The 72,089-nt window shown below is 41.0% G+C and overlaps 1 protein-coding gene and 2 long non-coding RNA genes across 4 annotated transcripts; 2 read left to right on the top strand and 1 right to left on the bottom strand.

The window, feature by feature from the left end:
• The first annotated feature begins 405 nt into the window (after positions 1–405).
• LOC120549375 lies at positions 406–924 on the top strand. 2 transcript variants are annotated; one of them, XR_005637379.1, is made up of 3 exons: positions 406–447; positions 594–682; positions 891–924. It is a non-coding gene; the product is annotated as an uncharacterized LOC120549375 (long non-coding RNA). The 2 variants fall into 2 exon arrangements; XR_005637378.1 differs by lacking the exon at positions 406–447 and having other exon boundaries at positions 454–682.
• A 33,946-nt stretch (positions 925–34,870) lies between these two features.
• On the top strand, positions 34,871–59,824 carry LOC120570786 (NLR family CARD domain-containing protein 3-like). Its single transcript, XM_039819337.1, has 11 exons — positions 34,871–34,915; positions 41,045–41,303; positions 41,698–41,814; positions 42,159–42,275; positions 54,081–54,159; positions 54,291–54,504; positions 54,641–56,438; positions 56,524–56,697; positions 57,563–57,736; positions 58,733–58,779; positions 58,903–59,824. The coding sequence occupies exons 2-11, from the start codon at positions 41,191–41,193 to the stop codon at positions 59,433–59,435; spliced, it is 3,366 nt and encodes a 1,121-aa protein (XP_039675271.1). The 5' UTR covers positions 34,871–34,915; positions 41,045–41,190; the 3' UTR covers positions 59,436–59,824.
• A 5,169-nt stretch (positions 59,825–64,993) lies between these two features.
• LOC120571762 lies at positions 64,994–66,577 on the bottom strand. The gene is made up of 5 exons (XR_005641292.1): positions 66,553–66,577; positions 66,226–66,290; positions 66,032–66,124; positions 65,815–65,934; positions 64,994–65,701 (listed from the first exon to the last, which is right to left on the bottom strand). It is a non-coding gene; the product is annotated as an uncharacterized LOC120571762 (long non-coding RNA).
• Positions 66,578–72,089: the final 5,512 nt, after the last annotated feature.

The following is a 72,089-nucleotide window of genomic DNA, read 5'->3' as shown; positions in this document are numbered from 1 at the left end:
ACACACCCAGGTTGAGCCATCACGGGATTTCAACTGTGGCTGGTGGATTTTACTGACCCTCTAGAAAGTGCATTAATTTGGCTTTTGTCTGTTTTTACAATCGAGCCATCAATGTTTGCAATTGCTGCAGGCAAGGGCCCCAGACTATAGACCAGCATTTCCCCTATGTCTATCTTCTCCTCACTGTTCCAACCACAATAAGCCTTGCGAAGAGATCTCTATCTGCTTTTAGGGCTATCTCCCGGCCTCTCACTTTGGTGACACTTGAGGTAGCTGTGTCCTTAAATGTCTTTAGTTTCATTTTTCTTCAGTGGTGGCATGAAATTCAACCTCATCTGTGTTGAGACGTTGCTGAAAGAATTCAACAAATGCCTTCTCACCTATTTCTTTTGCATTCAGCAGATCTGGCAGGATGGCTTCTGATGCTACCTGACCTGATGTAACATGGTAAAGATGCTCTTTTTCCAGTGTTTGATCAAATGGGTTCATCATGTGATGTATGGTTGACAGAATGCTCTGAACATCTTTTTCATCCTGTTCCTTTCTTTTCTCATCCAATTCTGTTCTCTGTCTTGTTGACATGTTCTGCCCAGCCATGTCCTTGACCTCCATTGTGATGGCTGCTCTCTCGTGCTGTGTCAGTGTCCACCTGTGGACTGCACCTTTGTTCAACGAAAAACCTGTAAGCCCACCTTTGGTCTTTGAGTCCCTGTTTGCTGTCTGTTCTATTACCTGGTCACATGCAGTGCCTGTAAAGGCATATGTCTGCTGCCTCTGTGCCACAAAGTCACCTGATTGTACCGTGTGTAGATTCTTGGATGAGTTTCCTTTAGAATGTTCATCTCCTGCCAGTATGCTGATAGGTATCTACTGTAATTGATTCTGTCGAGGAAAAGAACCATGGCAGCATGAACCGGATGCTGGGAAAGATGCAGACCCCAGTTTGCCTCTCGTGTGGCCCCTCACAAATGATAGCAGATCCTCTACCATTTCAATGTAGGAACCCCAAAACTGGTATGTCTTGCTTTCTTGTTGTTTGTTGAATTTGTCATAGCGCTCTCAAGGATTGTGTGTTGAACACCTGTGAGTCACTAATTACTTGACCTATTTCTTCAGGAAAGGCACTTTGGAGGTCAGCAGCAACTTTAAAGCAGCTTCACGGCAGTCTTGAGAAAGGGTTTCAAGGTAGGCTTGCCAGCGTAACCTGTGTAGTGCCTCACACATCAACTTGTGGCCAGATGCTTCGTTATATTGGTGACCTGTTATAACTCCTCCAACAGACCCAGCAGCAATAACGTCAGCCTCAATCAGAATGTCTTGTAAGCCAGCATCTCCAAATCGCTTGCAATACAGGACAGGAAAGCCATACATGTGTGAAACTCCCCATTCTAATTGTAAGTCTTTCCTTATATGTTTCACTCTTCCACCGTATCTCCTGAGCTTTGGCATAGATGGCTTGGTCAAAGACTAGAACTATCTCCTGAAGTTGGAGTCTGTCTGCAATTTCTGTTGACCTTTTAAGGATGGTTTTTACAGTTCCCAATTCTGTAGGACTTGCATCAATCACTGGAAGGTACTCAATGTTGGTTGGTGGTGGAATTGGATCTCCACGGATCACTGTATTAAAACCAGTCCAGGAAGGAAGGACTTTGCCATGGACTGCAGTCTTCATCAGGAAGTAGGCACCATCTAATTTTGTGCTGATTTCCTGGTAAGGATGTGGGTGTCTTGATTTAGTTCCACTCTTTCCAAAATGTTCTGGGCCTGTTCTCTTCCCCCCTGATGTATGCCTCAAGGTTAGTAGGGGGCTGATCAAGAGACCTCTTTCTTGTTTTCTGTAAACACTGATGGTCAGGGGCAGGTTCATTACATGGAATCATTTTTTGAATTATTATGCCATTTGTATTGTGTGTAGTCCCCTTACCAGATAACGTTTCCTCTCCAAAATCATTATTGTCCCAAACTAGAATTGCTTGCAACTGTACTTGCATGTTTTTGGGATGTAAGTCTCACCTCGTAGTATTTGTAGCTGTATAAAGCTGTGTCACGTCAAGTACCTGTGAGTTAGAGGAACAGTGCCCAAGACCATTCAACAAGCCTATCAGCTGAGCTGATCCTGTCATGTGTCTGACAGCCATGGCTAATGCACAATGTTTGGGCACAAGCCATCTCCCTTTCATTGTTAGCTTAATAACATCCTGGCCAATTGACACAATCTTCTCAGCCTCCTCTTCACTAACATTCACTCTTTCATTGTCAGTAGAGGGATCTGTTGTCATGGCTGTAGTCCATGCAATGAAATTGAATAGCTTATCTGGGACTAGATTTGATGCAGCTGACATCGTAAGTTGCTGTGCTGTTGGTGGCCAGTGTGAGTTTGGGTGTTGTCTTACACTTTTTAACTATGGCATCTTTCAGTGTCATAGCTGCATGGTACAAGAGGCGTTCTCATTTGTGTCATCTGTTTCAATTTTCCTCTTGTGTTGTCTTCATCTGATGATGAGGGATGAAGATGATCCAGCTGTGGCAACCTCATCTTGGACCATTTCGTGTGGTGTCAAATCCTCAACATAGACAAAGTCATGCCTTGATAGTTTTTGAAACTTTAGAAAAGGATAGGACTTTTTAGTCTCACTTTCAGGGAACCAGATTTGTAAGAGGAGATGTCAATTCCTTCTGTTTCATGGACACATTTCTTGAACAGTGCATTCAACTTTGATAGCTTAAGCACTTTCCGCTTTCTTAGCAAACTCTCCTCCACCACTGTTGTACAGAAATGCTTGTATCCAGTCTGAAACTGGCTGTTTCCTGTGCAGTCATGTTCATCTGATTTGTACAAAAATACAGTGTAGTTTCTGTAGCATCTGAAATGATACATTGCTTTGAGGCAACAAGGTCCATTCCATCGTTATTTGTAGTAGCAGATTTTCATCCCCGCGTGACTCTGCTGGCAAGAAGCAGCTTACCAGCTGTCAGTGTTTCTACATTTTGAAGATTCTCCTTTACCCTCTTCCGGTTATATTTTTGGGTGAAATATTTATCACTTCTGCATATCAAGCACTGCCTTGGAAGGAGATGTGGTGCTCTTTTTAGATGACCTGGAACCTCTGTTGTGGTTGAGCGGAGAACCCTAACCTCTGTTGGCGTATTATCGTTTGTAATTGGGGTGTATGCCTCTTCATCTAATATATTGTAATGGAAAAGATAAGGGAAAAAACAGAAAAATGTGATGACTGCATGGATTGTAGTAGTAGTAATGCTTCCAACTTTATAGTTTTTCAACACTTGAGATTCAAATTCTTTAAAATGTCAAATAAAACAAACATAATTGTTTATTGAAATACATGTTTTCTTCTTTTAGTGTATTAATTACTCCAGGACATAAATTGGCTAAAAATGTCAGCCTTATTTTCAGTTTCAGCAACTACAAGCTGATACCAAATTGGATAACCACTTCAAGTTACTGCTGAGCCCTAATGATATGCTTTTATTATTCATATTGACACAAGGTGTGATTACTGTATACATTTTAATCTGGGCTCATCTAGTTACACTTTTTATTTTATTTTTTTTGTAAGCACCTCATAAATGTAAATTCTCATTTATTTGACCGTGAACCAATAATTTTACTACACTGTTTACAACTCTGCTAATGTTTCCCCAGGTAATCCCAGATCCTCAGCCCTGCTGGTGAGATATCTTCTTGACCTGATCTGACTAAACCCTGACACATCTATTCTGCTGAAACAATGAAAATGCTCTTTGTTTTTCACGGTTCATCATAAAACCCTTTAATGTTTTGCTCAACTGTTTGGTGGCGTGCATTTGTCGCTATATGTTGAAAAATGTGTCCACTAGATGTCGCTGTGTCTATAGTAGCCTTTTTATTAGTTTACCTTGACTAAAATGTCAATTAAGACACAGGGCTCTGTCTGGCCCTTCTCTTATTACATTCATGGTCTGGCCTGGCAAGGTTTTACATGGGCAGGGTTTGTTTTTTGTGTGCATAGTTTCGGTTGGGATCTATATATTGTTAAAATGGATATGTTAAATGTTCTACCATTTTATATACATACATACTGCCATATATTACTAATACTAAAGCCTTGCTTGATCAAATAGTTGAATTGTCATTTAGTTATAAAGGTAGTCATGCTAAGACAATACATATTCAACTTTTTATAAGAATAAATATATATTTAACTGTAATATGTTATTACATTATATAATTATATTCTATGATTTTTCACTGTTTCTGAGATGTAAATATCTGTAATTTATGTTTGGGGTTAAAATGAATTCTAAGCATTTATACCATGATTTATCCAAACATATGAGGTCAAACAACTACACTTAACCACCATAAAGCTGCTTTACAAACCTTCAACTTCCTGTACTGTCTTTGTCTCTTCTTGCTGGCTCTCTCTAATATTTCTTTTGTTAGCATAACTGCATGTAGTATTCTCTATGGTAGCCAATATGAATTGGCATATCGGAATGTGGCCTTCTGTGATTTCATATTTTTCCACAGCTTTTGGCGATTTGGCTTTTCTTTGTATTTAAATTCACCACTCTAAAGAACTTTGTACAAACTTGATCCAACTTGTTACTGAAAAGGGTATGATGTTTGTTGATGTACAGCTAGTAACATGCACACAACACTCCATATCCAAGGTAAAGTGTCATAATATTTACGTTGGATGTATAAATATAGGCCTACAATGTAACGTTACGGCGAATCGGCTTTGATTACGGTTATTTATTCGGTTATCTCACTTTACTTCGGGGTCCTAGTCTGGCCGTCTGTGATTGGTTAGTATTTGTAATGACGTTAAAAACTACAATCTGATTGGTTCAGCTACTAGAGCTGTCCGTTCGGTTATTGTGTGCAGATTGACAATCAAAATATACATTTGTGAAAATATATGATCAAACCAGAGTTGCCAACAAATTTTATTTGACTACATATAATTACTAATATCGTACATAAAAGAATCATTACTCTATACGATGGAGATTGATCAACAACACTAAAAAAACGTTTTGGCCCACCGTCTACATAGACACACACACAGAGAAGTTTATTCCCCCCTCAAAAATAGGTAATTGAGCAGTGTAGTGGTCCTATCAGTGACTATGTAACTATGGAAACGGACCACATGATGCCTGTTTCTTGTACAGTAATAGCGTTACTGAAGGCTAGCTCTATCTCCATAGTTACGTTACTCCAAGCTTCTTCTCTTGTGAACACCTCCGCTCTTCACTCTTCACACACTACGCTCCGATCTGTTTACCTTTTCCTGCTACAACTGAGGACTTCAGCGCCAGACTACAGCCTTCTGTAACGCTAGTTACTTTACAAGAAACAGGCACCATTACCATGACAACCATACACACACACACACACACACACACACGGGCACACACACAGACAACAACACACAAAAAAAAAAACACACACACACACACACACACACACAGACACACACACACACACACACACACACAGGTACGACACACACACACACACACACACACAGGTAACACACACACACATACACACACACACACACTAAAACTCCTGGGTTATTTTGTCAACCCAGTTTCTGGGTTATTTGTGTTGGGTTAAAATTATGGGTTATTTTTTTCAGAGAGTAACCCATGTTCCGGTTATAGGCTTGGCTTTCTCTCTCTCGCGCTCTCTCTCTACAATGTATTTTTCGGTTAGTTGTCTTGACAGTCGGACCAGCTTATTTTCTCCTCTAAACGACACTTTGGTTCCTGGGGCGGGAGGAGGCGAGGTAAGCATTTTCATCTTACTGGTAGTTTGTTGCAGAAAATGTGCTTGTTTAAACCGTGCTCTAAAATAAACTTTCTTACGTTCCATTAGCTAACTTAACTAGCTAGCTAGCTAGCTTGCTTGTGAAGAGTAACTGACATTTCACGTTATTTCAAGAAGGAGTCGATTAATGGAGACATGTCAATGCTGTATCGTTGTTATCTATCTATCTAGCGCTATGTCTGTTTGCACATTAAAATAAACGTTATCATAAGTAGAATCGTTATCGGTTTAGCTAGCTAGCCAGCCAATGTAGCCAGGTTAATGATACCACAAATGTTAGGCTGTACCGGCGTAGATAACATTAATTTAGCTACGGTTTAAGAAGATGTTTATGAATAAAACGTTACTAACGATAGCTAATCCACCAACCGTTAGAAATGTCACGGGACATTATTATTATTGGATATTTTTCTTGCTGAAAATAGAGCATGCAGAAAAAGGAGGGGGAAATTTTATTTCAGCTATCAGTAGCCATATTTTGAATGCTCACGTTTCCATGTTGGATGTATTTTTAATTGTTTGTTAACGTTACTAAAAGTTATGTATTAAGTACTTTATCTAGTTCCTTTTAAATAAAAATGCAAAAATGTAATGCTGACAAATGGTTCCCGCCTCGAGCTGTGGTGTACCTCTGATTTATACACAACTCCCTGGAAGTTATCTCTGTACATTTATTTTTAAGGATGAATATACAGAAAAAATGTGTAGAGTAGATTACACTCTCTTTTAAAGGAGGGAAATTTGTGTGAAATTTTTTTTTTTTAAGGTATAACCTTTTACATAAATCAGGCTTTGAATGATATATGAATTAATCCCCTAATGTAAAACCTTAACAATATAGAGAGGAAGGAAACAAATAGACAGGGTAAAATAAACAAATAAAAAAATAATTGTGTATCTGTTTTTTGTAATAGTCTGAAGGAAGAAAAATAGCCCTCAGCCTCAGCAGCATCAGCCTGCTCCTCAACACACACAGGAGCAGCTAGACCCTATTGGGGGAGCAGCCTCCGTTCATGCTGCTGGACCAGCAGGAAATGGAGCAAGAGTCAGGAACAAACCTGAAAAACCTCTTCCGGGGCAGTGGACGTAGCCCTGGAATAAGGAACCTGAAATTCCCTCCTTCAATTGGTAAGAAAGAAAAGTAGTACAAATATATGTGTTCTACCTCAATGTTAAATGTTACTCAGATTATTTAAATTATGTTTTCACAGAAGACCTCCAGGACTACCAAGCAGTACCATGAGGGCAGCTGCCCCTTCCAAGCAGCTGGAAAATGCACAGTCCAAAGTGTCGAGGGTCAGGTCTTTTATATTTTACCTGGCAAAGGGACAGACTGTATTGTTCAGATTGATGGCATCCAAAAGTAAGTGTGACTTTCCATGTGAATTATTGTGAAGTGGTTATGACACACACCCGATGTGAACAGTGACTAACTCAAAGCCTATGTTTCTGCAGATACACAGCCCACCTCCAGTCCCAGGCAAGACCATCACAACGGCACATTTCTACCTGAGAACCATACAGCAGTTCCTCAAATACTTTCGGGAAACCCTGCCTGCCCAGTCTCACCTGACTGCGATGGATGTGGTGAGCGTGCTTGACGCCATCACAAAGCATCACAGACACAACCAGGAACGTTGTCCTGCACCAGCTGGCAGTGAAGAGCCACAAGAAGGCCAGGATAATATCCTGCGAGGACCTGAAGCAGTGTCAGGAGGGGGCCACACTGAGGATCCCAGAGCTGCTGGGTAGTGTGCATCCCTCTTTCCAAAATAGTGAAAATAGTCCATCTCCAACAGAAGCCTGCCGTGCATAGTGATGTGTCCTTGTTTGTGTAGGTTTCTTCCCCTTCGTGTGCTGAAATACTTTTCTTCTCTCCTTTCAGCGCCCCCTGAGGAGAACCACACACCGTCGCCCGGATGACCGTTTTTCCGGCTACTTTGCGGCCTTCACAGCCTTCATTACGGTCATTGCCCAGGGGGTTGGTAACCTCTGGGTTTTGCGAGGGTCAAAGAGGCCGCAGGGAGGCGCACAGGCCTGGCGATGATGGTTTTGTGATCTCTGTAAGTATAAAAATCTCTGTGTCCTGTTGTCATCACTGCTTGTGAGTCTGTTGTTTTTGTTAATGGTTTCCTCTGAAAGAGTCCGTCCATTTTCTGTGTATTGCAGATCAGGGGAACACAAGACTAACAAGTCCTTTGGGGGGGCCCAAATGTTCTTAGAGACTGACGAGTTTCGATGGCTGGTTCGGTGTGGCTGCCGCAGCTCGCGGGTGGCCAGCAAGCCACCCGAAACCAGCTGGTGTTCTTCCGGCTGGGAAGGGCCCATGCTAAAACTTCTTGCACCACCTGCAGGTAGCGTAGGCAGGAAATCTGCCTTAAAGGGTCCCCAACTTCACTGACCTGAGGACCGCCTGTGTCTGCTCATGTAAGTTCTCCTCAGTCACTTATCTGTTCATGCTGGATTTCATTAAAACTCTTCTGGCTTGACCTAACCATAGCAATCTTTTCTCTTCTACAGTTTTAAGGTCAAGAACAACCTCTGTCGGGCAGCAGAAGATGGTGGCCACCTTTAGTGCCACAACATGGCCACCGCTGACTGCTTCTACGCCCTCAGCCTGAACGTGGCCCAGTCAAAGAGGATGAGGGAGCATTTCCGCTAGGCCCTCACCCCACACCGTGCCCTCACACGGGAGCAACCAGAAGCCTCCTCCTCCTCCTCCCCACCAGGAAGAAGTTCACCGAAGCCTGAGTCCTCCTCCAGTTCGAGACAAAACCCTGCCCCTACCAGGAGTCAGGGACCTTGGGACTGGAGAAGGAGGGGTGAAGGCTGCAAAATGTAAGTAAAACTCTAAGATATGTACTTTAAAAGACTCAGGCCATTTATGTCTGTTACACCAGACCTCACTCTGTGTTTTGTGTTTGTGTTTCCTCAACAGACACCAGAGAAGGCCCGAGAAGTCCTCGTGAATACGCCAATTGTTCGCCCGACCTAACTTGTGTGTGGGAAATGTCTTCAACACCCCGGAAAATAAGTTTTGTTTTTAATACTTTGCTTTTTATGAGCTGGATTATACAATTACCCAAACGTATTATGAATAAAACAACATGGATATTCCATTACTATGGGTTCTTACTGACATTTCAGGACCATTTATGGCCAATTCGGGATATTGCCATCCTTGTGTAACCCAGACTAAAAGGTACACAGGCATAGATTCACAAAGGGAGTGGAGGGGGGCATTTTATAGCATTTTGATAAGATGCATAGTGATATTAATCAAATACAGTAATGCACACAAAAAACTCTATGGTTTCTATGGGAGAAAAACAAACATTATGTACATTAGCCATGCCCTACAGGAATTGGGGTTTTGTACGTTGATACATTTTGAAACCACTACATGATGTATGTTCTAATGTCTAAGTTTTAAATTAAATAATTTGCACATATATCTATGTGTATGTTGTCAGTCATTGTACATTTAGGTTGAAATTGAGTGATGCTTGACATTGAAATTATATCAAAATATGTTTATACATTGTGGACGTAATTTTGACGTCAATGTTTGATGTCATATTGATGTTAAATTGAAATCAAATGCTCACTGGGAAGTGTGTGTTTTTATATAGATTTTAATTTAATTTAATGCAATACAAATGGAAAAGTGCTTAAAGTGTGTAATATAATGTAAAACAATGTTTTATTTTCTGAAATAAGACATCACTAGTAGTAACCAGTTAGGTTATTTTTGACCCAACTCCTGGGTTAAAAAGGGACCAACTAATTTCTGGGTATTATTTCAAACCCAGAAAATTGGGTTGTTCTTTTGACCCAGAAGTTGGGTTATTTTACGAAACATTTGGGTCAGGTATTTAACCCAGAAGTTGGGTCAAAAGAATAACCCAATTTTCTGGGTTGAAATAACTCAGTAAATTAGATCCCTTTTTAACCAAGGGTTGGGTCAAAAACAACCCATAATGGGTTATTTTTGACCCAGGAGGTTTTAGTGTGCACACACACACACAGAGACACACAGGTACGCATTACAGAACACAGACACACAGGTACGTACACACACACACACACACACACACACACACACAGACACATACAGGTACGATACACACACACACACATCACAGATACACAAACACACACACACACAGACAGTGACACAAAACACACAGGCACACACAAGGAAATACACACACACACACATAAAGACAGACACAATAAACAGATACACACACACACACACACACAACACACACACAATCGCATTCACGATACCTACACACACACAAACACATATACACACAGGTGCGATACACACAAAAGACACACACACAGACACACACACACAACACACACACAGGTACATAGGCGACACACACACACACAGACACACACAGACAACACATAGACACACACAGCTTCCGATGTACACACACACACACAACACAGGTAACACACACAAACACACACACACACGACACAAAAAAACAAAAAAAAAAAAAAAAAAAAAAAAAAAAAAAAATATACAGTCAGACAATACACAGACACACTAACACACACAGATACACAAAGAACACACACACACAGACACACTGCTCGCGATACACGCACACACAGACACAGGTACCGATACACACACTCACGCACACGAGCACACACAGAAACACAACACACACATCACAGATACACACAAACACACAAACACAGACAGCGACACACACAGACACACACACAGACACACACACACACACACACACACACAGGCAAACACACACATAACACACACAGTCAGACACACAGATTCACACAGACACACTAACTTACACACACACACGCAAACACACAGGTAATTACACACACACACACACACAGACCTTTTTAACCTTTTTGTTGCTTTTTTGTGTCTATAAGCATCATGGGGTTGTAGTTGATCCTGATCCTCCTGGTTTTAGATGATAAAATAACTCAAACTCCTGTCTGATGCGTTCCTGTCTCCAGTACACACACACACACATACACACACATACACACATAGACAACACACACATACACACACATAGACACACATAGACACACACACACATCACAGATACACACAAACACACACACACACACACACACACAGATAGCGACACAGACACACACACACACACACACACAGACACACACACACACACACACACACACACATGCAAACACACACACATACACACACAGTCAGACACACAGATTCACACAGACACACAAAGACAGACACACACAGGTACGATACACACAGACACACATAGATACACACACAGACACACACAGGTACGACACACACACACAGACACACACAGGTACGACACACACACACACGCACGCACACACGCACACACATCACAGATACACACAAACACACACACACACACACAGATAGAAATCCACTGACAGGCACAGATAGACACACACACACAGACAAGCACACATACACACACACACACACACACACACACACACAGAGACACACAAAGGCAGACACACACACACACACACACACACACAGAACATGTCTACTTTTTCTTCTTCTCTCTCTCTTTCGTGAGATGTAATGCCCCCCTCCTTTCAGGGTGGAGCCTGCTGGAGTCAGATATTTGACACCAGGTCCATGGAGATGTAAGTGTGTTTTTAATTTCATTCATCAAACTGTGACATCACTCATTCAACCCTCTGATGTCATCATCAAAGTGCTGATTGGTTAATAACTGCAGCTGTGTTGTGTCTCCTTCTCTCCGTCAGATTCCTGTGAACTCACACTGGACACAAACACAGTGAACAGAAAACTCAAACTGTCTGACAACAACAGGAAGGTGACACGTGTGGAGGAGTATCAGCCATATCCTGATCATCCAGAGAGGTTTGACTCCTGGCCTCAGCTGCTGTGTAGAGATGGTCTGACTGGTCGCTGTTACTGGGAGGTGGAGACGAGAGGAAGGGTTGATATATCAGTGAGTTACAGAGGAATCAGGAGGAGAGGAGACGGTAGAGACTGTTTGTTTGGATGGAATGATCAGTCCTGGAGTCTGGACTGCTCTGATGGTCGTTACTCTGTCAGACACAATACAGAGAAACATCCACCTCCTCCTCTGTCTCTGTGTGTGGTAGGAGACATCTCCTCCTCCTCTGTCTCTGGTAGAGTAGCAGACATCTCCTCCTCCTCTGTCTCTGGTAGAGTAGCAGACATCTCCTCCTCCTCTGTCTCTGGTAGAGTAGCAGACATTTCCTCCTCCTCTGTCTCTGGTGGAGCAGCAGACATCTCCTCCTCCTCTGTCTCTGGTAGAGTAGCAGACATTCTCCTCCTCTGTCTCTGGTAGAGTAGCAGTGTATGTGGACTGTCCTGCTGGCTCTCTGTCCTTCACACAGTCTCCTCTGACTCACTGATCCACCTCCACACCTTCACACCACATTCACTCAGCCTCTCTATCCTGGGTTCTGGCCTCGGTTCTGGTTCCTCAGTGTCTCTGAGTCCTGTGTGGACGGACAGTCTCCTCCTTTTTCTCACTGCTGATCAGTTGAGTCAGTACCGGGGGTACGTCAACTACATTTTTCAAAGGGGCCAGAATGTTTCTAAGCAGACGCTGTGGGGGACGGACTTTCAAATAAAGAAAATAAAATTTATTTATACCTAATACGTCTATTCTTGTTAGAAATGTTCACTTTCTTACTGAATTAATACTATTTTTTTTTAACATGTATTAATGTGAGAAAACCCCTAACAAAAACATGGAAACTCCTTGATGATAACTGGCTCTTTAACTAGAAAATGATCTCAGGCTCAGAGGCAGTTCACTGAGGAGTGATGGTTAAAGTCTGTGATCAGTTGAGTCTGTACAGGATCACACTTACAGAAATATTTCAGGTTATTGTTATAAACTAATGAATGAACTTTGTATGAATAATTCAGAATGATTGAAGAGATTCCTGGTGAACATTGTAAACTTGTTCCACTTCCAGTCCTTTAAAGATGGAAGCTGGGATCATGAAATTGTAGAAATGCCGTTGACTTGTGTCATGTTTACTTTTGAGTTCTGTCTCTTTTTCACAATAAAAGCATAAAGTTACCATGAGAGTGTTTGTGGTCTTTCTGTTTAACTTTTTACACACGATAAGATGTCACCGGTATCCCAGAGGTCTTCCAGGTGGAGCTGCAGCGTAGAAACCCTCCAATCAGAGCAGTCCAGTATGTAAGTCTTTCACTTTTTCATTTTAATATTGTGTTGAGTTCAGGGAGCAGAGAGTCTGTCTGTTTTCTCTCCACGTTAGTTATCTGCTCAGCCAGCTGCTGGAACTTCACTCTGTGCTATTAGTACTTTTACTGCAGCAATATGTCATCGTGCTATTAGTACTTTTACTGCAGTAACATGTCATCAATGTGTGCTATTAGTTCTTTTACTGCAGTAACATGTCATCAATGTGCTATTAGTACTTTTTACTGCAGTAACATGTCATCAATGTGCTATTAGTCTTTTACTGCAGTAACATGTCATCAATGTGCTATTAGTTCTTTTACTGCAGTAACATGTCATCAATGTGCTATTAGTACTTTTACTGCAGTATCATGTCATCAATGTGACAGAAAAGCTGACTCATTGTGTCTGTTGGAGGTTTGATTCCCTCCCACATTCATATGTTTGTGTTGAAGACTTCACTGTTGGTAATAGTGGGAAAGAAGACAGAGGAGGAATGGATTTCATATTTTAGGAAACATGTTCAGCTTGTGTAATGAGTAGTCAGTGACTACAGTCATTAAATCTTTCAGTCAGTAACGGATCATCGACAGCAGTCCAAATGTAAGCTAGCTCCCCGTTCCACACAGTGTACGATACACACACACACTTCACAAAGATAGAGAGAGAGATGCTAACGTTAGATAAAACAAAGTGAGGTCCCCTGTACAGCGAGCACCGGTCATATCTTATAACTCGCTGCGCTCCGACTCCATGTTTTCTTGTTGTTATGGAAACGACCGGTCTGGCTACACCGCTTGTCATTGGTCAGCTGTCAAAAAAGCGATGGACGTAGGGCGTTTCTTCAGAAAAGTTGAACTTTTTCCAACTTCAAAAAGACGCTCTGAGCTGCAGGAGAGAGAAAACGTTGGCGGTGGCGTTTAAAAAAGCTCTCAGGACTTGTTCTGCTCCCCAGGATTATAATGTAACGGCAGCTTCAGAAACGTGACCACCATGTGTGACCTAAAGGTCCTTTTTTAGCACTCGTGAACCTCCTCTAAACAGAGTCCTGCTGTAGAGACTTTAAGTCCATCTCACCTCATTTTCATTACTCAATGCCAGAAACCTTAATCTTTCAGATTTGGGTCTGGATTTCCAGAGTACAAAAAGTCAGTAAAAACAACAGAAATAACGAAAAAAAAACTAATTACAAACAATAACGACCTGCAGTAATACAGCCAAAGATATTTTACTTTTTCAATGAAACAAAAGCATGTGAATAAACTAAACATGTCTGGCCCTTAATATGGTACCTTCTGTCCAGTCTGGTCTGGTGGAGTCGCCCATTTTCCAACAAACGACAACTTTCTAACAGCTGGAAATGCTGTCTGAATGGGTATTTTTTCTGGTAATTAGTGGAGTAACCATAGTGAGTAATTCCGCTAAAGCTTGATGATCAAAACGGGCAAAATTTGCAAAAGCTGGAGTATCTTCTGAGCTAAATTGTTGACACAAGTTAGGATAGACTCCCTGTTTTGCATGTCGCAATATCCAAGGTTTACACCACAGTCTCCTCCTGGCTCGTCTTGATTGCCGTCTCTCCTGTACACGGCTAGCGTAGCGCTACACGCAGCCGGTAGACCAGAACTACTCTGGCCACATTCAACAAGGTCTCCACTTCATCCATGTTATATTAAACCAGAACTCAGATAAGAAAAGGTGGACTAGGGGACCAAAGTCAGTCTGGTCTGTTCCTGTCTGGGCAGTGTGGACTGGCAGTTGGTTTATGAACATTCTAAAGACGACCAACTGACAACTTTAGAATGTTGGAGTTTGTTGGAGCGGTGTGCAAACTACACACACACACACACACACACACACACACACACACACACACACACACACACACACACACACACACACACATACATACACACACAAACACATACACACACACACACACACACACACACACACACACACACACACACACACACACACACACACATACATACACACACACACACACACACACACACACACATACACACACACACACACACACACACACACACACACACACACACACACACACACACACACACACATACACACACACACACCAATACACAACACACACACACACACAAATACACACACACACACACACATACACACACACACACACAACACACACACAACACACACACAACAAAACACACACACACATATACACACACACACACCACACACGCATCGATACACACAGAAACACACGTAGGATAACGCACACACACACACGATCATACACACAGACACACACACACGACACACACACACACACACACACCACACGATACACACACACACACAGACACGAACAATAAAACACAGACTCTACACACACACACACATAGGTATACATTAACAAAACGTACACACACACAGAACATACGGACATACACACACACACACACACACACACACACACATACACACTTCAAGAAGAAGAGAGAGAGAGATATCATAAACCTAACCATAAGGGTTAAGTTTGGGTTAAAACCCAACAACCAGAATGGGTGCTGCGAGGGGCACGGGCACCAGGGGACCACTGGTGTGAATAAAAACACTTTAAAAAACTCCTTAAAAAACCAGGTTCGGTTAAATAAAAATTAAAATAAAAATGACGGGGCTGTTAAAGGGGGGGGGGGTTGATATTAAAAGGAGGTTAAAAGAGCCACTGGAAAGGAAGGACAGCGGGAATTTTAAAACTTTGAATAAAAGGTCAACTCCACAACAACTCGTTGTCTCTCCCAGAAGATTATAAAAAAATAAAAATTTAATTTAAACATTTTTTAAATAAATATATATATAAAAAAAACACAGTCGTGTGATAAATAAAATTATAAAAAGCCTGGTGTCCCCATATAAAACATAAACTATTCTAATCTTGAAACCATGTTATTTAAATTAAAAAATGAAATACTGTCTGCGTTACTTGCTCTTGAGGTTAAAAATATCCATACACATACCATTCAGGGTTAATAATAAGTGCTATGTTAAAAGTGCTTTAAGAAGTAAAAAATAAGTAAATAAAAAAGTGCCACACAATAAATAACATAAATAATTTAAAATACATCATATAAATAAAACCAAACTGTTAGTAATAAATGCACCTTAACCCTTATGGTTAGGGTAAGGGTTAAGGTTAGGCATTTAGTTGTGATGGTTAAGGTGAGAGTAAGGAGCTAGGGAATGCATTATTGTGTGTGTGTGTGTCTGTGTGTGTGTGTGTGTGTGTGTGTGTGTGTGTGAGTTCATGTGTGTGTGTGTGTGTGTGTGTGTGTGTGTGTGTGTGTGTGTGTGTGTGTGTGTGTGTGTGTGTGTGTGTGTGTGTCTGTGTGTGTGTGTGTGTGTGTGTGTGTGTGTGTGTGTGTGTGTGTGTGTGTGTGTGTCTGTGTGCGCGGGAGTTCATGTGTGTCTGTGTGTGTGTGTGTGTGTGTGTGTGTGTGGGTCTGTGCGCGCAGTTCATGGCCCTGTGTGTGTGTGTGTGTGTGTGTGTGTGTGTGTGTGTGTGTGTGTGCGTGGAGTTCATGTGTCTGTGTGTGTGTGTGTGTGTGTGTTTTTTCTTTTTTTTTTTTTTTGTGTGTGTGTGTGTGTGTGTGTGTTTGTGTGTGCGTGTGGTGTGTGTGTGTGTGTGTGTGTGTGTGTGTGTGTGTGTGTGTGTGTGTGTGTGTGTGTGTTGTGTGTGTGTGTGGGTGTGTGTGTCTGTGTGTGTGTGTGTGTGTGTGTGTGTGTGTGTGTGTGTGTGTGTGTGTGTGTGTGTGCTGTGTGTGTGTGGTGTTCTGTGTGCGCGATGAGTTCATGTCTCTATGTTTTTTGTGTGTGTGTGTGTGTGTGTGTGTGTGTGTGTGTGTGTCTGTGTGCGCGTGAGTTCATGGGTTCTATGTGTGTGTGTGTGTGTGTGTGTGGTGTGTTCAGGTGTGTGTGTGTGTTCTTTTACCGGACCGGGCCTAACGGGGAACCACACAGACACATTACAACACACCACAAATTGCACAATTAATCAATAAAAACAACCAAGCACTCACACATTGGCCCCTCTTACCAACAAAAAAACACCCAACATTAGTCAGGAACACAAAGACATTATTAAAACATTAGGTAATAACAAATACATAGTCATAAAAACCAGCAGACAAGGGGGCCAAATAGTCATACAGGACAAAAACAACTACATTTTAGAAGCCAACAGACAATTAAATAACAACACATATTACAGACCACTCACTCACCCATTACAGTTAGAAACACAAACACTCATCAAGGACATTACAGACAACCTTTATCAAAACAAATACATTAACTTTAAACAGAAGAAATACCTGGACGGTCCGGATGAGCCCAGGCCTCGCCTCTTTTACCTCCCTCCCTAAAATCCACAAGCCTCCTGTGACTTGACGGTCCCTTTGTTGTTCCGGTCGGCAGACCAATAGTAAGTGACTACGGATCAGAATCACACAACATCACAGAATACATAGACCATTCCATTAACCCACTTTCTAAACTTCACCCTAGCTATATCCAAGATACATATGAATTTGTTAATAAAATAAAACCTCCAGGCACACCCGCGTATATAAACTATAGGGCCGGGCCCCCCCAAAAATGCTTGTGCCCCCCACCTTGGAGGCACAGACCTCTTTAAAAACATTACTTTAATTTTATATTATAATAGTTGCTAATTTTGTGTTGCATTAATGTTGCATTCTTTATCATTAAAACATTAAAAATATAAATAAACAATGGTGGGATTTTTGTTTGATTGATGGGAATCTAGCTACACCTGCGACAGCCTATCACGGCCTTACTAAAAAGACAGTTAGGCCAGCCAAGTCTGTTGGTCCACATGAACCTGCTGCTGTGCAGACTGTAGTTAGAGTTTTGCAGGATGTGACTCCAGTTGTGCCCACTGTCGTCTAGCCGACGAAAAAACTGTAAGTCATTGTTTATAAGTAGAATTAAACTGTTTGGGATTGCAAGAGTTAAAGAATTAAATTCTCTGAAACAAAGTTAAACTAATAAAATCTGTAAACATGTTTTAATGTGTGAATATGTTTGGTGGAGCTCTGCTTGTAGTTCCTGCTGATGTCACCAGAGTCCTCTTGTTTCCTCTTTAAAGTTTATTTTCACTTTCCAGGGTTTGTGTCGCAGCTTTTTCTCTTCGTGTGAAGCTCCAGCTGAAGGTAATTTAACTCGTCTGTAACATTTTATATATATATATATACACAGTATATATAAAATATACTGTTATTTAAACTAACATCATCTGGCACTGTTTAAATTCCGTTTTGTTTCAGAGAAAGTTAAACATAATGAAAGTGTTTGAACTCATTTCTAAAAGCTGTGTGTGTGTGTGTGTGTGTGTGTGTGTGTGTGTGTGTGTGTGTGTGTGTGTGTGTGTGTGTGTGTGTGTGTGTGAGAAACTGTAAGTTGCTGTTTGATACTTTAACAACACGTTAGTCTTTGGTCTCTTCAGGGTTAGTTTCTGGCTCTGTAAAGTTAAATATAATGTTTCTACTTCACTTCTTATTTCCTGAGAAAGTTTGGACGACTCTTGTGTTGAAGATAAATCTACGTGTTGTAACATGAACTACTACAGAGGAGGTTTTAAATACTTTGTCTGTTACAATTGGCAGAAGATGTGGACCCAAACGCAGGGAGAGGACAGGCAGGCAGGCAGAAGGTTGGACACGAGGGTTTATTGAAGAAAAACACAAAAATAAACCAAGGGAGTCCTGAGGCTTCAACAGGTAAAAGACAACTCCAACAGAAGTAAAAGGGAATCCAATAAACAGAAGTAAAATAAAAACCAGGAACTACCGTGGTGACACGGGGAAACACACATGAACACACACAAACTAACAGGGCAAGGCCACAAAACGATCTGACAACAGACAAAGGAAACACAGGGGCTAAATAAACTAGGTAACGAGGAAACACAAGACAGGTGACACCAGAGGCCTGTACTACGAAGCAAGATCAACCTTCCCTGGATTTATTTCAGTTACCGGCTTCACCGACCCTAACAACCACGGCCACATAAAAGAGGCGATGTTTGCACAGCACGACCAATCACAACCATCTACCAGAGCCGCATGTTTTATATAAGAAGAGCAAATTATAATTCTACATAAATATGAAGAACACAGACACGGTTTTACAGGCAAAACGCAATACAGTCGCTGCTTCCTAAAACAGGAAGGAAAGCTGGCAACAAAATAGCTGACGCTGAAAATTAAATCACAACTCTTATTAATATCACTTCCTCATCAGTCAGGCACAAGATCTGACCATAATCACACTGGTGCTTTCCATACACTGTCGTTGCTTTAGTCTGTTATTTCCTTGGCAACCCTGGCAGTGGAAGTGATCGTGAGAGCAAATAAAAAATAAAAACATAATTCAAACCGATAAAGCGTGATTACGCATAATAATGGCTCACAGTTTAGAAATATCCCATATGTAATTCCTCCATTAAAATATATATATGTTTCATAAACATACCCCTTCAGGGAATGTTAACGGGTTGTTGGTCTCTAAATGAACTTTTATAAGCCGCGACCTCTCTCTCTCTCTCTCTGTCTCTCTCTCTCCTTGCCCTCTCTCTCTCTCTCTCTCCCTCTCTCTCTCCCTCTCTCTCTCCCCTCTCTCTCTCTCTCTCTCTCTCTCTCCCTCTCCCTCTCTCTCCCCTCTCTATCTCTCTATCTCTCTATCTCTCTCTCTCTCTCTCTCTATCTCTCCTCTCTCCCCCTCACCTCAGTCTCATCTCTCTCCCCTCTCTCCCCCTCTCCTCTCTATCTCTCTATCTCCCTCCTCCCCCTCTCTCTATCTCTCTCTATCTCTATCTCTCTCTCCCCCTCTCTCTCTCCCCTCTCTCTCTATCTCTCTATCTCTCTCTCTCTCTCCCTCCCCTTCTCTCTCTCTCTCTCTCTATCTCTCTCTCTCCCTCTCTCCCCTCTCTCTCTCTCCCTCTCTCTCTCACTCTCTCTCTATCTTCGTTTTAAAGCATTCACTTTAAATATTCACTTGACATTCAGGCTTCTGCCTTGATGTCAGCCAAGCTGGGATCTCTCCATCGTAGTCAGTCCTTCACTGACCAATCAGCATTCATTAGCAGAATGCTAGCGTGTTAAGTGGGCAACAAACGAGTCACCCTGTAAGAAATCAAAAGGACATAAGTACTCATTCATTCAACTTTCAACCTATAACCCATGTTGAACTTGCAAAACTTCAATCAAGTCTGCGAGGTTTCCCAACGACAATCAGGCGTAAAGAGACAAATTCTACTTAGCTCTAGCTCAATAGACTCCCCATTCATTTAGCATCTAGCTCCATAGACTCCCATTCATTTAGCCGCCTAGCTCCATAGAGTCCCATTATTAGCTGTCTAGCTCCATAGACTCCCTCATTCATTTAGCATCTAGCTCCATAGAGTCCCATTCATTTAGCATCTAGCTCCATAGAGTCCCATTCATTTAGCATCTAGCTCCATAGAGTCCCATTCATTTAGCCATCTAGCTCCATAGACTCCCATTCATTTAGCATCTAGCTCCATAGACTCCCATTCATTTAGCCATCTAGCTCCATAGAGTCCCATTCATTTAGCCGTCTAGCTCCATAGAGTCCCATTCATTTAGCCGTCCTAGCTCCATAGAGTCCCATTCATTTAGCCGTCTAGTTCCATAGAGTCCCATTCATTTACTGTTCTAGCTCCATAGAGTCCCATTCATTTAGCCATCTAGCCTCCATAGAGTCCCATTCATTTAGCTGTCTAGCTCCATAGAGTCCCATTCATTTAGCCCGTCTAGCTCCATAGAGTCCCATTCATTTAGCCGCCTAGCTCCATAGAGTCCCATTCATTTAGCATCTAGCTCCATAGAGTCCCATTCATTTAGCATCTAGCTCCATAGAGTCCCATTCATTTAGCATCTAGCTCCATAGAGTCCCATTCATTTAGCATCTAGCCGCCCTCCATAGAGTCCCATTCATTTAGCCATCTAGCTCCATAGAGTCCCATTCATTTAGCATCTAGCTCCATAGAGTCCCATTCATTTAGCATCTAGCTCCATAGCGTCCCATTCATTTAGCCATCTAGCTCCATAGAGTCCCATTCATTTAGCATCTAGCTCCATAGAGTCCCTACCTATTTAACCGTCTAGCTCCATAGAGTCCCATTCATTTGTGCACTTGACCGCGGACACCCCCAGTGGAACTCTGGTGGAACTGCAACCAAAATCCGTACAATGGGGTGGATAGGGAGTTTTTCCGGACCGAATAGCGTTATTGAAGGCTAGCTCTATCTCCATAGTTACGTCTCGAGCTTCTTCTCTTGTGAACACTCTCCTCTCTCACTCTTCACACACTAATCTCCGATTTGTTTACCTTTTCTGCTACAACTGAGGACTTCAGCGCCAGACTACAGCCTTGTAACGCTTAGTTACTTTTTACAAGAAACAGGCACCATAATACTACCACACACGACAACACACACACAAACACACACAGGTAATGCCACACAAGACACACAGACACACACACACACACACACACACACACAGGTAATACACACACATACACAGACACACATACATCACTGATACACACACAAACACGCACACACACAGACAGCGACACACACAGAGACACACAGACACACAAATGGATACACACACACACATAAAGACAGACACACAAACAGATACACACAGACACACACACACATACACACGCACTCACACAGGTACGATACACACACAGACACACACACACACAGACACACACACATGCACACACACACAGGTACGATACACACACACACACACACACACACACACACACACACACACACACACACACACATAGACACACACAGCTACGATAAAATACACAAACACACACACACAGACAGCGACACAGACACACACACACACATACAGACACACACACACACAGTCAGATACACAGATTCACACATACACAATACACACACGAAAACAAGGTACGATAATACACTCACGCACACACACACGATCATCAATAAAACACACACATACAACCACAGATACACACACAAACACACAAACACAGAGACACACACACAGACACACACACAGAGACACATACACACACATACATACAATACCACACACAGACACACACAGACATACACACAAACACACAGACACACACAGGTACGACACACACACACATACACACGACCACACACACCCCCCCCCATACACATCACAGATACACACACAAACACACACACACACACACAGACAGTGACACACACAGAGACACACACACACACACACACACAAATATACACACACACAGACACAGACACATGGACACACACACAACACACATAAAGACAGACACACATAGACACAGACACACAAACACATACACACAGACACACACACATATACACACAACACATACAACACACGCACAATCACACAGGTACGATACACATACACACACACACCACACACCACACACACACACACAGGTACGATACAATAATACATATCACACTAACAAAAACAATAATATCACAGACATACATCAATACGCACCACGCACTCACACAGGTACGATATACATCACATCATCACACACTCTTTTTAACCTTTTGTTGTTATTTTGTGTCTACATCATGGGAGTTGTAGTTGATCCTGAGCTGGTTTAGATGATAAAATAACTCCTGTCTGATCGTTCCTCTGAGTCTCAGCACACACACACACACACACACATAGATACACACACATACACACACATACACACACACACACACACACACATACACCCACATACAATACCAATAACACACATAGACACACACACACATACACACATACACACACACACACACATACACACACATACACACACACACACACACATACACACACATACACACACATACACACATACAATAACATAGACACACCATCAATAATACACACATCACAAACAGATACACACAGACACAATCCCAACAATACAGTCACACAGTACACACACAGACACATAACACACACAGACACAACAGGTACTAATACTACACAACACAGGTGCATGATACACACACATAAACAAACACACACACACACACACAACAGAAACAGATATCACACACAAACACAAACACACACACACACACTACACAGGTACAATACACACACACGGTATGATACACACAGATAAACACACACACACACACCAAACAGACACACACACACAGAAACAGATATCACACACAAACACAAACACACACACACACACACACACAACACAGACATACACAGACAAACAACACACATACATACACAATAGCCAGACACATAGATACACAACACACACAACACACAGACACAGAAAGACAGACACACATACACACAATACCACACACACAATACATAGATACACACTCACACACACAATAACGACAGATGCAACAATTAAACAGACACCAAACAGATACACACAGTATGCTTCCTGCTTCTTACAGTGCAGACTCTCTACTGCTTCGTCCTGCTCCTGTTTGCATATTTCTGCTGATAATCTTGCTTTTCCTCTGAGAGAAAACTATGAGCAGCGGCTCTTGGATACCTTATAAATCACTGGACTATACATTTTATATTTGAACATTTTTCGATGCGGACCGAGGCCTACCAATAGCTCAAGCCTGTCCTAAAGTGACTGTAGCTAAAGCTAATTAGCAGCAAGATGCCACCCTTCCTCCATAGAGGACTACTACAAGCTCCTTCCAGAAGATTGCAGTTCTGGAAACCAAAATTTACCGGTTAGAAGTAAACGTGGAAGTGAACGGATCATGTGGAAATGACACCACTTTACCAGTGACCCAAAACAATGGACAAAACATGCTAACACACGGCTAACTAGCACCAGCAAGACCACAAAGAAACAAGAGGGCTGTGGAACGGATAATAAATCAACAAGTGGCAGTCCTCCCTGGAACTCTTTTGGTGCAAAACCTAAGAGTAAATCATTTTCCTGTCACATGGGAGGACGACTAACAGGCAGAGCACAGCGCCCTGAGATTTGTGATACGACCGGCTGGCCTGAATTACCACCCAGGCAGAGCGCCTCTTCAACCCCTGTACTTAGCAGGACACAGTCGTGGACAGCTGCAAAAGGGAATATTAGCAACAAAATGCCTCCCCAACAACTGAGTGTGCAGGTGGAGAACAGATTTGCTCCTCTGCTGCAGGACCCTGGACATGACCTGGATTACGTCTCATCGTCACACAGCAGGGTAAGGACTGAGAGCAATTCTAAAAGTAAAAGCTACAGGGAAAGCTAACGACTGGGCCCCCAAACTCTGATTGTGGGTGACTCTGCTGTGAAAGATATAAAAGCAGTAAAAACACCAAAATACTCTGTTTTCCCAAAGACATGGTGTCTGATTTGGCCCAAAGAATCCAGGATATCATAGCAGCACACCCAACTGTGAAGAACATTATACTGCATATAGGGTCAAATGATGTTGTAAAGCAAGAGTCTGAAGTGCTGAATCGTGACTTTATGAATCTGCTGAACACAGTCAACTCCCTAAACGCAAAGCTGTGTTATCAGTGGCCCTATACCACCAGTCAGAGGAGGAGCTGAGAGATTCGGCAGACTGTTGGCACTGAACAGATGGCTTTCAAATGCATGTACCAACCATTCTCTGCAGTTCATTGACAATTTTAACATTTTCTGGGGCTGCAGACATCTTTTTAAAGCAGATGGACTATTCCTTAACAAGCCAGGAGTAAAGCTGTTCACCTCTAGCCTACTTTTACTTTCTGCGCCACACATCTGCTCCCTTGGCCAAGGACACGAGACAAGATGAACCAAAACAAGAGGAAGAAACAACAACAAAGTGCGTGCAGTGAGCCACCACAGCCCCCACCTGAGCAAAGATTTGACCATGGGAGACCAAAGAGCGGAGATGAGAAATCTCAACACCCCTTCTCACCCGGCAACACTCCTCAAGCCCCTGTGACAACCACGACAGCTATGAGGACCTCTTTAAGGATACGCCGCTCTCCCTCTTTCCCCCATCCCCATGTTGGAGTTCACTGACCAGATGAAGCAGCTGGTAAATGCTGGAACCAAGTATGCCCCCCTTCCTTCTCCCATCGAAAAACGCCAGGCACCTCTGCCCCCTCAAGGACGGCAACTAACTCCTTCTCCCAAACTGATAAGGATGCTTGTGTGCAAAATGCAGCAAGCATTAACTGATATGGGGCGGGTCCAGGCTGCATGCCTAGTAGCCAAGACAAGCCTGGGCCCTGCGTATTAGATTCTTCCACAATTTATGTTGTGATAGGTAATAGAAAAAGAATGGCGAATAAGCACGTAACTGCAAACTTTGCAAATTTAGCATCCATTCCTCGTCAGCCACAGTCTGTCCCAAAAATGAAAACGCACTAACACTAGCCCTACTAAACGTTAGGTTTTGGCAGGAAAATCATTTTTAATCAATGATTTTATTATCAAGCACAATCTTGATTTTATGTTTTTAACTGAAACCTGGTTGGACCATAATAACAGTGCTGCTGTTCTCATTGAGTCAGCCCCCTAACTTTAGTTTTTGGAGTGAGAATAGAGTGAATAAGAAAGGAGGTGGAGTCGCCATTTTGTTTAATGACTCATTCCAATGTACGCAATTATCTTACGGAAATTTTGCTTCTTTTGAATATGTGGCTCTTCAGCTAAGATCCTCCCCTCAAGCTCTACTTCTAAATATCTACAGGCCACCTAAATACTGTGCATCCTTCTTTGACGATTTTAATGAACTGCTGTCTATAATCTGTATTAACTTTGACCGTGTAATTATTGCTGGTGATTTTAACATTCATGTTGACAACCCCCAGGACCGAGGCACCAAAGAACTGTGTTGGTGTTTTGAGAGCCATGGACTGACTCAGCATGTGACACAGCCCACGCAATACGGGGCACACTCTGGACTTGATTATCTCCAAGGGTCTGAACATTTCCAAGGTTGTGGTGACTGATGTTGCTCTCTCATCATTCCTGTGTTTTCATTAACGGCACTATCTTTGTGCCCAAAAGTGTTCAAACAAAGTTAATCAGAAAACGGTATATCACTGAAAACACCAGTGAATCATTCATTCAGCTTTTCTCCTCTACACCCGCCCTCACTGGGGCCTCAGTCACTGAGCTTGTAGATAATTTCAACAGTAAAATTACGAATGTTATTGATGCCATTGCTCCCACTAAGGTCAAAGCTGTCTCTGGTAAGAAAAGATCTCCATGGAGAAATTTTATAGTTGTGAGAACAGAAAAAAGAGAGTGTCGAAAAGCTGAACGCAGTTGGCGAAGATCTAATCTCCAGGTCCATTATAACACTTATAAAGAGAGACTTTGCATTGATAATCTGGAACTAAGAAATGCAAGGCGGTCCTTTTTCTCTGACATTATTGCCAGAAACAATAATAATTAACGTGCTTTGTTTGCTACTGTTGATAGATTAACTAACCCTCCAGTACCAGTAGCATCTGAACTGTTGTCTACCAAGGCTTGCAACGACTTTGCCTCCTTCTTCACAGACAAAATTCAGAAAATTAGACAAACAGTCAGTGCTTCCATATCAAGTACAGGATATGTGTTGTCACAGTGTTCACGCAAAACAAATTCCAATATGAAACTATTTCATACGATCAACCTTAAAAACCTGGAGGACATTATACAACATCTGAAAACCTCCTCCTGTTAACTTGATATTCTACCAACGGTAACAATGTTTCGAATTGTTTGGCTTCTGATCTTCTACAGATTGTAAACACATCTCTGCTCTCAGGTATCTTCCCACAGGCCCTGAAAACTGCAGTCATCAAGCCACTCCTAAAAAAGAACAATCTAGACACGACACTAATGAGCAACTATAGGCCAATATCAAACCTTCCATTTTTAAGTAAAATCATAGAAAAAGTGTTTTTTCAACAACTCAACCTTTTCTTATTGCTAAACAACAGTTTTGATGCCTTCCAGTCAGGTTTTCGACCACACCACAGCACTGAGACAGCTCTTTTTAAAGTCTTTAATGACATCCACTTAAACACAGATAGTGGCAAAATTTCAGTCTTAGTATTACTTGATCTCACCCTCAGATTATGGAAAACAACAAAATAAGTTACCATAGTTATGCAGATGACACACAAATGTACATAATCTTATCGCCCAATACAACAATTAAATATGTGCATTGAACAAATTAATGATTGGATTTGCCAGAACTTTAAACTTTAAATTAAAAGGGGGTTAAAAAAAGGGGTTTTTTTTTTTTTGGAGCAAAAGAGGAACGATTGGAAGTCAGCGCCAGCTTCAAATGACAATGTTAAAAACAACAGACAAAGCAAGAAATCTTGGTGTAGTCATGGACTCAGACCTGAATTTTAAAAGCCACATTAACATAATTAAAAAATCAGCCTATTATCACCTTAAAAATATATCAAGGGTTAAAGGACTTATGTCTCAGCAGGATCTGGAAAAACTTGTCCATGCTTTTATCTTCAGTAGACTTGACTACTGTAACGGTGTCTTTACAGGTCTCCCTAAAAAATCAATCAGACAGCTGCAGCTGATTCAGAACGCCGCTGCTCGAGTCCTCACTAAAACCAGGAAAGTGGATCACATCACTCCAGTACTGAAGTCTCTACACTGGCGTAAGTTTGTAAAAGGTTGTACGTTAAGTCGTAAAATAAGTACGTTTGGTCAGTGTCCTTCAGCGTGTGATGCGACGAAAAAGGCACCCTTCGGCGTATTTGTGTAACGTACAGGGGAGAGCCGCAGTTGGATGAGATTTAGCGAGTGGTATGTAATGGGAAATTGCTGGGTAAGGACGGTGGATGGGTAAAACACCGGCCTTTCACTCAGGAAACTCGGGTTCGCGCCCCGCGTGTGGCGTTTTGTTTCCCTGTCTCAGGCGTGTGTTTCCCGGCTTTTGAGGCGTCCTTTCCCGTTGGTTTTCTCCGAAAAAAGGGACGGCAATAGTGGTGACCAAGCACGTTTACATGAGACGGTAAAGGAGACTTTTAACTTCAAATAAGAACGAGAAAGGCTCCTGACCGAACGTCCTTATTTTACGAGTTGGGTGTGAGAATGTGTTGTTATAAATCACTAAACGGTTTAGGGCCAAAATACATTTCTGATCTGCTACTACATTATGACCCCCCCAGACCTCTCAGGTCGTCTGGGACAGGTCTACTTGTTGTCCCCAGAGTCAGAACTAAATAGGGGGAAGCAGCATTCAGTTTTTATGCTCCACATATTTGGAACAAACTCCCAGAAACCTGTAGGTCCGCTGCAACTCTCAGTTCTTTTAAATCTAAGCTAAAGATCTATCTTTTTGATGTTGCTTTTCTTTAAATAATCTATTTTATTAACTTTAATTTCTTATACTGCACTGTAACTTTTATTCTTATACTGCACTATCAATTTTATTCTTGTTTAAATTTGTTTATTAATGTTTTTAAATTGTTTTAAATTGTTTTCTAACTGCTCTTTAATGTTTTATGTAAAGCACTTTGAATTGCCCTGTTGCTGAAATGTGCAATACAAATAAAGCTGCCTTGCCTGCCTTGCCTTGTAAGGCCAGCTTTATATGCTAATGAATTAGGCTCCAAATAAAAGAAATGGTGAAAAATAGGTTACAGCCTAAATTAACATTTGAGTCACCTTGATTTTGGGGGATGCTCAATGCACTTCTTCCACTTCAACCTATAATGAAAAGAAGTTTAAGGTTTAATGAAAACTTGCAGAGTTCATTTGGTACCTATTATGTCCATAACCTTAACTTTGATTGAGTAAAAGTTACAGCTAGCTAACATTAGCCACTAGCTCATTTGGGTGAATGTAGGAATAACATCACATTGAACTTACCAGAGCAGGTTACTTAACACAAACAGCAACAACACACTCAAAAACAGAAGGACCATCGCTTGCTGAAAAGAGTTATTGACTAACGTTAACATTATTACCTACCCACAACATTAACAGTACACAGGATATTATCTGTCACTAGCAGGCGGACTGCGGTAATCGCACTTCGGCACATAAAAACATGTGGCACCGTGAAGCTGCGCGCAACTTATATATTAAAAATAACCTTGTCTAACAGTCAACTATTAGGTGTAATATGATATTCTTACAAGCAAAGTAGTTTTGAAGTGTTTTGGTTTACTTACAAGTAGTTTCATGCACGATACCGCATCACTCGCAAGGGTAGCCATCTTGGATAGATTTTTCAGGTAATGTCAGTTAGGGCCGCACGTCATGACATCATATCACGTGATCAACAGTACACTTAAAAATATTGAGTGAACCAGCGGTGTTCACTCAGAAAAGCTGAGCCACACAAACATATAAATACATATTTGTTCATAGACATTAATAGTTTAAAGGTGGATTAACTCAGCAAAAGATTTTAACTGTAGTGACATCAGTCTTTATAAGATAGTAGTACTGTTCAGGCTTACAGTGCAGTATGAAGCTGTAATATGATTGGCTGTGTGACACTGAAGCTCCGCCCACCTTTTCTCCTTTAATGTCTAGGTCTTCTGGAGGCCCCCCGGAGGCCCTGATCCCTCTGTAGTCTAGTTTATTCGCTCTAAACCAGTTCGCTTTAAATTTGCTTGACAATTAGATGGAAACATGACTAATGGCTTTACTAGCCAGGAGGATTGACAGAGAAAGACTTATCTCATGAAGTCTCATGAATTCGTATTCCATTATTTCGTTTATTGTTTTCCTAAAAACCCGCGTGTGATGTAGTATCGCGATAACACGTAGTATCGCGATAACACGTAGTATCGCGACAACACGCTCCGTGGCTTTAGAAAGCGCCACGTGGCGTGTATGTTTACGCTGTGACGTTGCAGACTGCCGTCCGCTGTATACAGCGTAGACATACACACAGATAGCTCATAATGTGTACAGATAACACGCCACTTATGATTGGGTGATGGTGATGATGATGATGTTCATGTTTGTCCTGATTTTGACTTCATGTTTCATATCGGTAGACGCCATCGAAGAATGGTCGTACACGTACACGGTGAAGTACACAGTGATACTGCAAAAGAGTGGTTCTGGTTTTTATCATTGATCCGGAAACTTTCTGGGAACGTTGTGTGAATCTGCTTCTCCCTGTCAGACGTGATTAAGCTCTGCCTCCACTGTATATCTGTGTCATGTTTTCTCTGCAGCTGCATTATTAGTTTTAACTTAATGACAAACTCTCCTTCAACACAACCAGTTAGTTTCTTAGCCTCTTATAGAGTATGTATAGAGAGGCCAAGTCCTTATACTTCCGGTCCATGGGACCTTAAATCGGAAAAAATATGAACGAGAGTTCCCCAATGGAGGGATAATAATTATTTTTTGATCCCGTTTGAATTGAGCCATGGATTACACACATGATGTTTGTGAATTTAAAACATTATCTTTCAACCGAAGAAAGTCTCAGTTTATTGTTAAACTGTTGAAGTATAAGACTGTGAAAAAATGTAATTAGAAAGACTTCACACTTCAAAGTCTAGCTGAAGCTACGATGTCTGTGTGTAGTACCTGTGTGTGTGTGTGTGTATGTGTGTGTGTGTGTGTATGTGTGTGTGTGTGTGTGTGTGTGTGTGTGTGTGTGTGTGTGTGTGTGTGTGTGTGTGTTTGTGTTTATCGTACCGGGGATGTAACATTACTCTAATGAGCAGAGGATCTCGCTTGTTCTTTTGCTTATCTGCTGAGAACACTTCACTGGATAAAACACATAGCAGTTAAGATAACGTTACATGTGTTGTTTAACAGAGCTAAACTAGCTAGCTAGTGAGCAAGCCAAGCATCAAGCTAGCTGAGGTAGATTGTGTGATACGGGAGATGTAGTTCACTGAGCAAATTCACACTAAACTAAGTGGTCATATGTAAAAACCTACGGCTAACTGAGACTTTCTTCGGTTGAAAAATTTTCTTTTAAATTGACGTACATCATATTTGTAATGCATGGCTCAAAAAATAATTTGCTTCTCCCCGTTCACTACCGTTCATATTTTTTCTGAATTAAGGTCCCATGAGGTCCACCGGAAGGGGCGGGACTTCGGCTCTCTATAGAGAGGCCAAGTCCTGCCCCTTCCTGTGTCCACCAATAAGGAATATTAGGAAAAAATATGTCCGGCAGTGAACGTAAAGAGACAATTTAAAAGATGTTTGTTGTGTAAATGTAGATTACATTAGTCATCTATTAATGCCACTTTTTTGATGTTTTTGTTGCTTTTCTTTCACTATTTTCTTTTGCTTTTTTGGCATTTGTGTTGCTATTTTGTGTCTAAGCATCATGGGAGTTGTAGTTGATCCTGAGCTGGTTGTGTTGGAGGTTCTGTTTTTTGAGTCCATAAAAATGCCAAAACAACCTGAAGACATCTCTGACCGGCAATGTGATCTTCATATCCTCAAACTCAAGTGCAATTTGTGGAAACACACACACACACAGACACACACACACACACACACACACACACACAGACACACACACACACATACACACACACACACAAATAGACACACACAGAAACACATACATACACACACAGAAACAGACGCACACACACATACACACACAGAGACACACACAGACACACAAACACACACACACTCACACACACACACACACACACACACACACACACACACACACACACACACACACACACACAGAGAAACAGTACTTATACAGTAGAAGCCAAGCCCTTCTCCAATTTATTTCCTCAATTTTAGATTTCCACAAAAACTGTATAGAGTTCGGGATCGTTTCGTCACGTCGCAATGCATTGTGGGAATCACTGTATGGAAGTAGATGTACTGTATACTGACTGTATATAGCATAGCTGTATAGTAGGCTGATAGTAGGCAGTAGGTAATTGAAATTGTAACGTTGGTCATTTGAGAATATTAGGTTTTTATTTAGGTTATTTTAAAAGGAGAATTCCGGCCAATTTTATGTTAATCTTGATCGCTATAGCTACGCTAGTACTTTCGATAGAAAAAAACCAGACCCGAATCAGTGCAGGTAACACGGAGAAGCTGCAGCTACGTGTGGAAGCGTCCCCTGAGCTAAAACGGCAGTTGTCGGAGCAAGATTTAGAGTGCCTTTGTGCCTCTTAACAGATACAAAATAAAATTACAGTTTTTTTCGATTGCTAAACGACAGTGGGCACAACTGGAGTCACATGTGCAAAACTCTAACTACAGTCTGCACTACCTACAGTCACCTGAGCTAAACAGTTCACATCACCTGCAAAACTCATTCAAAGCAACACAACTCTTAACACACGTCTCAAACAGTATGCACAGGCCTCACTGAGATAACACACACTGTCACTCAGAACACACTGAGGGTAAAAACACTAGCGTCAAACACCAATACAGAAATTACAAACTTTCTCATCTTTACAGTTTGAACAATTTGAGTGACTTGACACTACTCAACAGTTTATTTAAGGAAAGAATATAGATTGTATAGCATACCAATTTTTACATAAGGTAAACAAGAAGGAATGAAAATCATCAGTTTTCTTCAATAAAGTATTTTGTCTCTAGTAATTTATGGAATTACTGGGGAAAAACTAAAGGTACATTATAACAGTACCAGAGAGTAGTGTGACTAATCCTGCCTCTCTCCAGCATCATGTGGCAAGTTCATCACATTGGATGTATGCATTATCTCTAAATACAAATTACTGTAATGTGGTGTTTCTATTGCTTTCACCTCCATTACTTTCTGAAAAACAGTAAGAACACAGTTTTACTATTGTAAAGATATAGTGTTTTTCACTGTTTTTTATAGCTGTGTACATAACCTCAGACATCTTCCCTGGACATGTTGGTATCTTTGCTCTTTTACCAGTTTCTCTCAAACGGTACAGTGTATAATTGTTTCATTCTTATTTGGTGTTTGTATACAAAAAAAGACTTTCTGAGCTTGCTGTATAAATACCATATATATGTTCACTAACTAGTCTAAAACAAGACACCTGCTTAGGCTTGCAGCTACAAAATTGCAATGAGTTATAGGCACCAGGGACTCCGAAATCTATTCTGTTTTGAATGTGTGGTTTACAGTTTTGACAGCAGTGTGTTAGCATTTGAACAAAGTGCTGTAAATCTACAGTGTTGTGCACGTTGTGGTTAAACTCATGGGATAAGTGTGTAGAGTTTTGAAAACTGTGTTCAAGCGATGAAAAACAAACTAGAGTTTGGTCCACATGAACTGCTGCTGTGCAGACTGTAGTTAGAGTTTTGCACATGTGACTCCAGTTGTGCCCGCTGTCGTTTAGCAATCGGAAAAAACTGTAATATGTCTGTGCCACATGAACAGTGCCCTTACGCATCAACAACAAGATGCGTTTTCAACTCAGACATTGTTTAAATTCACCTACCCTGGTCCCTGTCTCGATCCTGCCGGTAGCTAGGTTGCCCTGCTAGCTGATATCCGTTAGCTGCTAGCTGTCCGGTGAGTGTATTCAGACAGGCTTCTGTGATAATCATCCCAATAACTAAGTAACTAAATAAATAAGGACAACCATCCAACTCAAAAGGCTCTTCAGTGTGTTGTATATCTGCTATATTCTCCATAGTTACGTTACTCCAAGCTTCTTCCCTTGTAAACAACTCCGCTCTTCACACACTACGCTCCAATCTGCACACTATTACCTTTTTTTTCAGCTAGCTAAGCTTCAGTAACGCTATTACTGTGCAAGCCACAGACATCATTTATCCCGTTTCCATGTAGTTACATAGTCATGTATATGGTCATAACCACTACAGTGCTCATTTACCAATTTTGAGGGGGAAATAAACTAAACTTTTCGCTGTGAAGGCATGATCTGTCCTATGCAGGACATCCACCAGACCACCGGGCGCTCTGGAGATTTTTGTCGACTGCGGGAGGGGGATGAAGGCTGCTTGCCTGGCTAAGGGAACTAGCTACCACACAGACTGACACTGACAAGCTCACAGCACTTTCACAAAGTTAATGTATTATTATCAAAGCTGGGTTCTTTTTGCTTTGCTTTGTGGTCAACTCCGTTAGCATCGCGGCTAACGCTAACTGATATTTTTATGACATACATACATAAATATGTCCTCATTTTTTTTAAGTAGCATTGTTTGGCTTCACTATTAAGTTTGTCAGTATACGGTATAGCCAACTTTTTTTTTGTCACGGTCCATAACTCTTCTCCGTGCCGGTGGAGGTGGAGACCGGCCGGCTACGCTATTATCTTATTCCCAACCGGCGTTTGCGTTACCTCTAAAATGGCCGCCGCTACCCACAATGCACCGTTCCATAACGTCTACGCCCGAGCTCTATTCTTTCTCTGAATAATTTGGCAACTTTGCTTGTTGTCCATCCAATGATGGTAAAGGCTGTGATATATATCGTGTGCACCATAACTTAAGTAATTGTTTATAAGTAGAATTAAAGCATTTGGGATTGCACGAGTTAAAGAATTAAATTCTCTGAAATGAAGTGAAACTAATAAAACCTGTAAACATGTTTTAATATGTGAATATGTTTGGTGGCGCTCTGCTTGTAGTTCCTGCTGATGTCACCAGAGGGCGCCATGACCTCACTCACCAGCTCAGAGATGAAAACAAACTGGGGACTTTGGTTTAGTTGGATGCTGTCCCTCTCTGGGCGTTTCCTCTTGTTTCCAGAGTTTGTGGCGCAACTTTTCTCTGTGTGAAGCTCCAGCTGAAGGTAATTTAACTCTTCTGTAACGTTTAAAATATATATACCGTACATATAAAATATACTTTAATTCAAACTAACATCATCTGGCACCGTTTAAATTCCGTTATGTTAAACATAATGAAAGTGTTTGAAGTCATTTCTAAAGGCTGTGTGTGTGTGTGTGTGTGTGTGTGTGTGTCTGTGTGTGTGTGTGTGTGTGTGTGTGAGAAACTGTAAGTTGCTGTTTGATACTTTAACAACACGTTAGTCTTTGGTCTCTTCAGGGTTAGTTTCTGGCTCTGTAAAGTTAAATATAATGTTTCTACTTCACTTCTTATTTCCTGAGAAAGTTTGGACGACTCTTGTGTTGAAGATAAATCTCCATGTTGTAACATGAACTACTACAGAGGAGGTTTTAAATACTTTGCCAGGTGTTTACAGATCTGTCTGTCACAACCGCGAGGCTGCAGTCAGGAAACTTTACAGCTGTGTAGCTGAGATCTAAATGAAGGCTGAGTTTGAAGATGGGGGGTCTGAGCAAGGGGGGAGGAAGTAGGAAAATAAGAAGGAATGAAGAGGCCAACTTTAAGCCCCTGGCCTGTTTTGGCCGGTGTGAATCCAACATAAGATGGCAGAGATGGGAGTAAGTCACACATGGGAAAGTCACAAGCAAGTATCAAGTCTTAACCTTCAAGTCCAAGTCTTTTTTTGTGACAATCAAGCAAGTCAAGTCAAGTCATAGCTTTAGTAAAGCAAGTCACAAGTCAAGTCATACCAAAGTTTCCATTTTTAAACAAGCTAAAGACAGTGATTATGAACTGCTGGAGTTTTATTTGCATTTTTTTCTACTCAATATTCAAAAGACATTGCGTCCACATACATCTGAAGAGTTTAAATTAACACAGATAAAAAGCACAGTCTAAAACTGATATTAGGCCAACAATAAATCAACATTGTTCAATATTCCTCAAACATGACTTAAAATCATGAAATTATTTCAAACTATTCAAGTCTAATGGTTCCTAAGTCAAATACTATTCTTCAAACATGGCTCACTTTTATGAGACAGAAACACATCCTTTAACCTTTCCTTCCCTTAAAGAACAAATCATATTCTTTAAAAGTAGCTGAATCCCACCACCTTTGTTTATCACATGGAATGGAAAGTAGCCTGTATGTTGAAATTTGTCAGTGTATGTGTGAGTGAATGTGTGCGTGTTTGAGAGAGAGTGAGTGAAAAGTTATTAATATTGGTGAGTGAATGTGCATGTGCGTGTGTGTGAGAGTGCAGAGTGTGTTGTTTGTGTGCTAGCTTTATACACATACCGGTACTTACGTCTGCATTTGTGTGTGTGTTTATGAGAGAGAGAGAGAGAAAAATTGAGAGAGAGCAGTTTGTGTTGTGTGTGTATGTGTGCCTTGTTTTATTCGCTCTTACCGCCACCTTCAACAAAGAGGGGAGGGTCAAATTATTCATGGCCAAAAACTGAAGGAAGTTCTGTCCATCACAATCGTCCAAATAGTGGTTCAGCTGAATATGCGGACTGGAACCCAAATCTCCCAATTTGATGTCTGATGAAATTCAAAGTCGGATTTTTTGTACTGCAGACCTTGCAAACTGCCGTTCGTTTCTTCTTGCCTGGTCAGATGTGTAATCCTTATAGCCAAACTTTATTATTTTCTGTGCAGAGGGACATAGGTGCCGATTTAAGTTTTCCTCTGTGGGTGCACACGGGCACACCCTGTAAAATAAGTGTTTGCATTTCAGAACCTTAGGAAATGAACAGCGGCCGACACAAACACACACGCCATAATAAAGCCGTAAAGTAGCCTAGGCTATAGGCTATCTTTCAACTCAGGACCGCGCCACTTCTCACAAATACAGATAGGACTGGAGATGAAAAGTTGAACTGACACGTAACCGAGATCAGCTTCGTGGAAAATTAAGAATTAATGCCACCGAAATAACCAATCACACTATGACAGACGCTCCACTTAGCACCATCAACTGCAGTGTTTAATTTTAAATGAATGTAAAAATGAACTGGAAGTCTGGCACACGTGGGTGGTCAGTATTTTCCGTGGGTGCTCGAGCTCCGGAGCACCCACGGTATTGGCGCCCATGCAGAGGGATCCATGACGTTAAGTTACCAGCCATAGCCAGTGTTGTTTACTGCAGGTCTGCCGCCGCGCGCCGCATCATCATATCAACTGGTTCCTGCACATGCAACAGCACTAAAATCGTACATTTAACGCCTCCTCAATATCAGAGGGGGAAAAATATATTTATTAAACAGAAAATCAAGTCATTTCAAGTCATTTGACTCAAGTCTAAGTCAAGTCTCAAGTCATGAATATCAAGTCAAAGTCAAGTCAAGTCTTTTATGAATGTTTATCAAGCAAGTCTCAAGTCCTAAAATTTCCAACTCGAGTCGAACTCGAGTCAAGTCATGTGACTCGAGTCCCCCATGTCTGTAAGATGGCCTCTAATTATTTCCTTTCTCCTGCTGTCAGAAAACAAACTGTCGTCTCCACCAGCGTAAAGTGAGACACAACAGGACTCTACTGTTTCCTCTGGAACCTTTCAGAGTAAAATGTAGAGACCTAAATACCTCTATTACTGTTGTAGTGATGTGTGGAGGAGGCGGAGAAGTGTCTCCATGTCCATTATTTTACAGTCTACACAGGACAGAAGGGTGAGCTTGATTGTCATAATGGAGTCTTGAAGTGTCTTCAGGTCTTTAATTTTTATGAACAGTAATTGTGCGTAAAGCTCCCGAGGTTTTGTACACTGCGTTTTATTGAACTCTAATGGTATCCCCGTTTTCCTGAACCCAACAATCCCGTTCTTTTCCAAGCCGACCCAGAGCCGGTTGCGGCGCCCGGCGAGGGGCTGCCAGCAACGGGGAGAGGCAGGGGATCCTCCCACACCGTGCAGCGGACGCTAAAGGAGTCTTTAGTTGTCCATAAGAACGATAAAGACACCTGACCAAAACGTCCGTATTTTACGAGAAGGGAGTGAGAATCTGTTGATGTGAGCACACTCTAAATTTTTATAAAAAAGAGAAATTATGCTATTTATTATTTCTTCTAACTCAAACTCATTGGTCTTCTGCGAAGAACATAATAAATGACTTGATTTTCAATGACTGCACATGGTACACATAAATATTACATATGAGGTTATAACTGTAGGTGCTATGAAACTTAACTGTGTCCTCCTCCTAACTGGGCCTGCTGTGTCTGTTTGTGTGTGTGTGTGTGTGTGTGTGTGCTCGCGTGTGTGGTTTTTGTGTGTGTCTGTGTGTGTCTGTGCGTCTCTGTGTGTGTCTGTGCTTCTGTGTGTGTGTGTGTGTGTGTGTGTCTGTGTGTCTCTGTGTGTGTGTGTTTCTCTGTGCGTCTGTATGTGGTCTGTGTGTGTGTGTGTGTGTGTGTGTGTGTGGGAATGTTGTCTTTCTGCACCTGCTATTCCCACATAAAGTTACAAAATTACATTTCAAGCACTTTCACCTGTTCTGATTAAGTTCTAAGTAATAAGCCCAAATAATTATCAAAAAATCCCAACAAAGCTGGAAGTTGACGTCAACCTCCCAAAAACCGGAACCTTTGTCAGCCCATGGGTGTATTAAGAGAACGGTCACGCCCCAACATTTACATAGGCTACACAACTGACCTATGATCAGGTAGTACATTTACATAGGCTACACAACTGACCTGAGATCAGGTAGTACATTTACATAGGCTACACAACTGACCTGAGATCAGGTAGTACATTTACATAGGCTACACAACTGACCTGAGATCAGGTAGTACATTTACATAGGCTACACAACTGACCTGAGATCAGGTAGTACATTTACATAGGCTACACAACTGACTGAGATCAGGTACATTTACATATACAAAGAGATCAGGTAGTCTTCTGAATCTAGGTCGCGCGAGATCTCTGCTATTCCATTACAAAATTCACTTCTGAAACTTTTTTGCGCGAGAAATCAACTATGTAAGGCTCAAATATGGGCCGTTTTACGAAAATGGATGGCTAATTGCAAATTTTGTCCAACTGTCTGTCGGAATTCAGCTCCGGTGCTGCCTGTGTTGCTGCCTCGCCGCCCACGCCCGGCCTTCCTTCACACACCACCGCCTGCTCTGAGGTACTTCGGCTCCGTACCGCACTGGCAGCCCACAGCACTCCATACCCGCGCAAAGTCACCGGTTTTGGATAATGGACTACGAAACGCCCCTGCTCTGACAGAGCTCCAGGACCTGCGGCTCCCCTCTTCCTGCTAGCTAAATGCCCGGTGTGTGTGAGTGAGAGCACGGTCAGCGAGCTTGTTACGCCAGCAATCTCTTACCACAGGTTTCAGTTAATCTTTTAATGTGTGTAATTATAATGTGTTGAGTTATTTAAACAAACTATTGGGGAAATAAACGCCGCTTGTCCGTGAGTCTCGTTGATAGAGCCTGCGGCTGGATGGAGCTCTATCAATGAGCGCTAGCTAGCTAGCCTCCTCTTAGAATTCCTCTGGAATTCACAAAAATTCATTAACTTGAAATCGGACACCGTTGTTAGCTTTGTAAGACCTTTAGTTAGATGTTGTATAAGTGGCGTGACGAAATTCAAACTGTAAATATACTCAAATTAAGGCGAAAAGGAAGGTAACTATCCGTGGTTTGTAGCTACACATAGCTAGGATTGAAGGGACAGTCGCAGCTAACGAAACACTTTGTCTTCACAAATATTCATTAACTTGAAATCGGACGCCGTTGTTAGCTTTATAAGACCTTTAATTAGATTTTGTATAAGTGGCGTGACATGTGTGTAACATGTGGTAACAGATTGCTGGTGTAACAAGCTCGGCGACGGGGCCCTCTCACTCTCACACAACGGGCCATTTAGCTAGCAGGAAGAGAGGAGTTGAAGGCCCTGGAGCTCTGTCAGGGCAGCGGTGTTGGTAGTCCCTGCTGTGGGCTGCAGCCGTGACCGAGCTCCAAGTACCTCATAGCAGGCCGGGGTCTGTGAAGGAAGGCAGGCCGGGCGGCGAGGCAGCACCGGGGCGGCTGAACTCCGACACACAGTCTTACCAAATTTGCAATTAGCCATCAATTTTCGTAAAACGGCCAATATTTGAGCTTTATATAGTTGATTTCTGCTAAAAAGTATCAGAAGTGAATTTAATAACGAAATAGCCCGATAAACAATGTATAACTTTGCAGTGTCTAGATATGAGTCTCCCATGTGTTTCTATGTAGTTTGCTCAAACCAATCAGCGCGTAGCTCATTCTGAATATTCATGAGCATACCATATTTGGAAGAAAAGCTCTTGTTCCAAATAGAGCCATATTCACAGGGTAGTTAAGGACCTAATAAAATATCATTCGGGCAATTTTCAGCCCAACAATGTTACATACCCCATTAGGAGACCTTAAGGAACAGTGTAAAATACCCTATATAATCATTCTATCACCCCTTTAAGGCCTCCAAAAAGGATTTAGTTTGGATGTTCTACCTCTGTTAGGAGCACCTCGATCTCACAATCACTGAATTTTTGAGTTTTTTCCCCATTTTTCAGTTTCATGATTGGTCACCAAGGTCTTCTATATTCACTACAAGGCTGCTATATTCACTGATTGATTAACATGGACCTTATTAGGATAAATATGGGATGACTTTGGGAGGGGCGTGAGGCTCGTGCACGACCGCATAAGTTAACGCTCGTCCGTATTTATAACGAGAAGAGTGCGTACCGGTGTGCGCCGCAAGGTGTTATAAATCAGAATATTGTTTTTGCGTACGAAAAGTCTGACTTTTTTGCGCACAAAATCTTTAAGAATAGAATCTATGCACAGTTTTATAAATCTAACAGTCTACATGTGTCCAAGTCCATATGTTACGGTCTACACAGGACAGAAGGGTGAGATTGATTGTCATAATGGAGTCTTGTCTCCATTAGAGGACAGAAAGATGACATTAGTCATGTAGTCTTCCCAATGTTCCTGTTCTCCCAGAAAGATAATGAATGACAGAGCAGGATGAGCAGAGAACAGAAATCATTCAGTGAAGAGCTTCAGACATTACATCCTGCTTGATAGCTTCTAGTTTCTCCAGCAGCAGTTTCTGGAGATTAAAAAGTGGTCTTCCTCTCTTTCTAACAGGACCCATCAGAGACAAGAACCTGAACCGGAACCTGAACCTGAACCTGAACCTGAACCTGAACCCAGCTGTGTGTCCATAAATAGTCATCGGTCCATGGAGCCACCACTACTTTAAAAAAAGAGCTGTAAGGGAGAGGAGAATAGAAATGGAGGAGAGGCTACTTGAAATGAAGGAGAGAGGATCGATGGAGAGACTTGAATGGCAGAAGGAGAGAATAACAATGGAAAGGGAAATTGAAATGTTAAGAAGAAGATTGAGGTGAGTTGTGAACATCCAGCAAACTGGAACAAGTCTCACTGGATCGAACTACGTCCCGTCTGGGTTGTTTTGTCAGTCTCATGCACACTCCTTCAAAATAAGTGTTTTTTTGAAATGTTGTGGAAAAGAATTATTGTAGTTGTAGTTGATATTTTTGCTAAATCTTTTTTTTTTACTTTTTCTAACTCAAAATATCATTTTGAAATATTACATTTTTTTAATTCAGTTTTCAAAAGATATATTTATTGATATTTATATGTATTATTGAAAGTAAAGCATTATTGACAATTAATTGTTAATAATTAGGCCAAGAGACATTCATATAAATATTATATTTTATGCAGGGAGACTTTACCTGAACATGTGACCCTCAATAAATGTGTTTTTCTATCAGGACCCACCAGAGACCAGAGTCTCCTGAACCTGAACCCAGCTGTCTGTCCTTAAAGAGCGACCGGTCAAAACATTGCTTAATTAACTTTAAAGGAGAGCAATCCGTTGCTGAAAACAGGTAAGCTGTTAATATTATAATGTTACTGAATCATGTTTTAACTTTTATGTATCCAGAAACGTTTTAGGTTTATTTTCACCATCTTTATTCTTCACATCCATTTATATTCTCACATCTGAAGGTTGTCCAGTTAAAGTCTTCAACTCTTGACTTTAGGTAAATATTGGATCTGGTCTGGTCCAATATATTATCTGGTGTTTTAACTTTTTAACCAAGTTTTTTATGGTTTATTGAACTTCATTGTGTTAATCTTGTTTTAGTTGCTGCTTGTATCTCCAGCAGTTTGTGTCTGAATACTAAAAAGTGAATTTCCATCCCTGTTGGTCTCACTCTCTGTGTAACAGGATCCATCAAAGACCAGACTCTGCTGAACCTGAACCCAGCTGTGTGTCCTTTAAGAGCGACTGGTCAAATCAACACTTCATTGACTTTAAAGATCAACAACCCTCTGCTGAAAAGAGGTAAGCTGTTAATAATATTATACTATTGCTGATTCATATTTTAAATTTTCTTATTCACATATATATTATATATTTATTAGTGCTGTCAAGCGATTAAAATATTGAATCGCGATTAATCGCATTAATGTCATAGATAACTCGCAATTAATCACACATTTTTATCTATTCTAAATGTCCCTTGATTTCTTTTTGTCACATTATTTTTTCTCGTTTTAATGCCCTTATCAACATGGAAAAGTGGATTGGCTTGTTTTGTGCAAATGCTTTTTTTTATTGTAAACAACATTAGCATATACTGTGGTGTTCAATTTCACACTAACATTCATGTGCTTCGGAGAATTGGCATCAGCTGTGTGGTTAGCCATCAGCTGTGTGCTTGGCCATCAAGTGGTATTTCAGACTGGACGTGCTGCGATGATAGCTGCGACAAAACACACAGATCACTTTGGTTTTGTCAATGAAACCATTTTGCAACTTTTTAAAAGTAAACTTTCCATTCAGAATCTTATTGGCATTCATTTCGGCGTCTCGCGCTTGCCATCCACTCAAAACATAACGTTAGCTTACTACTCTTTGGCCGGCTTGCAAGCCCAAAGAAGTGTGTGCGGCGTGCCTGTTGTTTTGTTTCCGTTCTAGCTAGATCCGGTGTGGTGTTGTAGTTTTTCTAACATTGCTAGTTGTTGCAACAGCATGTAAAAAATACTATAAAGTTGGCTAGGCCAATAAGAACGTTAATCTCACGATGATAAAAAAAATTATGCCGTAAAAATGGGTTTGCGTTAACGCCGATAAAAACATGTTTAACTGAAACCACTAATATTTATATTCTCACATCTGAAAGCTGTCCAGTAAGACCAGTCTTCAACTGCAGATCTCAATTTAATATTGGACCTGGTGTGTTCCAATATCATCTTGTCTTTTAGCCCCATTAAAAAGCATTTTCAATCTCCCATAGCCATAGGGTAGGCTAAAAATCATGAATAGCTAATTTCTTCCCAAATGTTCTTTTCCAACTGGGAATACCAGGGTGATGGTTGGGACGTATGTGCCTCAGAGTGCCCCTTCCAGGGTAACTTCATCTGCACATCCCCCCTGGAGAACCAGCGACCCTTGGTAAGTGTTTGTGTCACCTGGGTCAGTTCACTATTTACCATGAGAAGACTTCTTCTGTTTGAGTCTGGACACTTAAGGCCAAGTTTCAGTGAGTGGGTTCATGACCAGATTTTTTGCCCCCAAATTCTCCTGACCCAAATTGGTCAAAACGCAAAATACCTCCCAAATGTTGAATGTGGGTTTGCCAGTTGGATGTCAGATCAGAAGTCAATAAGGGAAAGTAAAAAAAAAGGGAACCACCATCCAACAGTCCTCAGTCCAAGTCAGCAGTTCTCCCCGACTACAAAGGGGCCATCGAAGGTCTGATTCCCCATCCTGAGTCTGCTGATGGATTGCCAAAATCATTTTCAGGCCAACAGAAGGCCATCACTGTTGATGCCGCAAACTTCTTCTACATACGAATTTTTGCTTCCATGACCACAGAAGCTGCAGACCTCCTGGCCTCATGACACCAGTCTGCTGCTGCAGGAGTCCTTTAGGCCAAGCATGTTGTAGCCCTTGTTTACTTCTCAGTTCTTTCTGTCGATTCACAGTGGGGTCAGCAGTACCACCAACACTTTTATGTCAGGGGAAACCATCTGATTCAACGTTGTAAATAACACTTTAAGTCACAGGACATTACCTTGTGTTTGTCTCTGTGTGGACAGACATTGTAGTGGAATTGTTTCTCGTCAGCAGCAGGAGTGTGTATCAATGAACACAAGATGAGACGAATTAAAGACTATTTGAGAATTAAACCAAAGTTTGGTCTTTGAGTATTTATTTATGTTGGGGACCAAGAGTTTGGTAAAATCTGATTTTAACCAAAAGGCCTCAGATTAAACTGACCTCTGGATACAGGACACACATGTGCTCAGAGACAAAGGAATCTTGGCCTCCATGTAAACCTAAACATAAACATAAAACATAAAAACAGCAGGGGGTCTTAACCTATAAATAACCTGACCCTAGGAAACTCCCTTGTCTTCCATTGCAACTCTGTTGCTGAGGGGAGCGCGCAAGCGCTTGTGCTGAACTTCCATTTTCTGGAGAAAGTGGATTTTAATTTCGGAGGATCCTATGAAAAACGCACCAGTGTTTTTCATAACTGCAGTGAGAAGGAAACAACGTTTTTCTTCTCAAAGTCGACCAAACTTTCCCCCCTTGCTGCCTTTTTGGAGGGAAGTTTCTCAGTGGCTGCTGACGAGAGCCCGAGACCCGTTCTGTTTCATTTCTGTGGAATCTATGGACAGGAATAAACGGACTGAACACACCCGTAAAAAGGCTGACGTCTGGGCAGAGATAAGTAGTGTGTTTATTAATGAGCAAAGGGTTCGCTACCATTGTTGCCCTTAACGTGATCTGATTTAATCATGTACTGGTCCATATGTGATTATTAATCTGTGCTGTGAATATATAACTGATCATTATATCGTTTGATTTTGGTTGTGTTAAGTAGCTGGGTTAAAACCGTAAGTGCTACCTGCTACTCACTCCTTTCATGGAGTTAGTTACTGTCTGCGATAGAATCGCGAAAATCAGCTGTTAGCTACTGGAGTGGTTATAGTGACGTTTTCCTCAGCAAAACCAAAAGTCTCAGAGTCTGTCCTAACTACCCGTTAGCCCAGACCTGGGTGGCTGAGGGGAACTGGGTCATTATAGATAACATAATATAGTGCCTCTTTTCTTTACTCTTCTTCTCTTTCTCCTCTTACTAACACACATACACACATGACACAGGCTAGCCGCGTAGCACCCGAGCTAATGCTGTAGGCTAGCTTCACACGTGGAATAGGCTTACGTTTGTATAGAGCTAACACAGGAACTAGCTACCATACCGGCTGTACCCTACGAGAATCCTACATTTATATTTGCAAATATAGAGAACACAATTTCACAGGTACAATCAGCACGTCTGAAAAAGCCTTCTAACCAGAAACCTAAATGTCAAAACATCATATAGTGAAAAACTCCGTTAAGCCACCCCTCTCCATTATCTTTAGCATGGCCATAATTGAAAAGAGACATCATTAACAGTCAAATCATTGTATCACCTCCCCCTCTGCTCCTGTTCTTAACATTAGCCTAAACAACAATTTATCTCAGGAGGCAGAAGGAGACACGGTTCAGACAGTTTATGGCCTTCTTCTCTTTATCTGCTAAAAGTTAAAACAAAATGAGAAGCTGGAGTTCTTTAAGAAAAGAACTAGGCTCTACTAGCCTCAAAGTTCACGGTTGCCAGCTGTTTCACTTGGAGCCTTTTTGAGTCTACACATGAAGAAAATTAATAATCTTGTAGAATATTAAAACAATCATTAAAATAATAAAATTTGCCATTACAATCCACCCTTTTGATTACAAAATAATCACACAAAATAAATTTTACTTTTAAGATTCAAATGTATTATAGAAATAATCACATAAACAAACTTTACTTGTAAGATTCAAACATATGTATATACATGTCTATTGCTTAAATGTTTGTTTTCAAAAAGGCACAAAAAAAAACCTTTTTTTAACCTTCAAACACTGTTTGTTGCTACCCCCCTTGTTGTACTGTTTTCGGTCAAATTTGACCGGACAGTTTTAACTGCTCTTATTTTAACATAAATGCCAATAAAAATGACAAAAGGTATTTTTAATAGTATCCTTATTGTAAAAGAACCTTAGAACCATGACACATGAACTTTGTGTGTGTGTGTGTCTCTGTGTGTGTGTCTCTGTGTGTGTGTGCATGCATGTGTGTGCGAACATTCGTGGTTCACATGCACAAGTGGCAACATGACAACATGAACTGTGTGTGTTTGTGTGTGTTTGTGTGTGTTTGTGTGTGTGGGGGTGTTTGTGTGTGTGTCATTTTGTGGGTGTGTGGGTATGTGTGTTTCTGTGTGTGCGTGCATGCATGTGTGCGCGAACATTGGTGGTTCACATGCACAAGTGGCAACATGACAACATGAACTGATAACATGAAGTATGTGTGTGTGAGAGTGGTTGTGTGTGTAAGTGTGTCTACATGTGTGTGTATGTTTGTGTGTGTGTGTGTGCGTGTGTGGGTGTGTGTTTCTGTGTTTTTATGCATGCATGTGTGTGCGAACATTGGTGGTTCACACGCACAAATAGAAAATTGCAGTCATAGTGCAGTGTCCCTTGCAAATTGAAGCTTTGCACCTGTGAATGGGTACACAAGCACAGGGAAGTTGTAGGAGTGTGTGTATGAAGATGTCTTTTATCTCCTGGATAAAAATTATACTCTTTCCCATTCATTTTCTATAGCGGTCATTTTTGACTGTAAACAAGACAAGTGTGACTAAGTTGAATAAATCACTCAAAATTCAAAGAAAGTAGTCACAATGAATGTTATGTGTTCAAATGCCTTTTGTGAAGGATATCATAAGGTCTTGAGGCAATCTGATGAAAAGTGCCATATTTATGGTACAGGGAATGTGTAAATCAGTAATTTTTGACCAGAACAGTGTTAGATGGTTAATAATAGCAAGCATCCACTTCTAAGCAAATGTGGAAATACCCAAATCTTCTGGAAGTGTCCCTATTTCAGTCTTTTTCTGTCCAGCTGCTCCATGTGTGTGTTTGTCACAGCACTCTGCTCCTGAGTGTGTGTGTGTCTCAGCACACTGCTCTGAGTCACAGAGGAATGTCAGATGTTCCTCAGTGAAAAAACAAAACAAAACAAAGAATGTGCTGTGAGTGTCAAAAATGTCAGAGCTTCAGCAGAATGAGTGTTTCCAAGAATGCTCTGTGTCAAAAGGTACGATACCAGTATGAAGCTTCTGGTTTTTCCTCTTTGGAAAAACTTTGGTTTTCCTCCTCTCTCGACGTGTTGCAAAACAGTGACAAAACTCCAGTTTCCCCTGTCGATTCAGAGATAGCACGTAGGTGACTCAGCAGGAATCTGCTCGTCACTTGTTCCAGGTGTGGTTCTCCCTCTGCACCTTTCAATGTTGTGTGTCACTGGAAGGATCTCGATGGTCTCTGTATCCGTCTAGATTTCCAATCCTTCCTTCTGAAGTTGTTATCACCACGGAATACCCAGGCTTGAGCTTATGTAGCTGTCCTTCAGCTGGTTGAGAAAGACCTGCTGAAACCTGGATTCTTATGGCGGAAAGAGCAGAAGGAAATTTGCACGCAGTATCCTAACCTATCATTTCCCTTATAGTGCGGTGGAGGAAATAGGTGTCTTTTGTAGGCCTCAACATCAACATCAACTAATTTAGTTTAGACAATTTATGATATAGCAACTCAAAAACTCATTAGAGTACAATATTAAATGAACTGCTTTTAGGATTAAATCTCATTTCAACCTTTATTTATTTCATATAAACATTAAACTATATACGAATTACACAAAAATACATTGTTTATTTCATTTTTATCTATAGTTTGCAACCCAAAGTAATAGTAGTTACTATCTGGTAGTTCCAAGAATCATTATGAATTTTTAGTTTTTAGCCCTATAGAGCAAACCTAATCACTTCTAAATTGAACATATATTTATCCAATTTGTTACCTATTATGGGAAACATATCACATCATATAATATTCAACAAAAATATATATCAAAATCATTACTTTAAACCAAAATTCCACTTGTACAACTCATATTTTGTTTTAGCTTGTGTCTTATCTCTGTGTGGGTGTGAGTGTGTGTATGTATTCTCCTCCTCTGGCTGTCCCCTCTAAAAGAAAGAAGGATTTCTCCAGGGTACATGTAAACACACTGTTATTCTTTTTGTAATCTATGGCATCATTCATTAAAAAACTAAATGTATTCCTGACAAAGATGTGTCAAGGTGTACAGCTTACCATCAACCAGACCTATAAAACAATATTTTACCGTCTTTTCCACTGGAACGCTGAGATAAAAAAAAATGTTAGACAAAACAACAGAGAAAGAAAAAGCATTTAACATTCTTTGCAGAGTGATGTTTTTAGCTTTGGGAAACATTGGATGTTCATGCTTAGACCACTGCATTTACTGCTTGAAGGTCCTGAACAAAACGAAACTTCAACATTTATAATAAGATGATTCTACTTATTTATCTTTACTGAGAAAATAGGTGTGCATACTGGAGAATCTAAACATGGAACTATAAACCCATCCGTCAATAAGGAGTTAAAAACCCTGTCGGATTTCTGTCAATTGCTTCCTGTTTTAGCGTGTTCTGATGTTTCTGGGGCCTGTAGTCCGAACGCAGCTTGATGACTACAGGTTGACAATTTTTTAATCAATCCACGTCACATTTGTGTGTTTTGCCCAGAGATAACGCTGTACCTGAGACAAAAAAAATAATTGTGAAACATCAGTAAATAAAATGTCTTTCCGTGCGAATATGTCTGTTGTAGGAACAGGTTCACTGAATATGTAAACCCTGAGAATACAAGGCATACGCTGTTGTATGAGTTTTCTATAATCTCCTGTTGATGGAGAAAAATAAACACATTATCAGTAGTGTCAGTCCAGTCAGTCAATTTTTACAAGTAGTCATGAAGTGTCCTGAGTCTGTCTCCTCTTCTGTTGCAGACAAAGAAACATGAATGTGAGCTTTTGATTTAGAAATTCTGAAAAATGTATTTAGTTTATCAGTCAAGGTAACAGCCCCTGGACATACATACAGGCCAAAAGTTTCGACACACCTTCTCATTCAATGCATTTTCTTTATTTTCATGACTATTTACATTGTAGATTCTAACTGAAGGCATCAAAACTATGAATGAACACATATGGAATTATGTACTTAAGAAAAAAGTGTGAAATAACTGAAAACATGTCTTGTATTTTAGATTCCTCAAAGTAGCCACCCTTTGCTTTTTTGATAACTCTGCAAACCCTTGGTGTTCTCTCAATGAGCTTCATGAGGTAGTCACCTGAAATGGTTTTCACTTCACAGGTGTGCCTTGTCAGGGTTAATTAGTGGAATTTTTTCCCTTGTTAATGGGGTTGGGAACATCAGTTGTGTTGTGCAGAAGTAAGGTTGATACACAGCCGACAGCCCTATTGGACAACTGTTAGAATTCATATCATGGCAAGAATCAATCAGCTAAGTAAAGAGAAACGAGACGCCATCATTACTTTAACAAATGAAGGTCAGTCAGTCCGGAAAATTGCGAAAACTTTGAATGTGTCCCCAAGTGCAGTCGCAAAAACCATCAAGCGCTACAATGAAACTGGCTCACATGAGGACCGCCTCAGGAAAGGAAGACCAAGAGTCACCTCTGCTGCTGAGGATAAGTTCATCCAAGTCACCAGCCTCAGGAATCGCAAGTTAACAGCCGCTCAGATTAGAGACCAGATGAATGCCACACAGAGTTTCTAGCAGCAGACACATCTCTAGAACAACTGTTAAGAGGAGACTGCGAATCAGGCCTTCATGGTCAAATAGCTGCTGGATTTATTCAAAATTGAAGGCATACTGAACCAGCATAGCTACCACAGCATCCTGCAGCGACATGCCATCTCATCCGGTTTGCGTTTAGTTGGACCATCATTTATTTTTGAACAGGACAATGACCCCAAACACACCTCCAGGCTGTGTAAGGGCTATTTGACCAAGAAGGAGAGTGATGGAGTGCTGCGCCAGATGACCTGGCCTCCACAGTCACCGGACCTGAACCCAATCGAGATGGTTTGGGGTGAACTGGACTGCAGAGTGAAGGCAACAGGGCCAACAAGTGCTAAGCATCTCTGAGAACTCCTTCAAGACTGTTGGAAAACCATTTCAGGTGACTACTTCTTGAAACTCATCAAGAGAATGCCAAGATTGTGCAAAGCAGTAATCAGAGCAAAGGGTGGCTACTTTGAAAAAACTAGAATATAAGACATGTTTTCAGTTATTTAACACTTCTTTGTTAAGTACATAATTCCACATGTGTTCATTCATAGTTTTGATGCATTCAGTGAGAATTTACGATGTAAATAGTCATGAAAATAAAGGAAACGCATTGAATGAGAAGGTGTGTCCAAACTTTTGGCCTCTACTGTATGTATGTGTATATATGCCAGCAGACAAAGGAAAAAAACTCAAGCTCATCCTTTGACTGTTCAAAACTTTTTCAACATAATTTTCTTCAGGGTCAAAGGTGACAAAAGAAATGCATGTAATATTTGTGACTCCTCAAGCTCAGCTCAGCTACAGGTGTCCCAATTTGTTTTACCATAGTCAGGATATTAACAGACTGACATGGTCCTTGCCCATTAAAATTTGTAAATAAATGCTTAGTTTTAGGCTGTAACAAAAATATTTCAGCCAAAGAGTGATTTTTATCAAGCCACACAACTTTAAAGCCACTGGGCAAAATAATACACATCCTTAAGACCAGTGGGTGAAAGAATGACTTCACTTTCAAATGAATTTTCAGGACACACAAGTGAAAGGAATAAAAAAAATAATGAACATTTTCCTTTCTTATCTAGTTCAGGATCCTAAGGATCTGAATATACACAAATCATAAGAATGGTGAACTTTCCTGGGATAACCATTCCACTAATCATTTCTCTAAGGAAAAAAAACTAGTTTACCAGAGAGCTTCTGATTTGAAGAACAAAGATCTTCACTAAACCCAAACTGTTTCTCCTGAATCAACTAAGAATTCAATTTCCTTCCCTTGTATAATTAACAACATGATAGGCAATTTGTTTACACCTCAGAATAATTTGGCATATTTTCCAAAAGTTGTTTGTTTAATGTGCTGTCTTGCATCTAATTTGATCGGTCTATCATGTAGGGAGGTGTTTGTAGCGTGCAAAAAGCATGTCTACGTTGCAAGCATGTGTATGTACGTGTATGTCAATATTACCGTCCCTAATAGCAAAAACAAAAACAGTGTATCAGTACTAAGCATTTCTTCATTGCATGGAGCGAGTGTATGTGTGGTAGAAGTACCTTCCCCGTCAGCTTTTGGACTCAGAGGTTTGTAAGTGTTGTTCTCTGTCTGAGGTGTTTTTTTGCTTTTTCTTCGGGCAGTTACATACCCAATGTCCAAAGTCCTTGCAGTACAAACACTGGTCTGTGTTGTAGGGCTCATCATTTTGCCCACGGTACCCGCCTCGGCAGCCCTCTGCCGTGTCTGGGGCCTCTCTGGCTCGACCACGTCCTTCGTGGGAGCTGCCTTTTTCGGGTCCGCGCTCCATATGTTGCCCACCAGCCTGTTGTAACATGCAGACAAATGCTTCAAACATGGTTTTCTCACGTACTCGTTGGTCTATCCACCCGATGCAGCTGTGACAGATGCTGTCGGTCCTGTCCGAGAGTTGAGTCTGTGTCCTCTTCGTCCCTCCGTTTTTTTCCAGCTTGTCTTCCTGGTTTTTAGGGTTTTGGTTAGGTTGTAGAACTGATGAGGAGGTTATTGTTTTTTTTGCATTCTTTCCCTGAATCACTATGTTGTGGAAGTTTTCCTATGAAGCAGCAGAGTTAGTGATATTCATGATGAAATCAAAACGAATAACAACTGTTTGAGAATTAAACCAAAGTTTGGTCTTTGAGTATTTATTTACATTTGCAAATGGAGAAAACACAGTTTCAAAGGTACACGCAGCACAACTGAAAATGTCTTTCTAACCTAAAGTCTAAACATCCAAACATCATATGGTGAAGAAACTCCGTTAAGCCACCCCTCTAAATGTATCTTTTAGTATAGCCATAGTTTAAAAGAGACATCATTAACAGTCACACCATTGTCTCACCTTCCCCTGTTCTTTACATTAGCGTAAACAACAGTTTATCTATGGAGGCAGAAGGAGACACGGTTTGTGGCCTTCTCGACTTCGTCTGCTAAAAAGTCAACAATGTGAGAAGGTTCAAACTAGTAAAACTAAATAATTCTACTGGACTATAGTTCACGGTTGCCAACTATTTCACTAGGAGCCTTTTGAATTTACACATGAAGAAGCTACATCTTGTGGCGTTATAAAACAATCATTAAACCAATGGTTAATATCATTAAACAAATGGTTAAAATAAAATTTGCCACCACAACTACCTCTTTTATCCATTTGTTAAAACATTAACTGTTTTTTCCCCAGTTGTTTTCTTCTAAATCTTGTTTTAACATTCTTAACTTCCCTGTACACAAAGACCCACTTTTCGGAAAGCCAAATGTGATTCAATATGGCAAACAATCCAAACAGTCCCATCAATATTTTTCACATCATCTCTTAAATAACGGGTCCCATGTAGTCAGGTGACTCAGAGGCGTTGTTCCCCATAGTTACTGAAGCTTATTTTTAATATACTGTTTTTTATTTTCAATGCAGTCGTCACCGCAAGGCTCAGGTTAATGTCGGCAACCCTTGTCAAATCCGGAACAGTCTTCAGACCGTCTCTAGTAGCTAGGAAACATGCTAATAGTTTCGTAGACTATTTTCATTTTGTTCTTAATTTAATATTTTATTCAATTGTAATTGTTTTTGGTCTTCAGACCCTTTTGTTAGTCATCATACTAACTTTGTTGACAGTCCTCACCTGTCTCTTCTGTAATCTATTGTCACACCCGTATCAAAGAAATTATTAGAAATATGTCTGTTTCTGCAAAATGTTATTGGAATAATCATGAATTCAATTCTATTATTTGATCTAACTACAATCACAAAAACAAAATCAAAAGAAACAAAAAGGTTTCTAATTACTCAGTTTCCAAATGTCAGTATTTGTCTCATTCATTCTTTTCAAATAATGAGAATGATTTCGCCAATTATTCATTACTTAATTGTTTTTAGCAATTGTTGCTTTTTTAGAATGTTTGTTCAAAATCTTGAATTCACAATCCAGGTTCCAATTTCCAATTTCAATTCCAATTGCAATTAATCAATTTTGATCTTACCTGTGCTCCTTGAAATTTCTTCCTGTTCGTTTTAGATCGGAGTGGAAACAGTCAAGAGCACTCCGCGGTCCTGACCCTTTTCTCTCTGAAATAACTTTTTAAGGTTAGAGGTATGAGGCAGGCGATTTTTGATCCCTAGATAGCCAGTCATCAGCGACGCACGGAGCTCTTTTTCTCTGTTTTCTCATCCGATCGCATCCTTGTCGCCAGATTGTAGTGGAATTTTTTCTTGTCAGCAGCAGGAGTGTGTATCAATGAACACAAGAATAGACAAATTAAAGACTATTTGAGAAATAAACAAAAGTTTGGTCTTTGAGTATTTATTTATGTTTGCAAATATAGAGAACACAATTTCACAGGTACAATTTGCACATCTGAAAAAGCCTTCTAACCAGAAACCTAAATGTCAAAACATCATATAGTGAAAAACTCTGTTAAGCCACCCCTCTCCATTATCTTTAGCATGGCCATAGTGGAAAAGAGACATCATTAACAGTCAAATCATTGTATCACCTTCCCCTCTGCTCCTGTTCTTAACATTAGCATAAACAACAGTTTATCTGAGGAGGCCGAAGGAGACACAGTTCAGACAGTTTATGGCCTTCTACACTTTATCTGCTAAAAGATAAAACAAAATGAGAAGCTGGAGTTCTTTAAGAAACAAATTAGCCCTAAAAGAAAAGAACTAGGCTCTACTAGGCTCAAAGTTCACAGTTGCCAGCTGTTTCACTTGGAGCCTTTTGAGTCTACACATGGAGCCTTTTTGAGTCTACACATGAAGAACATGAATAATCTTGTAGAATATTAAAACAATCATTAAAATAATAAAATTTGCCATTACAACATGATGTGAGCTAATTCTTCCTGATTCGTCCACAGAGTGGACCAGGAGAGCTCAGATGTTACCAGTGGTCAATCTGCCCAGCAGCATCAAATACAACTAGACTCCATATTTATGGTCTGTACATGTACAAAAACTACTTTTCCAACTATTCTGTTCACAATCATCTCCATGCTGCACTTTTCAGAAAGTTGTTTGCTTTAATGATTTCAGTTTGATTGTGTCATTCATATAATCTTCTGTTCCAGCTGCTGGAGGAGAACATTGGCACCTTTGTGAAAAACGAGCTGAAGAAGATCCAGAAGCTTCTGAATCCAGATTACCCAGAATGCTTTGAGAGACAGGGTGAGGATGTGGATGAGGATGAAGAACAGAGGAGCAGCAGAGAGGCATTTCTGAAGATCACACTGCACATCCTGAGGAGAATGACGCAGGATGAGCTGGCTGACAGTCTGCAGAGCAGTAAGAGTATTTCTTTAAAGATTTAACTTGCGGGACTAATGGTACGTTTAATAATGTCTCCAGAGATGGACCAAAATATGTTCCTGTTTTCTTTACAAAATTACTTAATAAGCGTTTTTGTTATGTATTCATTCAGGAAGTTCTGCTGGAGTTTGTAAACGTAAACTCAAATCTAACCTAAACAAGAAGTTCCAGTGTGTGTTTGAGGGGATTGCTAAAGCAGGAAACCCAACCCTTCTGAATCAGATGTTCACAGAGATCTACATCATGGAGGGAGGGACTGCAGAGGTCAATGATGAACATGAGGTCAGACAGATTGAAACAGCATTCAGGAAATCAGACAGACCAGAAACAACAATCAGACAAGAAGACATCTTTAAAACCCCACCTGGAAGAGATGAACCAATCAGAACAGTGATGACAACGGGAGTGGCTGGCATCGGGAAAACAGTCTTAACACAGAAATTCACTCTGGACTGGGCTGAAGGCAAAGCCAACCAGGACATCCAGTTTACATTTCCATTCACTTTCAGAGAGCTGAACGTGCTGAAAGAGAAAAAATACAGCTTTGTTGAACTTGTTCATCACTTCTTTAGTGAAACCGAAGAAGCAGGAATCTGCAGGTTTGAACAGTTCCAAGTTGTGTTCATCTTTGACGGTCTGGATGAGTGCCGACTTCCTCTGGACTTCCACAACACTGAGATCCTGACTGATGTTACAGAGTCCACCTCAGTGGGTGTGCTGCTGACAAACCTCATCAGGGGGAAACTGCTTCCCTCTGCTCGACTCTGGATAACCACACGACCTGCTGCAGCCAATCAGATCCCTCCTGGGTGTGTTGACATAGTGACAGAGATCAGAGGGTTCACTGACCCACAGAAGGAGGAGTACTTAAGGAAGAGATTCAGAGACAAGAAGCAGGAAAGCAGAATCATCTCCCACATCAAGACATCACGAAGCCTCCACATCATGTGCCACATCCCAGTCTTCTGCTGGATCACTGCTACAGTTCTGGAGGACGTGTTGAAGACTAGAGGGGGAGGAGAGCTGCCCAAGACCCTGACTGAGATGTACATCCACTTCCTGGTGGTTCAGTCCAAAGTGAAGAACATCAGGTATGATGGAGAATCTGAGACAGATCAACACTGGAGTTTAGAGAGCAGGAAGATGATCAAGTCTCTGGGAAAACTGGCTTTTGAGCAGCTGCAGAAAGGCAACCTGATCTTCTATGAATCAGACCTGATGGAGTGTGGCATCGATATCAGAGCAGCCTCAGTGTGCTCAGGAGTGTTCACAGAGATCTTTAAAGAGGAGAGAGGACTGTATCAGGACAAGGTGTTCTGCTTCATCCATCTGAGTGTTCAGGAGTTTCTGGCTGCTCTTCATGTTCATCTGACATTCATCAACTCTGGCGCCAACCTGCTGTCAGAAGAACAAACAACATTGTGTTGGTCTGAAGCGTTCAGAGACAAATCAACACGTTTCTACCAGAGTGCAGTGGACAAGGCCTTACAGAGTCCAAATGGACACCTGGACTTGTTCCTCCGCTTCCTCCTGGGTCTTTCACTGCAGACCAATCAGAATCTCCTACGAGGCCTGATGACACAGACAGGAAGTAGCTCAGAGACCAATCGGAAAACAGTCAAGTACATCAAAAAGAAGTTTATTAAGGATCTGTCTGCAGAGAGAAGCATCAATCTGTTCCACTGTCTGAATGAACTGAATGATCGTTCTCTAGTGGAAGAGATCCAACGGTTCCTGAGTTCAGGACGTCTCTCCACAGATAAACTGTCTCCTGCTCAGTGGTCAGCTCTGGTCTTCATCTTACTGTCATCAGAAAAAGATCTGGACGTGTTTGACCTGAAGAAATACTCTGCATCAGAGGAGGCTCTTCTGAGGCTGCTGCCAGTGGTCAAAGCCTCCAACAAAGCTCTGTAATTGGGATTTATTCATCAAAAAATACTCTATTAATACTATCTTTTGACAGGAGTTAAATATAAATAACTTGATTCTTTCCAGACTGAGTGGCTGTAACCTGTCAGAGAGAAGCTGTGAAGCTCTGTCCTCAGTTCTCAGCTCCCAGTTCTCTAGTCTGAGAGAGTTGGACCTGAGTAACAACAACCTGCAGGATTCAGGAGGGAAGCTGATCTTTGATAGACTGAAGAGTCCACACTGCACACTGGAGACTCTCAGGTCAGATCAAGAACAATAATCTTTGAAAAAGACTGTATTTTATTCTGATTTAGAATCACTTCATAAAGAATGAAACATGAACTGTGGTTCAGATCCACAAATAGTTTATATTTTAATATTATGTGACGTTGATTAATGGACGTTTGTTTATTTCTGATTATGCAAGAAGTAGATCTTACCAGAAAACCTGATTGGTCAGCTAGACATTTAAAACATACTCAAATTAACATGACAGCACACCCTGTCGTGCCAATAATGATTTTATATCAAACTCTGTTATGTAATATTGCTTAAGTCAGTCACGATTAATTATCATGTTTCCAACTTGTTTAGAGTAAAGCAGCAGATATTTAAACATGCTGGGAAGGGATTTCATATACTGTATCACCAATATTTCAGACTCAACATATAAACGCATTCGTTATTTGTCTTCTCATATGACATTTCTCTAAACTTTGAGATTTATTCAATTTAAACTGCCCTTCTCGTGTCAGGATTGAAAATGTAGCAATTCAGAAATCTTTTAATGTATCCAAAGCATTTTTTTTTCTTATTTATAATATGTTGTGAAGCACAAAGTATGAAATGTGGCTATGGCATTTTTTTTATTTTTTTATCTTGAATACTGGATGTCTTTTTACTCAAACTTAGTTATCATGTTTCCAACTTGTTTAGAAAATGGATTTTATATTCCCTATCACCAAAAGTCCAGACTTAAAATTTAAACGCAAAGGTTATTTGTCTTCTTCATTACCGTCCCTCCAACAAAGCTCTGTAAGTGTGATTTATTCATCATTAAATACTCTGAAATCCTTCAACATGAGTCAAATATAAATAATTGTTTTCCTTCCTGTTGTCTCTCCAGACTGAGTGGCTGTAACTTGTCAGAGAGAAGCTGTGAAGTTCTGTCCTCAGTTCTCAGCTCCCAGTCCTCTAGTCTGAGAGAGCTGGACATGAGTAACAACAACCTGCAGGATTCAGGAGTGAAGCTGATCTCTGATGGACTGAAGAGTCCACACTGCACACTGGAGACTCTCAGGTCAGGATTCGTTAACCCATTCAAGTGATGACCATTTAAAATCTGATTAACTTTAGTTGATTAAACAGCTGCTTTGTGTCTGCTGATACGATAAACTTGGGCAGTAGTTATTAATTATGTAATTACTAATTTCTAGACCCAGAGTTACTTTCCATGATGATTTTTCATTGTTTACTTTAGTTGTTACATAATTAAATTGTACAGATGATTTAAAAGGTGTATTCTTAATCTGAACCAAAATGTACCTGGACAGCAAACAAACTAACTAAACAAATGAAACTAGCACATGGCTCCACGTATTGACAGATGGTTCCTGTGTTTTGTTCTGTGTGTTTGCAGTCTGTCAGGCTGTCTGATCTCAGAGGAAGGCAGTTCTTTTCTGGCCTCAGCTCTGAGGTCCAACCCCTGCCATCTGAGAGTGCTGGACCTGAGCTACAATCATCCAGGAGACTCAGGAGTGAAGCTACTGTCAGTGGGATTGGAGGATCCAAACTGGAGACTGGACACTCTCAGGTACAAACACTGATGAACAAGAAGGAGATATTTGTTTAGGAAGTTTTAAGGACAACATCTCCAGGAACTAAAATGATGACTTCCTGATGTTAATAATTGATGGAGTTTGGACACATCTCTGTAGGTTAAAGGAACTGTTCATGGTTCAGTTTCAACTAGACAGACAGGTCCAGTTGCCGGTGCTGCATGGCTCATGTGATCAATCAGAGATGTACACTGACGTCCAGACCAATTGTTTCTCTATGTTCCTCTTGTACTGGGAGAGAACTGGCTCTATTCTTTTTAAAAAGTCCCTCAAAACGCTTTTCCTAGTCCCTGCGATGCAAACACAATATATATATATATATATATATATATATATATATATATATATATATATATATATATATATACATATATATATGTAAATAACTTTCAATTCCAAACCTACATTTGATCAGAACGAAGCTGAGAGACATGTAATGCCCCCCCCCCTTCTTTCAGTGTGGAGCCTGCTGGAGTCAGATGGTTGACACCAGGTCTGAGGAAGTGTAAGTGTGTTTTCAATGTCATTCATCAAAGTGTCACATCACTCATTCAACCCTCTGATGTCATCATCAAAGTGCTGATTGGTTAATAACTGTAGCTGTGTTGTGTCTCATTCTCTCTGTCAGATTCCTGTGAACTCACACTCGACACAAACACAGCGAACAGAAAACTCAAACTGTCTGACAACAACAGGACGGTGACACATGTGAAGGAGGATCAGCCATATCCTGATCATCCAGAGAGGTTTGACCGCTGGCCTCAGCTGCTGTGTAGAGATGGTCTTACTGGTCGCTGTTACTGGGAGGTTGAGAGGGGAGGAGGGATATATATATCAGTGAGTTACAGAGGAATCAGCAGGAGAGGAGACAGAGATGACTGTTCGTTTGGATGTAATGATCAGTCCTGGAGTCTGGACTGCTATGATGGTGGTTACTATGTCTGGCACAATAATAGACACACATCCATCTCCTCCTCCTCTGTCTCTAACAGAGTAGCAGTGTATGTGGACTGTCCTGCTGGCTCTCTGTCCTTCTACACAGTCTCCTCTGACTCACTGATCCACCTCCACACCTTCAACACCACATTCACTCAACCTCTCTATCCTGGGTTTAGGTTCTGGTCTGGTTCTGGTTCCTCAGTGTCTCTGTGTCATGTGTAGGACAGAGAGTCTCCTCCTGTTTCTCGCTGCTGATCAGTTGAATCTGTATAGGAACACACATTTTGTTGCTTTTTGTTGACGTTTGTTTTGGCTTTTTTTGACGATTTTGTTGATTTTTGTGTCTAAGCATCATGGGAGTTGCAGTTGATCCTGAGCTGGTTGTGTTGGAGGTTCTGTTTGTTGAGATTTTATTTCAGCTGTCCCAAAATATTTCCATAAAAATGCCAAAACAACCTGCAGACATCTCTGACCGGTAATGTGTTCTTCAAATCCTCATCCTCAAGTGAAATTAGTGGAAACACACACACACACGCACACACAGACACACACACACTCACATACACAGACACACACGCATAGACACACACACACACACACACACACAACACACACACACACACACAAAGATACACACACACTCACACTCACATACACAAACACACACTCACATACAAACACAGAAACACATGCGTGCACACACATACACAGACACATACGCATAGACACATACTCACACACACTCACATAGACAAACACACAATCACATAAACACACACAGACACACACGCGCGCGCACACACACATAGGCACACGCATGCATGCACACATGCACACACAGACACACACACGCACACACACAGACACACACACAGACAACATACATATTGACAAGGACAAAGTGGTTGGCAGATTTGCCACCATGAAGGAGAGGAGGATGAAGATTTAAAAAGGGACCATGATATGTATATCATTTTGATAGATGTATTTGTTCTGGAGGATCGTTAAGCAGACAACAAAATGGTGAGAAAAAAAATCATCTTTAAGAAGTTATGTTTCAGTTATGAATAAGTCACTCAGAATGAGTTTTCATCCCAGCACCTGTAGCATGTGTCACTGCCTATGGAGTTGTAAACAAACTTTATGTTCAATATATACAGTATAATAGTGCCATGTCAATTATATATTGTGCCACTGATTGAGCACACTTGGCCTGTTCAGCACCATCGCTGTCTATCAGCTCTCACTGTCAGTGGTGCTGAAACACTTTTACTTGATTGGCAAATTGTTTTCTTTTTTTCTTCAATACAAACATGTCAAAAATGTGGCTTTTCTTTGTGTTTTATTTTACGTTTGAGGTGGGACTGGTAGGTTAGCCCATAGCTAGCATGATGCCTTCTAATTCTAGATCTAGAAAAGTTTACCCGGACCTATCTGAACTAACGACACGATCACTGTCACTAGATATACAGAAAACATTGATTTTCACTCTGTGCTATTCACTGACAGTACAAACACGTTATTAGTGGTTCTTTCCACCTCTTCCTCATCCCAGTCAGTCACCATAGTTACTAGGCTGAGGCTGGTCTCCTCCACGTCATCCCAATGTGTCGTCATCACCGAATTGAGATATACATATCTTGAGCGCTATATGTACCTTTTAATCAACAGTGGTGGTTAACCTGCAACATGGGCTTTAACATAGGTCAACCTATCTTTGAGGCCATACTGTGTCGCCATACTTTAATGTAGAAAAATACTTAAAGTGCTCATATTATGCTCATTGTCAGGTTTATAATTGTATTTTGAGGTTGTACCAGAATAGGTTTACATGGTTTAATTTTCAAAAAACACCATATTTTTTTTGTACTGCACATTGCTGCAGCTTCTCTTTTTACCCTGTGAGTTGAGCTCTCTGTTTTAGCTACAGAGTGAGGCATCTCACTTCTATCCCATCTTTGGTGGGAGTCTCACATGTGCAGTAGCTTGGTAAGGATCACATCAGCTAGCTAGCTGTTTCTCCAACTTTGGCCTGTACAAGGCAGGATTACCTGCAGAACAGGGACATGTAAGTAGTTCTTTTTCAGAAATGGTATCTCACTCAAAACAGCATGGATGTTTTTTTTTTCAAGTTTGTATGAGTGTGGAAGCACCAAAGACACACCCCAAATCCCAGAAAAAGGTTTTTTTTTCATAATATGGGCACTTTAAAAACCAATAACATTGTGAAACGGTCCCAGTTTGGTTATGTTTAGACAACAAAACTACTGAGTTAGGTTGATAAAAAAGATGGAGGTTTTGGGTTCAGATCAGACGTGACTTCACTTTCTGAAGGTGACCACGTGACACTGAATGTGATGAATGTGATGTAGCTCCATTTGTTCCCTAAAGTAAAAAAAAAACCTGTTTCTGTTCAAACGGGACATGAACCCCCGGTCTGCTGGGTGAAAGTCCTGTGTCTGTGTGCGTGTTTGTGTGTGTATCTGTGTGCTTGTGTGTGTGTCTGTGTGCGTTTGTCTGTGTCTGTGTGCGTGTTTGTGTGTGTCTACATGTGTGTGTGTGTGTGTGTGTGTGTGTGAGTGTGTGTGTGTTTGTGTGTGTGCATCCGCTTCATGCGTTACACATGGAGGAAATATTTATTCATAATTCAAAATGAATGTCCAAAGAGAAATTGAAAGTTCAAAGAGAAAACAAAGCGAGATCAAATTAAAAATATTATTTTTTTTTTTTATTTTCCATTTGGCTTTGGCTTTTGAATTTAATATTTGGCTTTTGAATTTCAATTTAACATTGGCTTAAAATTTTCATTTAATATTTGGCTTTTGAATCTCAATTTAACATTGGATTTTCATTTGGCTTTAATATTTGGCTTTTGAATTTCCATTTAACATTGCCTTTTCGTTTGGACTTGACACATGTCAATGTAAATGAGGAGACGTGGCCCAAAGGCTGGTGGGAGGGTCTGAAACGAAAGGGGTGCAGAGGCACCTTATGAGAAGCAGGGGGAGCAGGCTGCTGAGGAGCACACTGTTAAGCATCTGTCTGCAGATTCAGAAAATGATGATGTTTCTAAACACAAACGACATTTCATGCAACAACAGTGAAGTTTTCATGTAGTTACTATAATTGGACCCGTGTTAGTGAGGACTAGATTAGGACTGTATTTAAAGCTGTTTCTGGTTCCCAACTTCACCCCAGGTGTGTCTGTTAAAAACACGACTCAGACAACTTCTCTCTTTTTGATGTTTTATTTAATTAAGCAACAGTAGAAACATGGGTGTGGGTAGCTCTGCTTACGTGTGTTTGTGTGTGGTCAGATCTCGAGGACGCACACACACACAATCTCAACTGGAAAGTCGTCGTCCGAACTGCAACCTCTCCTTTTTCTTTCTCTCACTTTTTTCTCCGGGTGGTGCGCGCGGTGTGAGGTGCGTGTCCGCTCTATTCTACAACATGTAGCCCACTCACAACAATCACTCCTGATTGACGGCCTTTTGTACATCCCGTGTAGGCTACTTTTTCAGACTTACAGCTAACAGCGGTGTCTGTGAGCATCACTGGCCGGCCAGCAGGGAGGCGATCCCGGACACCACCAGCTGGCTGCCCCGTCAGACTGAAGCTTCTGACAACATCGGAGAAAATGTGCAGTTGGCCATCAACGTTTGTAAAACTGCCCATATTCAAACTCTACACAGTTAATTTATCGCATAAAAAGGTCTCAATAGTGAATTTAGTGGTGGAATAGCAGATGAAAATTGTAAAAAGTTTCCAGTTGTTTGCTGCTGCTACTATGGCAAACCCCCAATCTAGATTATAGAATTGATTCAGCTTTAAATACAGTCCTAATCTAGTCCTCACTAACACGGGCCCAATTATAGTAACTACACGCCGATTTATTGGGACTTTAGCTTATTCACCGTAACCCCCAGAGTTAGACAAGTCGATACATACCCTTCTCATCTCCGTGCGTGCTGTAACGCTGTCTGACGGCTCCAGCATTAGCTTAGCCTAGCACAGATCCTGCAGGTGAATGGTTCCAACTAGCCTACTGCTCCGAATAAGTGACAAAATAACGCCAACATGTTCCTATTTACATGTTGTCACAGCATGTACAAAAAACAACGTAACATGAGACACAGCCATCTTATATCCGTAAACAAACCGGGAACTATATTCTCAGACAAGCTTGCTGCGAGCAAATCACTCCGCCCAAGTACTATATTCTTCCACCTGAGAATATAGTTCCCGGTTTGTTTACGGATAGAAGGTGGCTGTGTCTCATGTTACGTTGTTTTTCTACACGCTGTGACTCTACAAAGCACAACATGTAAATAGGAACATGTTGGCGTTATTTTGTCACTTATTGGGAGCAGTAGGATTGCTGGAACCATTCACCTGCATGTTCTGTGCTGGCCTGATGCTGCTGGAGCCATCAGACAGCCTTACAGCATGCACAGAGATGAGAAGGGTATGTATGGACTTGTCTAACTCTCGGGGTTACGGTGAATAAGCTAAATTCCCAATAAGTCGGCGTATTCCTTTAAGGACTCTTGTGTTGAAGATCAAAAAGCTGTCTGCAGCAGTTAGTGTCGGTTGTTCTATTCACTGACATGACTGATGTGGAGACAACATGACTCAGCTCTTTTATTCTCTAACTAAACCTACTAATATGGAACTGCGACACTATGAGCTGGTACTCCTCCAACAGGAACTAGAGTTCAATCCTAATCAGGACCCTCTACAGTTAGAGGAGGTGGAGACCACTCTCAGCTATCATTTGGTGCCACAGTGGCGAGAACAAACTTCTGACGTCTAAATTCCTGCATTCAGATATATTAGTATGCATGAATTTAAGTTACAAAATGTTGAAGGTTTCCCCAGAATGAAGCCGTAGCTCGACACTCTTCTAAATCTCCTCGTCTTAATCCACAATAAAAAATCCGCAGGACCACACAGTAAAAGTTTAACTATTTACTTTTACACAAGAAAGAATAGACCACTGGACTACACTCAGTCTATATGGTTCATTCAGAATATCCATATTTATTATTTTTTTCTCATTATCTTATAATATATTCTGTGAATACACATATATCTATATTATCCTTACTACGAGTATAATGTCACTGCTACTACTTTGCACATATCTGTACATGTTGTTCATACATTGTTCATATTACATATTTATTCTGCTCTTTTAACACTATAATATATGTCTTGTCCTGCCTATGCACCACTTGTCTAGACTTTGTATATCACATTGCACTTTTCTGCTTTTTTTGCACTTCTGGTTGGACGGAAACTGCATTTCCCTGTCTCTGAGCTGATGAGTGATGACATGGCGCTCTCTGGTGGACATCAGGAGGAACTACAAGCAGAGCCATAGGCGCTGATTTATGTTTTCCTCCATGAGTGCTCAAAGGCACACGCCCTTTAAAAAAAAAAAGTAGTCAAAAACTGTTAGCATTTCAGAACCTTAGGAAATGGACAGCGGCCGACATGAACACACACTCCTATTAACTCAATAATAAAGCCATAAAGTAGGCTCTCTTTCAACTCAGGACAGCCCCACTTCTCACAGATACAGATAGGATTGGAGATGAAAAGTTTAACTGAATATGCGCCGATTTATGTTTTCCTCCATGGGTGCTCGAACTCCGGAGCACCCACGGTATCGGCACCCATGAGCAGAGCGCCACCAAACATAGTCACACATTAAAACATGTTTACAGCTTTTATTAGTTTAATTTCTATGTTGTTATCTTACACACTGACCCCACTTTTTAAATTACATTTGATTACATTTTATGTATTCATTTTATAATACTTAATGAATAAACACTTATTAATTTAATTTTAAAACACAATGTATTATTTACTTTAGTATATATTTGTAAAAATGACAGTTACCCCCATTTAGTGTATGTGTTATGTGAGTATAAAGGCGCCGTTGGTAAAGTGAATATAAACTTTCCACTGAAGAACAGCCGACAGAAATATTTTTATTTGGAGATAACGTTACTGTAATTGTGATTTAGTATTATAATATATTAAGTATTGTATATTGTTCCAATTAGTGCAGTTAGTCATCTGAATGAATGTTGGAGTAAACCAACCAGCCAACGGTCTCATTGTTTTTAAATGAATTCAGGACAAACATGTTTAAACACCCTGGAGTCTGTATATACTCTTAACACGCCATCCTCTGTTATAATCAAAACATACTTTAGATTTAAAAACAGCTCTATTATATGTGTTATTACAAGTTAACTGTCAGAAGTTTCATTTATTATTTCCTATATTTGTTAATGCTGCACCTCTCTGGCAGTTCAATGGCCGTGCTGGCTGCGGGTGAGGTGGACATCTACCATTTGGCTGCTCGGACGTCTGTGGTGGCAGACGTCTGTGGTTGTCCTGTATTTCTATGTGCCGCACTTCCAAATGTCCACCTCACCCGCAGCCAGCACACTCTGTCTCGCTTCCAGCAGCTGTAAAATCAATCAATAAAGACAATCAGTACTGCGCGATGCATATGGACACAACACATCTATGAATGCACCTGAAAAATATTCCCATTGACCAAAAACGGATCTAATCTTACCCTCTTTTCTTCTCAACCGACTCCGAGCTGAACTCTTCACAGCTTCTGCCCGCGATGCCACATCTGGTTGTTTCTACCTGAAGCTCCTGCGTGCTGTCTGGTGATATGTCTTACAGGCAGCTGGAAAACAATTAAATGAGAGTGGTATGAATAAAAAAAAAAACATACATCACAGTAAAATTAAACAAGGAAAGATGAAAAAGTAAAAATTACTTACAATGGCGTCATTATCAGCGTCATGTAAATCTGGACTTGCAGACGTAGCTCCGAGAAAATATAGGTCACGGCCTCGTTATGAGGCGAGGTTAGTCTGTAAAAATAATAATAAAAAAAAGTACGGTTAAGATCGGTATCTATTAACGTATGAATTAATGAAGTTCATTCAATGAAAGCATATTCTTTAAATCTTACCCTTGCTCCGGTTCGTAGCGCCTGCTACAGTTTGTCTCGGAGTTGTGAAGACGGCGAACTGCTTTCTGTAAATTACAAGATAATAAAAATACACTTTTATAAAACAACTCACCCGCTCAGCTCTGCCTCAATAATGAATGGCAGTGAAAGCAGCCAGGTTGCCCAGACACACAGCTCTGTGCTGCTCGTGTTTAAACTTGGTGGGGTTTAAAACATTACTGCCAAGTCTAAGTAGCCTGTTTAACATCCAAAGACAGTCATTGTACGATCAAGAGTTAATAAACAGTACCGACTAGCTCGCCGTTTCATTAATAATCATATACTTACGTTGTCTTCTTCTTTTCTGTAAGCGCATCTTTGGAGCCCCGGAGGTGATACGGAGGAGAGAAAAAAACGCTCCAAACGTCTCGAACAACTCCTGTCGGTTTCCGGTTGGTTGGGAGCTTGTCATGCAATGACAAAGCCCAGTGTTTTGGTGTCAGCAGAAAGACTTCTCTTAGAAAACTGTACAGTGGTGTCTCCATTCCACCAGACAATGTTGGATGAGCAAGACCAAAGAAAGGCCACTGTAGTCATGCCACTATGCACAGTGGTTGAGCTCTAGGAGACTGATGTTGTTTGCATGGAATGCACATTTTACCTTTGTGGCAAAGTCTGATTAAAACTAATTGTTGAAATAAATTATTTTGTGTATCTTTTTTAAATCAATTCAAGCTCAAATTGAAGAGTCTACAATTAGGCTATACTGAGTCCGATCTATTTTAAGAGATTTTCTTTAAATTAAGTTAATACCTTTTAGAAAAATATCACCTGGGGTAAAACTCCCCCTGCTGCTACCCTGATTTGCATTTGTATAGCTCACAGCATTTTCATTTACATGTTAAATCCTCCCTTAGAATTAGAGGGAGGGGGGGTCATGGGGGGACAGCTGCCAAGCAAGGCCCACGTCAATTTCCGACAATTTACGGCAGTTTTCGGTGTTGCCTGTAAATTGCCATGTACAGCCGTAAACCTGAAGTTCCACGACAATTTACAGTGCCGCATACTGACGAAAATCCCACTTTTCATGCAGTGATCTGGCACCATTTAAATTCCGTTTTGTTTCAGAGAAAGTTAAACATAATGAAAGTGTGTGATCTCATTTCTAAAGGCTGTAAAAAACAAGTTTCTTCTCTATTGAAAGCCTTGTTCTTAATCTTCAACACCCAATGTGGAAAACGGTACAGCCAATTATATTTGTTGTTGTTTACTGCCCACCAGGTCCGTATTCTGAATTTTTATCTGAATTCTCTGAGTTAAACTAAACTAAACTGGAAGAATCTCGTGTGGATTGGCAAGATAGTCTGAAAACCTATAGGAAGGCCCTCAGAATTGCCAGAGCAAACTATTACTCAACACTAATAGATAAATTGTGTATGTGTGTGTGTGTGTGAGAGAGAAACTGTAAGTTGCTGTTTGATACTTTAACAACATGTTAGTCTTTGGTCTCTTCAGGGTTAGTTTCTGGCTCTGTAATGTTAAATATAATGTTTCTACTTCACTTCTTATTTCCTGAGAAAGTTTGGACGACTCTTGTGTTGAAGATAAATCTAAATGTTGTAACATGAACTACTACAGAGGAGGTGTTAAATACTTTGCCAGGTGTTTATACGTCTGTCTGTCACAACCGTGAGGCTGCAGTCAGGAAACTTTACAGCTGTGTAGCTGAGATCTAAATGAAGGCTGAGTTTGAAGATGGGTGGGGTCCAGAGCAAGGGGGGAGGAAGTAGGAGGTTAGAAAGTAAAGAAGGGCCAACTTTAAGCCCCTGGCTTGATTTGGCTGGTGTGAATCCATCATAAGATGGCCTCTAGTTATTTCCTTTCTCCTGCTGTCAGAAAACAAACCGTCGTCTCCACCAGCGTAAAGTCAGACACAACAGGACTCTACTGTTTCCTCTGGGACCTTTCAGAATAAAATGTAGTGACCTAGATGCCTCTGTTACTGTTGTAGTGATGTGTGGAGGAGGCGGAGAAGTGTCTCCATGTTCTTAATTTTTCGAACAGGAAAGGAATGTTCTGTGCAAAGATGACATTAGTCCTGGAGTCTTTACAATGTTCCTGTTCTCACAGAAAGATAATGATTGACAGAGCAGGATGACCAGAGAGCAGAAATCATTCAGTGAAGAGATTCAGACTTTATTTTCTGCTTGATAGCTTATAGTTTCTCCAGCAGCTTCTGTTTCTGGAGATTAAAAAGTGGTCTTCCTCTCTTTCTAACAGTACCCATCAGAGACCAGACCCTGCTGAACCTGAACCTGAACCTGAAGCCAGCTGTGTGGCCATGAAGAGTAACCGGTCCATGGAGCCACCACAACTTTAAAAAAAAAGACCTGTAAGGGAGAGGAGAACAGAAATGGAGGAGAGGCTACTTGAAATGGAGGAGAGAGGATTGATGGAGAGACTTCAATGGCAGAAGGAGCGAATTGCAATGGAAAGGGAAATTGAAATTTTAAGAAGAATATTGAGGTGAGTTGTGAACATCCAGCAAACTGGAATGAGTCTCTTTGGATGGAACTACGTCCCGTCTGGGTTGTTTTGTGTCAGTCTCATGCACACTCCTTCAAATAAAGTGTTTTCCGTAATTTTGTGGAAAGGAATTATTGTACTTTATGACTCGGAATGAGAATAGTTTTGAAAAATTATTTCCTGTCTAACTCAAAACATCTTTCATGGCATTTAATTGTTAATAATTAGGCCTACAGACATGTTCATATTAATATTATATTTTATGCTGGGAGACTTCACCTGAACCCTGAATAAATGTGTTTTTCTATCAGGACCCAGCAGAGACCAGAGTCTCCTGAACCTGAACCTGAAATTGAACCTGAACCCAGCTGTGTGTCCTCTAAGAGTGACCGGTCAAATGATCACTATATTAATTTTAAAGGAGAGCAACCCTCTACTGAAAATAGGTAAGCTATTAATATTGCAATATTACTGAATCTTGGTTTAACTTTTATGTATCCAGAGAAGTATTAGGATTTTATTTTCAGCATCTTTCTTCTTCACATATGTTTATATTCTCACATCTGAAAGCGGTCCAGTTAAACCAGTCTTTAACTCTTGACGTTAGGTAAATATTGGCTCTGATTTGGTCCAATATATTCTCTGGTGTTTTAGCTTTTTAACCGAGTTTTCTACATAGTGTATTCTTTGTATTAATCCTGTTTTAGTTGCTGCTTGTATTTCCAGCTGTTTTTCTTTCCGAATAATAGAAAGTGAATTTTTAGTAAGGTAAGTAATCACAACAAACGTCGACGTCATCCACAAGCGACAGCAGCTGGCAGGAAACAGGGAGCCGGCAGCTGCCTTCACTCTCCTACCCATCGGCTCTATAGCCTAGTTTCTATTACATTAATATAGCGTTTTTCAAAGATACATCTGTACATATAGTAAGCATTTAGCTTCACGCTAAATTATTAAGACTAGACCAACCGACTAGACCAACCGACTAGACCAACCGGCTAAACCAACGCTAGCCCCATGGCTGCCTCTACACTTGGCGAGTCACCACTCCCACACAAAATTTCCTCATTTTTAAAGAACGCAAATAAAGAAATTGCTGACCTAAAGGAAGATGTTCGCCAACTCTCCAAGGACTTAAAGACCAAAGATGCTTTGTTAACCGCCTGCTTGGACGTGACTCATAACCAGTCGCTCCGGATCTCATTGCTCACGGCGGCCTTTCAGGATACAGCGCTATGGGACCCAACCGCCAGCCAACACCTGTCTTCTTGCTCGACACCAGTCATCAAGCCACCCTGGACTGAGGTGGTTCGCGGCCAAAAGAGATCCCCGAGTAGGGCTCCATCGCCTCCTGCCCTTAGCCTCTCCAACCGTTTCATCGCCCTGTCGCAATCAGACCTAGTAGCGGCCGACTGACCAGCCGCCGTCACAGAAGAGGACCGCTACCCCGGGGCTAGACAATCCGGTGGAGTACACTGCCTGGACCGGCCACACGACAACGTTCTTCAAAAACCTCCCCAACCGAACGGTAAGCAGTCATCCTCTTCTTTTCCTTGTCCATCTGTCCATCTGACCGTTTCGCTCCCGTCAACGGCCATTCACACCCCCCCACCCCTCATACGCTCTTCCCCCCAACCAGGGTAATTATTGGTGACTCCATCACCAGAGATTTAACGTTTCATAATGCTGTCACACACTGCTTTCCTGGAGCCAAAGTTGCAGACATCCTGGCTAAAGTTGTGGATCTGACACCCTCATTCCCGACCTCTATTAAACGCATCGTGATCCACTGTGGACACAACGACATGTCCCATCAGGAATCCGAACGCACAAAGAAAGAGTTTACCACTCTCATTGTGGCTTTAAAAAGCACTGGGAAGTCAGTTTTTATCTCAGGCCCACTTCCATCTCTAGGTCGCGGATCATGCCTTTTTAGCAGGCTACTTTCCCTTAACACCTGGCTCCAGCTTACATGCAGCATTCCCAAGCTAGGTTTTATTGACAATTTTAATCTGTTTTGGAAACGTGGCTCCCTGTACAGCAGGGATGGGACCCATCCCAATACACGCGGAAACCAAGTGCTCTGTGAGAATTTGCACCACGCCTTACACATTGACTGTGCTCCTCTGTGCTTGCTCCTTTGGAACAACCACCCATTCATAATCCCATAACGACGGTGTCTGTTCCCCTACTGAGAATGATTAACATAAACAAAGAAGTGCTATACTCAACAACCTAATTGGAATTAAAACAACCACTGCACTGACAGAACAGAATAGGAAAATCAAATGTGGACTATTAAACATTAGATCTCTGTCTTCTAAGCAATATTGGTAAACGAATTGATATCAGATAACCAAATTGATTTATTTTTTCTCACCGAAACATGGCTGAGCCACGATGAATACGTTAGTCTAAATGAAGCCACTCCTCCCAGTCATAATAATACTCAACTTCCACGAGGTTCAGGCCGAGGAGGGGGAGTTGCAGCCATATTCGACTCAAGTCTGTTAATTAATCCTAAACCTAAACTAAATTATAACTCTATTGAAAGCCTTGTTCTTAATCTTCAACACCCAATGTGGAAAACGGTACAGCCAATTATATTTGTTGTTGTTTACTGCCCACCAGGTCCGTATTCTGAATTTTTATCTGAATTCTCTGAGTTCTTATCAAGCATAGTCCTTCAATCAGACAAAGTACTTATTGTAGGTGATTTTAATCCATGTGGACGATGACAGCAATAGCCTTAGTACTGCTTTCACCTCACTACTAGATTCAATTGGTTTCAGTCAGAATGTGCATGAGGCCACGCACCGTTTTAACCACACCCTCCACCTTGTGCTAGAATATGGAATCAAAATTGAAGATTTAATAGTATTTCCGCAGAATCCTTTATTATCAGATCATTTTTTAATTACTTTTGAATTCCTATTATCAGATCATAAGAAATTAAATAAAAGTTTCTACACTAGATGCCTATCTGACAGTGCTATAACTAAATTTAAGGAAGATATTCCAGCAGCACTTAACTCAATGTCGTGCCTTGACATAACAGAGGACCTTTATGTTAACTTTAGTCCCTCCCAAATTGATAACTTCGTAGACACTGCTACGGCCTGCCTACGGACAACTTTAGACTCGGTCGCTCCTCTCAAAAAGAAGATGATGAAGCAAAGGAAATTAGCACCTTGGTATAACTCCAAAACTCGCAAATTAAAACAAATCTCACGAAAACTTGAAAGTAAATGGCGTTCCACTAAACTGGAAGAATCTCGTGTGGATTGGCAAGATAGTCTGAAAACCTATAGGAAGGCCCTCAGAATTGCCAGAGCAAACTATTACTCAACACTAATAGT

Source organism: Perca fluviatilis, chromosome 2 (assembly GCF_010015445.1).
Source record: "Perca fluviatilis chromosome 2, GENO_Pfluv_1.0, whole genome shotgun sequence".
Taxonomy (NCBI): Eukaryota; Metazoa; Chordata; class Actinopteri; order Perciformes; family Percidae; genus Perca; species Perca fluviatilis.
Note: the sequence above shows the minus strand (reverse complement) of the source record. Positions and strands in the feature narration are given on the sequence as shown.

Bases quoted from the DNA above. Each gene is read 5' to 3' on its own strand.
- LOC120570786 (XM_039819337.1), top strand. From the start codon at position 41,191: ATGGAGGAGAGGCTACTTGAAATGAAGGAGAGAGGATCGATGGAGAGA. The intron at 54,160-54,290 runs GTCTGTACATGT...CTTCTGTTCCAG, and splicing joins AACTAGACTCCATATTTATG to CTGCTGGAGGAGAACATTGG. The intron at 56,439-56,523 runs GTAATTGGGATT...GATTCTTTCCAG, and splicing joins AAAGCCTCCAACAAAGCTCT to ACTGAGTGGCTGTAACCTGT.